The sequence below is a fragment of the Phodopus roborovskii genome, unplaced genomic scaffold (genome assembly GCF_943737965.1).
Source record: "Phodopus roborovskii unplaced genomic scaffold, PHOROB, whole genome shotgun sequence".
NCBI classification, from domain to species: Eukaryota; Metazoa; Chordata; class Mammalia; order Rodentia; family Cricetidae; genus Phodopus; species Phodopus roborovskii.
Window position 1 is genome coordinate 420757 of NW_026125295.1, and position 60948 is coordinate 481704.

The window sequence follows — 60948 nt, forward strand, 5'->3', positions numbered from 1 at the left end:
TGAAGACATCTTAGGTGATCTGATGTAGACTCCAAGTCAGCAGCATAACACTAGTCTTGAGTATTACTGACTTCTGCTGCAATAGGGGTAGAAAGTGAGCAGTAATGATATTCCTTGGCTGGCAAGAGGAACAAAAAGATCATGACTTAATTTCTTAATTGTATCTCCAGATATGAATCAGAAGATTAAAGACTGAAGGTTTTGTCTAGAACCTGCTACACATGAACATGCAAGTTATCTCCATCCACGTCAGGCATGTATTTTGAACATTTTGTCTTATTCTCTCTCTACTTTTTCTAATGTTTAGGCTTTGCTTGTCATGCTAGGATTAGCATTCTTCATTTCTCTGATCAAGAAGAGAAAAAAAAAAAATGTAATACTCTTTTTTGTTGTCCCAAACACCTGTCTGTCAAGTGCTCCGGATTCTTCTCCGTGCAAGTACAGTGAGGTTTCTTCACGGTAGAAAGAGTTTAGAGTGGACCTTTTAATGTTAGATAAGCTGGTACCATCAACACTGTACAGTTCCTTAATGTAAAGATAAATAGTAAAGTTATTAAGATTTACAAATAAACCTCTTATTTTTAATAATAAGATCCTAATTAATTTACTCTATTTGATCATCAAAATGTATAAACTCATGTAAAATGTGTTTGCTGTCTACTGTAGTCAACATTTTTAATCAATTAAGGGAAAGTAGGCTTGCAGTGACCTTGAAGACTCAGTTAACTTTGCGTCTCTCTATCATGAGTGCTGTTTGTCAAAGGAGATGCAGTCATTTTTTTTGCATCCTGACTTGTCACGGGTTTATGTTATGAGTGGGAAAAAGTCATATATATTCTATGCTTTCACAGTTTAGAAAGCAGATGGACTCAGAGTACATGCAGACTTATTTCCAGAATATCCTTTTAGCAGTCTGTATGTGAGTTAGAACTCTTTCAAAATTTGACTCAACAGAAAGTGGGTGACTGGGTTCCAGGTTGGACTTTGGGTCGTGATTTGTATATGTGTAGAGAAATTGTGTTTACAATTTCTCTTGGTGTGCTTTTCCTTGGCCAGTCATAAATAAAGTATTAGGAACAGAACACATACCTGCAATGTGTAGCACAGTGATGAATGAATGAAAACCACGAGGCAGTTAAACCTCAGAAAGAAAGCATTTACTCTTCGCATGTTAACATGGAGGAAGTTTCCCCGTTTCTCAAAGCAAACATGTCACATGTATGTGAACCTCCACAAATAAGGAACTTATTCCCAGAAAAGAGTGCACTGATCTCTGTTATTTTCACTTAAACTTTGTTAAAATTGTGAAGGGACAAATAGCAGTGAGCTAATTTGTCCCTAAAAAGGCAGGGAAGGCAATCTTAGAAGATGAATGACTCTGAAAAGGAAGAAAAAAACTACAGTAACAAGCCAACATTTCCTACACATATTCTTCTCATCCATCTGTTTGTAGTTAGATCACTCATCAGTTTCTTGTAGGGCTTTCATTGAGGACTCTGTTTCCTGTATTTCTTTAGCTCAACGTAATTACTTCTGTAAAAGTCTGTTCCATCATTTGTGGACCATCATGTTCTGTAGAAGTCAGAAACCAGAACTTTTCACTAAATGGAAAATGTTTTTTTTTTTTTTTCTTCCAGAAACCATTTAGTTGTATCCTCCCTGCCCCCTTTCTCAGTTTAATGCCAGAAAGAAAAGATTTGTTAAGAAACCGGTAATACATTACTGGGTAGAAGTTGATTTGTTTACTTATTATTTTTGTTGGTAGTGGCTTTGAAATATTCTGTGTAGTGTGTTTACTTGTTGAATAATAATTCATAAGTGTTTATGAGCCCTTAAAATCTCTTAAGCAGTGAGACAAACAAACAGGCTTCGTGAATCAGTGTGATGCTTCCCTCACTCACGCCATGGGCTGTTTCTGGTTTTGTCAGGGTCCTGCTTTGCCTTTAAACTCAGGCCACTCAGCAGAGTGCAGTTTTAAGTTTATTTCACATGGCTTCCCAGTTTTAAGTTTTATCTCATTTAACTCAACAAAGCCTGTTCACTCTATACGTTTTGGCCCTTTGGGAACCTAGCCCAGCCTCGGTTGAGTGGTTAGTATACTGGTAACTGAAAAGTCTGGGCTGGTAAGCCATCTTAGTGAAGCTCCTGCCCAGCGACAGCATTTAACCTTCTATACATGAGGTGCTGGGATCGGTCGCCACATTATAAAACAAAAGCAAAAACGAATATATGCAGCTTTGATCTAGCTTTAAAATTCAAGCCTTCAGAATTATGACATAGACATTTTGCTATCAAAAATAAAATGTAAAGGGTTTGTTATTATCACCTTCAATTTGACAGCTAAATGTTTATTTGTTCTTACATTTGTATGTGTGTAAAATAAATATTTAATCATTTGTTTATGTCTTGTAAATCTAACTATATGGAATGTTTTACTCTCTGAAGTATGTAATAATATTTGATAAAACCACTACTATTTGTGATTTCCATTTTGATAAACCAAACTAAATGAGATTCCTATAGATCTTTACATTTTAAGTGCTTGCATTTTTAATATATTTGATTGTAAAAATTTGCTATTTTTTTGCCCTCTGCTTACACATAAGTACCTGTGTTCTAAGCTTTGCCATTAGAAATGTAAAACATGATTTATCTCTGCAAGCAAGTGTTTGAGGGTGAAAGCAAGTCTTTCCATCTTAGCAAGCTAAACTGCCATCAAAAATCAAACCAGACAAAGAACCAACAACTGTTCAGTATTTCCTGAAGGGAAATTGTAAAGAAAGGTATTGGAATGGCCCTGGCATCTTTCATACTATCATCCGGTCAACCAGTGAAGGCGTGTCTTGCCATGGAATCACCTATTTTAGAAAGTAAATAATGAAAACAGTCAGAGCTGGAGAGCTGACTCATCAGTTAAAAACACTGATCTTGCAGAGAACCCAGGTTCCATTCCCAGCACTTATTTGATGGCTCACAACCATCTGTAACTCTAGTCCCAAGGGCTCCGACACCTTCTTCTGACTTTCACAAGCACCAGACACTTGTGTGGTGCTAAGACATACACGTTTATTCACGTCTATGGGTATACATGCCCTTGTGAGCGTGTGTGTGTGTGTCTGTCTGTGTGTGTCTATGTCTGTGTGTGTGTCTGTGTGTCTGTATGTTTCTGTGAGTGTCTATGTGTGTGTGTGTCTCTGTGTGTGTGTGTGTGTGTGTGTCTGTGTCTGTGTGTGTCTGTGTCTGTGTCTGTGTGTGTCTGTGTGTGTCTGTGTTTGTGTGTGTCTGTGTGTCCATACTGTCTTTTTCTGTCACCTGACCATCAGGCCCCCGGGTTCTTCCGTCTTTCCCTGCCAGCACTGGGATTATAGGCCTTGCTACTCTGCCAGTGTAAAGGGTGCTGCAGACTGGGACACAGGTTTTCATGCTTGCATGGCAAGCACTTTATCAGCTGAGCTACCTCTCCATCCCCATCCTTTGTAATTTTTAAATGTGGCAATAAACTCATTATGAAGCCAACTATCAATTTGTTAAATAGAAGTCTATGAGCACCGGAAAACAAATACGATCACTTGGAGCCAGTGCGGATTTTGCTAGCAAGAAATTATGCCTGGTAACATAGGCCTGCTAACCTTTCAACTTGAGATGTTGAAGGTGGAGGAGCACAGTTCAAGGCCCTCAAGGGCAACAGAGTGAGTTCAAGTCCAGTCTGAGCAATTTAGCAAGACTTCCTCCAAATAAAAAGTGGTAGAGCATTTTGCCTACATGTACAAGGCCCTGGGTTCACCCTCCAATCCTGAAAGAAGGAAATAAGGGTAAAGAGATAAAGGGACCGGGAGAGACGACTCAGCAGTTAAAAGTGCTTGCAGCTTTTTCAGAGGACCCAGATTTGCCCAGCACTCACGCTGGGCCGCCCACAGTTGCCTGAAGCTCCAGCTCTATGCCATCCAGCCACCTATTCCGACCTTTGCAGGTACCTCCACAAGCAGACACACATGCATGCATATAAGTAACAATGCAATCTTTGGGGACCGGAGAGATAACTCAGCTATTCAAGGCACATATTTTTGCAGGAGACCAAGGTTCGGGTACCAGCACACATGAGGTGGCTTACAACAAACTATAACTCCAATTCCAGAAGATCTGATGTTTCTCTTCTGGCCTACACAGGCACCCGCTTTTACACAGTACACATGTGTACACATAAAGTAAAGAAATCCTTAAAGGGGGGTTAAGAAATTGAGACATATAGTAAATCTGTGGGCGGTTTGGTTTGGTTTGGTCTGGTTTCGTTTTGGAAACAAGGTCTTTCTGTGAAGCCCCGGTTGTCCTAGAACTCACTCTGTAGCCCAGACTTGCCTTGAACTCAGAACCTCTGCCTGCCTCTGCCTCACAAATGCTGAGATTAAAGGCTTGGGATTTTTTGTTTAAATGTATATTTATTCTCTGTGAATGTGTGTGGGGTGTGCATGCCATGGTGTTTATGTGGAAGTCAGAGGACAACTCGTGGGAGTTGGTTCTCTCCACATGATTCCAAGGATCTAACTCAGGTCATCAGACATGGCAGCTGAATGGGAAAAAAAACAGATAAACAAATGGATAGGAAGGGAGGGAGGGAGGGAGGGAAGGAAGGAAGGAAGGAAGGAAGGGTTTTTGGCACCAGATGAATAAAATGGGTGCAGTAAAGAAACCATAATAGCTGTTCCATGAGTAAAGGGTAAAGTTTATTCCAAATCACCAAGGCAGTCTCTTGGAAAGTGGGGGCTGGGGGGGGGCTGAGGGGATTAATGGATGTGATTTCTAGGGTACCTGGAAGGGGGGGGGACCTGTAAACTGGGGTGGGACACTTGGAAGTGTGTAACAGGTACTTGTGAGTAGGGAGGGAACTAACTTAGAAGCTAGCACAGACCTTGATAGGCTAATAGGCACCTCAAGAATAGTTCATGCAGAGATAAGGAGAATGCTTCCTTTTAGCAGGTGAGGACTATTTGTCTCAAGTGCCTGAGGGGATATTGTCTTTGTCTAAATGCCAGGCTTTGGGGAAAGGGATTTCTTGGAACTAGACAGCAGCAAGCACCCTTATCTGCTCAGCCATCTCCCTGGCCCCTTGTGGCTTTTAAGGTAAGAGAAGTGTTACATCAGGACAGAGCAAAGCACTTGACAAAGTGCCATGATGACCTCACTGAAGAAAGCTTTAGCTGGTTCAGGGTCTGAGTGCAGGTGGCTTATATAGGGATTCCTACAGGAGGCAGGTATTCGGGTAGGTTAAGTTACCAGGAAAGCAGCCAAAACTCTGTCCTACTGGAACTCTTAGACACTTGCAGAAACAATTCTTAACACTTCTACTGAAGTGTGACAAATCCGAGATACTGTGTCCATCCTCCTGTAAATGAGGGTCAGGTTCTCCCTCTAGTCAGGTTGCATGGAGTTAGTCAGGGAGCCACACATTGACACTGAAGATAAGCAAATCTAAGGGGAGATGAAGTGATTCTAAATGGGTTAATTTTTAGTTTTAGTTTAGGTGTTTGGGGATTAGTAGCAAAGGTTTTACAGTGTTGTGTATATATACTAAAATCCACTTATCAGACATTTCACAGGGGTTGGTTTGATGTGTGAATTATGCCTCAACATCCAGGTATAAAAGGGGTGGTATGTTAAAGCAACCAGTAAGCATCTCCCACAGTACACCCCATTCAGCCTCCGTCAACTTATGTGTTACACTTTTCTGTCTGAGCACAGTGACTGATAGTCTTTTTTTTTTTTTTTTTTTTTTTTTTTTTTTTTTAACAATAAAATAGAGAAAAGAAAAATACCAGCAACTAGATGGTTAGCAAGGCAGGCTATATTCTTTACTCTTGGAAACTGTACTGAAGCCATGGTGAATTTTTTTTTTTTAATCTCCACCCTTTTCTATTTATTCCAGATTTCCCCTTCAGCGAGCCCTTCTGTTGGTCAGCCCTTGCCCCTAAACATCAGCAAGCATTCCTGTGAATACTTTTCCCCTTACACAGCACCAGTCCCAGCTCTTAATGATTCTTGAGCTGTCACCTTTTTCCCATGTGGCCACTCCTCTCCTGGACTGCTTGCTTAGTGGCTTGAAGAGTCCAAAGCAAGAGAGCAGGAGTCATTGCGTTAGTTAAGTGTGGTCACTAGGAACCAGAAACACTGCTCTCCACACCGATTCGGAGGCGAGTGGACACAGGTCTCCAGAATGGCCAACAAGCCTTGCTAGGCTGTTCTGGAAAGTGGTCGTGTTCCAGGTAATGGAAGGAAACTCTCCTGTAGGAAGGGAATGTGACCCCAGAGTGCAGGGGAATTTGGAAAACCAAGGTCTACCCAGATGGGTTTCGTTCCTTCCCAACTAGAGCACCTGGTCAGACAAGGACTTCTAGGCATGGCATTTGAGAATTTGGTCTCCTTTATAACTTTATAGTCTCCTGGACCTGATTTTGAGCACATTTTGCTGCCTGTGCACTGGATGCATCTAAATGTTTCTGGGACATCTGAGATAACAGTGGCTAATCAGAATCTGCCTTGTCTTCATCCCATTTGTGTGTGTGTGTGTGTGTGTGTGTGTGGTGTGTGTTGGGGGGGGGTGATTCAAGACAGGGTTTCTCTGTATAGCTTGCTTGCTCTATAGACCAGGCTGGCCTTAAACTCACTTCCCAAGCCTCTGCCTCTTGAGTGCTGAGGAGATTAGAGGCCTGTGCCACCACCGCCTGACTTTATCCCAATTTTTAAATTGTGAGTGCTGGTGCCCAGAGTTCTTTTCTAGGGATGTTTCTGGGTCTGCTTTGCTATTTGGACTTGTCACAAATCCTGGAGATTTGGTTTAAGTACTTGGGAGGTGATCCCAGGAAGGACAAGGGCATGGGATGAGGGGTGGGAAAGAAGAAGGTTAGCACTGGGGAACACCTTGCTCGGTCCCACTGGGGAGTGAGGATACTGGGAATGTGCCCGCTATGGGGATAAGGATTGTCCCTGGAATGCTAAACCTAGGCATTAACTGGACCTGGGCCAAACAAAAACAAACATTCCTGGACTAGGTCTTTGTGATTCGATGTCAAGCCCATTTATTGCACATGGCTTTTTTGTTGTTGTTGTTGTTAATTGCAGGGTTTTTCTGAGTGTCACTGACTGCCCTGTACCTCACTTTGTAGACTCAGCTGGCCTCAGACTCACAGAGATCCTCTTGCCTCTGCCTCCTGAGTGCTGGGACTAAAGGCGTGCACCACCACTGACTGGCTATAGGTTTTATTTATTTTTTAAAGACAGGGTCTTGCTATATAAGGTAGGCTGGCCTTGAAATCTTGATCTTAGTGCCTTCATTTCCTGGGCGCTTTTGTTTTGTTTTAGTGTTTGTTAATAGTACTTCTCTTAGCAATGGCGGTGGGTGGGTGGGTAGGGGAGTGGCTCTTACAAGTGTTAATGTTGCTAATCTCAGACTTGGCAGGCTGCCTTCTGGTTCTTCTCTCAGAACACAGGAGTATGGGAAGCCATCTGAAGCTAACTCCCACTGACACCCTTCTCCCTTGGGAGGCTTCCGGTGAGCTCGGAGTAGATTGACGTGCAAAATACAAAACTACTTGCTAGGGGAGGTGGGGGGGGGGTGTCTAGGCTTGACTTCCGAATAGTAGAGTATCTCACAACTCTTGTTGCTGGTACCCTGCCTGTTTTGGTGAGCGGGAAGAGGACCCGAGAAGCTGGCACCTTTGGCTTCCTCTCTATTGTTACTGATGTAAGTAATAAAGTACCTGAATCTAAAAAGAGCTCACCATGTATATGTGTGTGTGTGTGTGTGTGTGTGTGTGTGTGTGTGTGTGTGTGTGTGTTGGTCTGCTGCAGTGTACCTGATAACCTCTCAGGAATCAAGGACTACAACCTGTAACTTCAGTCAAAGCAACTCACAGCCAGGCTTCTGCCGCAAGCATTTTGAGGGCTGTGCAGCCTCTCCCAAGTTTGTGCGCCCTTCAGGAGGCAAGGAAGGCAGACTGCCTAACAGCAGTCATCTGAAATACAAAAAACAAAAGTGTTGCTCTCAGGCTCAGTGTAGCTTGTCTTCCCAGGGTCTATAGCCATTCTGTTGCACCTGAGGGTCCTGCTTGAATCCCTTTCCTTCTCCCTCGGGGCTACCCCATAAGTAATGACACCATATCCTTGCCTCAGCCTGCCTCCCCCTGGGTTATGATTTCAGTATGACTCTGTCTCCTTGTGTGTGTGTGTGTGTGTGTGTGTGTGTGTGTGTGTATATATATATATATATATATATATATATATATATATATATATATATATATATATATATATATATATTGCTGGACCTTGTCAGCTGACACGGTATTATTGGGCAGTTTTATAATATTCACAATAAAACTGGTCTGGAATTTTCCTTCCTTGGTAAACATCTGTTACTTGAAAGCTGCCAACAATGTTTCTGAGCCCATAAATTATTAACTTGGGAAAAAAAAAAGCTTGATCTCTGATCATATTCAGCAAAACCCTTGAATACTTCAACCAGTGTTTATAATTGCAAACAGTGATCTGAAGTAATCCATTTTAAGGAAAGGGTGGGAGTGGGGTTTGTGAATAATGAACAAACTATCTGTCTCTCTCAGGACAGCTCCCATCAATGTAGTCAAGCCTAAATCTCTCCTTTAGACTAAACGGGGAATTGTAGTGAGATATCCACCCTGCCTGCACATGTTGCCCATCGGGGATGGGGAAAGGTGTGGATATGACCTTCGGGGAGTGGGAGGGCTGGGTCTGGGTGGAGACAGAGCATCCGGAGGCATCCTTGAAACTGGAACCAGTGGCAGTCATTTGTTACTGGTGTAAGTGATTTCTCCCCGAATAAACATCCATCAGCCTGTTGCTTCCCAGACCCTTATTTACCACAATTTACCACCCAGCAGAGGGTGCATGACTGGGCTTCCTGCTGTTTGTGCTGGGTCTCTGTATAGCAAAGGGGGAGTGTCCTAAGGGTCTACAGTGTGAATTCAGTTATCTGTGTTGTCTTGTATGTAAAGTTCCTTTTCATAAGCAACTGTCTGTTGCTGTTTTGGTTTTATATTTTCATTTTTCTTGTGCTGGGTGGCCTTACCCATATTTTTGAACTTCAAAATAACATTTTAGGCTTATTCTAGGGACCATAAGTGTTTGCTTTAGATGATTATATATTATCCTAAGTTTTTAATTGCTTTGTTTCATCAGAGCTTATAGGTAATGTGTATCCATTATAAGGAAATACCTGAAGAGTTCTGGCAAATGTGAATCCCCACATAACTACTATCACAATTGGGAAATAGCATATCTATTTCTCAATGCCCCTGCTATAACTCTCCCGGATCCTGAGTCCTTAGCAACCACTGGTCTGCTTTTTCTTTTGGTAGCTTAATGTGCCTTTTTTAGAATTCATACGATAATATCATAAGTTAGTTGTTAAATGGGGCTTCTTTCAATCAATAAAGTATATTTAATATTTAAGATCTGCCTGCATCTGAGTGGATGCCATTAATATACCTCGTTTGTTGTTGAGAAGTATCCAGTGTGTGGTCTATCATAGCTTGTTTATCCAACCAAATCTCAAGAGTATTTCCAACAATATTTAGTAAACTTCATACATAAAAACATTTTTTTTTTTTTTAAATTTGCTTGAATGCCTGCTGTGTGTCATTTGAGAGCCAGCATGAACAAAGTAATGTGTGCCTTCATGGAGCTGAAAGGGGATCTAAAATACAAATCGTAGTAGCTAAATTACACAATCATATGCATTAGTGCCTATGGCTCCTCTAACAAATTGCACAGTCGATGGCTTAAGGTAACAGAAATTTGTTCTTACTTACAGAAGCCAGAATCCCTAGGTCAAGATTTGGTAAGTTGGGTCATGCTGTGTGCTGCGAGATGTGCCCCATGGGCCTCTCCTGTTGGTTGCTGGGGACCCATCTGTCCGGTGACTTAAAAACCACATCGCTTGGAGCTTTGTTCTACCCTCACATCACCTTCTTGTCTATATTTTCTTTTCTAAGGACACTTGTCATTGGATTTAGTGTCCATACTAATCCAGGATTAGTTCTAGGTGGACACGTTTTAGGGGTTACTACAGAAATTCCCACCAAGTGTTAAACATCGGTAACAGAGCAGCAGAATAATTAGAGGCAGAGTGCTGGAGGACTGTAGCTATAACTTCAGTAAAGTGGTCAGGACAAGCCAGTGACGATGCTGTCTGAAGTCAAGAGAACCCCACGTCCACGTCGAAGGCACTGCCCAGGAGTGGCCCTCACTCGGGAATGGGCAGGGAAGCATGCCTGTGGGACAGCTGTAAGTACTCAAGGCGCATTGATTAGGGACAGGGTCTCACTGGGTAGCCCTGGCTGACTGGGAACCTGCTTTGTTGACCAGGTGGACCTAAACTCAAAGAAACCAATTTGCCTCTGTCTCCCAAGAGCTGGGATTTATTTTATATGTATGAGTGTTTTTTTTTTTTAAGATTTTATTTATTATGTATAAAGTGTTCTGGCATGTATTCTTTCATGCCAAAAGGAGGCACCAAACCTTATCGTAGATGGTTGTGAGCCCCCATGTGGTTGTTGAGAATTGAACTCAGGGCCTCTGGAAGAGCAGTCAGTGCTCTTAACCTCTGAGCCATCTCTCCAGCCTCATGTATGAGTGTTTTGCCTGCATGTTTTTGTGTACCCCATGTACACCTGGTGTTTTGGGGGGACCAGAAGACGGTGTTGAGTCCTCTGGAACTGAAGTTACAGATGGCTGTGAGCTGCCATGTAGGTGCTGGGAACAGAACCCACGTCCTCTGCAGGAGCAGTAAGTGCCCTTAACTACTGAGCCATGAGGTCAGGATTTTATACTTAAGGACATGGAAAGCTTTTGCAAGGTGGTTAACCTTCGAATAATGGAAACTTGACAATAACATTAAAAGTCGTTTGAGAGCAGGGTGTTACAAGTGAGAAGTATCAGGTTACACTAGAAGTGTTCAGGTGGGAAGAATGGCAGACTGCAGAGTACACAGACCACAGCATAGGGTTCAGAGATCCTGCCGCAGGATTCCTCCAGAGCCCAGATGAAGAAACACCCATTATTTGCGCCCACAGAGCCCCCTGTCTCTTTCCCACATACTTTCTCCAAAAGCACGCTCCCGACTTATAGCATTGTGGTTCATCTGGGCTGTCAGTTTTTGTCACAGTTTGTAACTATAATGGGATCATTCACGCTATATACTCCACTGAGTCCTGCTCCATCCACCCCTGGAGTGAGATTTCTGAGGATTCATTTCTGTTAGTACAGAGAGCAATCATTTGCTTGTTCTCATTGCTGTATAACATTGCCTTATGTGAACAGCCTATCATTTAATCATCTGCTTTACTACTAATGCACATTTGGAGTTTTCCAGTTTGGGGTAGGACAAAGAATTATATAAACAAAGTGGAGTGTCGTGTGGATATTCAGCAGTAGTGGATATTGCTCAGAGTCTCTCCAAGTTGCCAACACTGTAGAAGAGCTTGGTTCTGGGTATGTTTTGGAGGTAAAACAGCCTATCCGCCATGTCTCACAGAAGAGAACTAGGGTTAACTCCAAGTGTTTGCAGCTGGGCCACTGCTAGGTAAGGCTCGGTATCAGCTGGATCAGAAGCAGGGACTTGGGGGTGTAGGTGAAAGGAAGAGAAAGGTGGGAATTTTGTTTTATATAATCCTGAGATGCCAAATAAGGTATCAAAAAAGGGGTAAGCATTCAAGTCCCAACCTCAACAGCTTGGTCTGGATTAGAAACAAAGCAATAGGAGCATCCACAGAGGGAGTTTTAAGCCATGGCAGAGGCAGTCCCACCAAGGAAGTGAGTATAGATGAGAGCACAGGATGCCCTGTCACCATGAAATCTGGGAGAAGGGAGAAGCAGCAAGGATAAAACAGTAGAAGCCTGTAAGGCCACAGGGAAACCTCAAGCATCCTTAGAGGCATGCTCGTGAAGCACATCTGGAAGGAGAGATTTGTCCGGGCCACACAGGTCCAGAAGAAGACTGACAAGGTGCCGTGTCAGTTAGGCATGTGGGCAGGGCATTGCTTGAGACCATGCTAGCTGTGGTATCTCCCCCCCCTCCCCCAGTGAGAATTGGCCTGAGTAACTAGAGGAAGTATAAGAGAAATAGGGCTGCCACTAGGGACACATGAGAATGTGCTCTAAGCAAGGACGTGAACGCAGTAAGGGAACTCGCCATGGGGTGTCTGGGGAGAGGACACAGCAGTGTAGACATGAAGTATTGATGGAACAGCAGGCAGCACGCTGTGCCTGGAACCGTGAACAGGGAAAATAGTGGGAAAGTTGGCCACGGAAGCAACGAAGGGCCAGGTCACATAGCCTCTGAGAGGTCATGCAAGTGCTTTTGTCCATTGTGCCGAAACGGGGAAGCTACTCAGAAGTTTAGGGCCAAAGGGTGGCATATTTTGTCTTAATTCGATAAGCTTCAACATCATGATTAGTAGTGATGTGTCACATGTTTACACTTTAATCTCCAGAGCACAGTGAGTGCTCCTGTTGCCCCTAAGTCATATCAGCATTGTGCTGGAGGTCTAAAGCAGAACAGAAGGCTAGAAAAAATGGCCAGCGTTCATAGATGGTATGGCTTGGAGATGACAGGATTGCGCATGTTCAAGACAGCACTGCAGGGTTATAAAAGGAGAGCCTGGCGCTGCTAGAGCCTACCATACCACTTGGTGGAAGTTTCCATCAGTAGGAAAACTACAGTTTGATTTGAGTGGCCTTTACAGCAACTTGACACACTGACGACAGTCATCACAGAGGATGTAAGTTTTCTCTGTGACTGACAGATCAAACTCACAAAAGATTCGGTGAGTGGAGCAACACATTGGACCCAGTAAATGTAGCATGCACACCCTCTTTGCACGGTATCCCACCTCCTTAAGCACAGCATTGGTGTGCTATCATGGAAATCAAAGCCTAATGGCTGGTTCTAAAACAGTCTAGTTTTAGTTATAAACTAGTCTAGTCTAGTTATGAAATCCCCAAATGCTATGTCCAGAGTAGTGAAAATGTACAGGTTATAGCTACATACAGCATGTCTGACCAGTAAAACAAGTAAAACATGAAAAAGATGTTATAAAATTCAGATCTACATAAATCAATAGTATGTGGGAAGGTATAGTAGTGTCTTGCCTTGTTCCTGTGACCAAATACCTGATAGAGCAAATCAAAAGCAACAACAGAAAATCACTTAAGGGAAAGGGTTTAGTTTGGATATATAGTATGTCTTGGTAGGAAAGGCCTGGTAGCAAGAGTGTGAAGACTTTCCATTGCCTCTGTAGTCAGGAAGCAAGTGCAGCCAGAGCATAAAACTTCAAAGCCTGACCCTAGTGGTCCTCTTCCTCCAGCAAGACTCCACCTCCTAGGGGTTCAACAACGTTCCAAAACAGAGTACTGAAGAGCAAACTGCCCATCACACGAGTCTATGGGGGTCAGTTTACATTCAAACCACAGCAGAATAAAAATCCTGAAAAAAACGGTAATAAAATTCTAAAATCTGTATTTTAAAAAACTAGATTATATAATCTCTGAGGGGAAAGGTGTAAAGTTGAAGTGGACAGGGTGTATCCTTGAACCCTGAAGGCTTTGTATTTTGTTGCCTGTGTGGTAACTATGTAAACACTTGCTTTGTTAATGTGACTTTTCAGAGGTTGTGACATGCCACAAGGAAAAGTACTGCATAAATGAAAACAAAACAATAGACATCAATAAAAATATAAACTGTGTAGGTTATATATTAAGAAATGGAAACAAAAATCAGAAGAGAAACTGTGGAAGAGTATCTTGTAATACTGCAGGATATAGGTTTAACAAAACTGCTCCTAGGTAGTTCTTGAGCTCTTTCCAGGCAATGTGGCATTTCAGCAAGCAGGGGAAAGTTTTGGGCTCCTTGAATGCATGAGAAGAAATCTGTGTGGCATGTATACCAAAACTATCTTCAATGTAATTCAGAGTGATGGTGCACACTTATAATCCCAGCACTCCCAGGAGAGGCAGGATATGCAATCTCTCTCTCTCTCTCTCTCTCTCTCTCTCTCTCTCTCTCTCTCTATCTCTCTCTCTATCTCTATCTCTCTGCCCCCTCTCTCTCCCTCCCTCCCCACTCACTTGATCTGAATTTATTTTGCAGAGGAAATTTTAAAAGTAGAAAAATCAGAAGTTGACAGTAAATGATGGCAGTGATGGTATTGGGAGATTGGAAAGTGGAGGAGGGGTTCAGAAGGGAAAAGTTCAATGATAACATAAAGGTTAATAAAATGATTGATGCAGGTGGTGGCGCACACCTTTAATCCCAGCACAGAGAGGCAGGCAGATCTCTGTGAGTAGAGGCCAGCCTGGTCTACAGAGTGAGCTCCAGGACAGCCAAGGCTTATACAGAGAAACCCTGTCTCTAAAAACCAAAAATAAAATAAGATGGATGAGTGACAGGGAAGTACTGGTGGGACTCTTGCTCCCTGAAAAGGGCAGTATATACCAGTTACCACGACACCCTTAAGATGCCAGCTACTTAGGGACAACCTATCAACCTCATTTTTCCCCCTTGAGACAAGCATCTGTAGATTTTGCTGTTTAATCCAGTTTGGATGTGATTGTGATTGTGATGATATCTTGCTTGTACAAATAAAGGCTGTCTGAAGGTCAGAGAATGGAGCTTGCCCACTAGCTAACCATAGAGATCTGGAGGTCTGTACAGACAGACAGGAAGTGAAGTAGCTGGGCGGAAACAGCATATAAGCTGGGAGAAACCGAAATTGCTCTCTTGTCTGCTGAGGCACTAAGGAGATGAGGTGTGGCGGTGGCTTGCTCCTTCTCTCTGATTGCTCAGCATTTTCCTCTATATCTGGCTCCAGGTTCTTATTACTTAGACCAATTAAGAGCTCCATTTACAAGTACGTGATCTCTCGATTCTCCAGCTTTGACTTCCCCAGTGAGTGCTGGGGTAGCAGGTATGTGCCATCTCTCCCGGCTTGCTTTTATTTTTTCAAAGTCTCACAAAGGATTCTGATGTGCAGTCAAGTATAAAATCTAATATGCCCAGTTGGGATGCCTATGAAGAGAGAGAGAGAAGGCCAGCATATAATCACTAAGAGTTCAAAAGCAGCACACATACCTTGACAGTAACCAAAAGCTCTCTAATTGAATTTACCTGCTCAACAATATAGAAAGCATGCCTGGTACTAGAAACCCAGCCAACTACCCAAGGCTAATTAAGTTGTGGGTCTTAGACGATAAACTACAACCACCACTGTACTAAAACAACATAATTCCTAACTTCATTGGAAATATTTGTTCATATACTCACATATATAAGTGTAGTCCTCACCCTCATCCAAGGAACTTCATTTTTGCAGTGAACAGACATCACTGCAGAAAAACCACAGCTAAGTAAAATGCTGAATTGTGGGAACCCAATCCCAAGGAGTACATGTACAAAACAATTCCTGAAAGTAAGGCTTTTGGGGACTTTGCAGAAGGAGGGGTGGAGAGATTGTTGAGAGTCAGGTGTTGAGAGTATGCTGTGAGAATTGTGCCTCCTAATAATGTCAGAAGGTACACCTATAAATTCTCGCCAACATGACTGCCTAAGTATGTTGCTACAGTGGACTGGAGGAAGCTCGCAAGGCTTCAACTCTGTACAACTCCAGGCAACCAAGAAGTACTGAGAAATAGTCTTCTCCAGGGAAGAGCACACCAGTCGGTTATCCAATACTAAGTGGTCAGCACTGAAAACATAATACAAGGAACACTATACAGACTAAGCATGCTGTATTTAAGAATGTATATGTGTGTGCATATTTTCTTGTGTGCATGTGTGTGCATGTAGCAACCATTGATGGAAAATAAAAGGCCATGAATTTTAAAGCTAAAGGACGGGGTATATGGGAGGGCTTGGGGGGAGAGAAGGAGAAAATGTTTTAAATATATTGTAAGTTCAAAAACTAAAAGATTTTTTTTTTTTTAGGCCAGTATGTTTTTAAGATCTCAACATGCCTGTAAAACTCCTGGTATTCTTTAAAGTGGACCTGAGAGTCTGTACAAGCCTCCCCTACACACACACACCATGATGCCCACATTTTATGACAGGCCACATTTTGAGGATTCAGAGGTGAAAGGGATCCAGGATACTTTGAACCCTGAGCTTGTGAAACAAAGCATATGTGTTTCCTGGCAAGGTGGGACTCAGAGCTTCTGCTGTTGTGAGATGAGAGAGCAAACACACCAGCCCAGCAGGACTCAGTGAGACTCCTTGGGGGTCACTAGTGGAGCCAGCATGGCCCCAACCACATTTTGACCCTGGAAAATATTTCCACAGTGTTCCAGCTGTTTTCCCCACCAGACCATGCCTTCGAGTTAGTCTTGATTCTTGTTCCCATCAAAAATATTTGAGGTGAAGGAGTAAATTTAGCCAAGACCAACACAATCTCTGAAGGCTTCACCACGGTTCTCTCAGTCCCCTGTTTCCATAACACGTGGCTGGGTCTTGCCTAACCCACCTCGATCAGCTGAGTGGTCATGGTGAGAAGCCAGAGTGTTTTCTAAATAAGCTTATTCCTGCATCTGCTTGAACTGACCTGGAAAAGGTATTTGTTCCATTTGGGCCTTTCTGAGCAAACAATGTCCACTTTGTGTTGTGTACACCACCTAATTATTTCAGATTCCACAGCGTCAATTCACAGAAAATGATCCAGGCTACTTCCACTCTTTTCCCATTTGTCCTTCGGAGGTGAGTATACACACAAAGGAACACACTATACTGAAGTTATCTTAGTTGAAGTCTTAGGGAGGCCCTGCATTTTTATCTCTGTATGTTAAAGAAACAGATGTTTATTGTAGCATTTCCCCCACATTGTTTTTAGATTAAGGCCTCTTTGCTTTCAAACTTATACTTGTTTGATTTTTCTTTCCTCCTCTTTGTCAGGCTCACAGCAGAAACAGCAGGAGACAGCCAGAGCCCGTAGCTGTCACCCCAGACCCAACTCTGTGGTTGCCACCTTGCCTTCAGTTCTGGCTAGCAATTTCTTGCTGCCCTGGGGACTGTCTGCCTCTTTTTAATTTTTTTTTTTTTTTACATAATCTAAATTGCTTGGAAGTGTTCAGAGAAGAGTCAGGACTGACTGCCCCCCCCCCCGTTTTTAAAGTGCAAAATGTAGACTGAGAAAGGTTATACACTTTTCAAAAAGTATGTATTTTCCCCTAAATTCTGTCAATAACAAATACAACTGTTATATAAGTGAATTCTATCCTGTCACTATGTGCACATACATATGTCATATGAAGATTAAATTAAGCAATTCTCTACAAATAACCAGAGGAAAATGTAGAAAGAATATTATCTCACAATGAAACAGTGAGACCCTAGACTGGCCTCAAATTTGGAATGATCCTTGTTCCTTTGCCTTGCTGGGATTTCAGGCATTCCATCACACTCAACCTTTCTTTTGTTCTTTGTATTGGTGATGAATTTTTAACAATGTTTCCTTCACCAGACTATGTAAGAATATGAGCAACTTGTCAGGCGTTGGTGGCTCTTGCCTTTAATCCCAGTACTCCAGAGGCAGAGGCAGGCAGATCTCTGTGAGTTCGAGGCCAGCCTGATCTACAGAGTTAGTTCTAAGACAGGCTCCAAAGCCACAGAGAAACCTTGTCTTGAAAGACAAAACAGAACAAACAAACAAAAGCAACATTTTGCATAACAGCATGAAACCGTAAGTAATCCAAATATATGTCAATAGCAAAGCATTTAAGTAATTTATAATTGTATAAGTACTGGCCAAAAAATAAATAAATAAAAGAAAGAAAGGAAAACTCTAAAAATATAGCTATAACACCAATGTCAATGTGAGGCAGAAGTCAGTTACCAAAGAAAAACCACTCTATCTTCCCATAATATGAAGATTGAACATAGATAAAATTAAGACTTTTTCAGGAATTGTGCTTAGTGGATTTACAGAAAAGTAAGGAAGGATCTGTGGAGATACCACTTAAAGGGAAAGGATTGGTATTGAAAGGTAGAAGATGGGAAGGGGTGCTGGTAGCCCCTTCCTGAGACAAATAAAATCATCCTTAGGTTAAGTCATCGTGCCTTTATTTAGAAATTATTGCACACCTAGTGGTAACAGTGTAGGTATGTGAAGAGAAGCTGAGGTTACCTTGTGGTCCTGGCATGAGAGGAAGCTTAGCCGGGAAGAAGGGTACTCCTCCACCCTTCCCACAGAACAGGGAAAAAAGAAGGGTTTGCTTTGTTTCTGAGTGTATTTGAGAGTAGATTCATTATAATTTTGACCTAGATGTCATTACCACCATATTCCTTTGTAAAAAAAAAAATAAATAAATAAAGGCATAAACGGAGTGATGAACAGAGGCTACAAATGTAGGCTACAGATTTATATAAAGAGTTGGTGTCCTGTAGACCTAAGAGGTTTTAAAAGTTGTTAGTAGACCTTGAGGTTATGTGTAAACAGAGGAAGGGAGGGAATGTGGAGGAGAAGGAGATCTATAAGTAATTCCATGAAGAGAAAGGTGACTTTTAGGGAGTTCCTGAAGCCCAAGAAAGAAGTAAGAGCCCATGCCGAAGATAACAGGAAAGGAAAATAAACTTCAGATAGGAGAGAGTTTCCCCTTAGCCATCTATGTAATTATTTGTGACCTTTGCTAAGCAATCAGTGGGATAAGAGATGTGGGAAGAAACATTTGAGGCACACAGAGATAATATGACCCAGAGCCACAGGTCAGCACCTCTGCCAGAGATGATTAGTAAAGGAGCAGGGCCCTGCTGACATCTTGCACCTGGGCTTGCCCAAGGATCCAGAGCTCTTGGGGTTTGTACTGCAGAAGGAATGGGGGAAATGTGGGTAGGAGCAAGATGTGTAAACCGATGGACTACCTGTGAGGTCTAGACAGAGAGGGAAACTTTGGGAAAACAGGGAGGGCCAGAAGCAGAGTTTGGTGAGACAGTAGAAACTGGAGCCCATGAGACAGAAAGGTGAAACAGGAGCCCAGGTCTGAAGAAGGCACATGAGTTTCCCATCCTGTAGTGATTGTTGCCTCAAGGGATGGAGTCACCTTTGATACATGTGACCTCCCTGGCAGAGGATGAGGAGCTGTAGCTCTGGAGAACCCTGACATGCCCTTGGTCAGCACCCAAAGAGGGAGCAGAGGCGAGGAGCAAGTCCCATCCTTTTCTGAGGAAGCAGTGCAGCATGCAACATAGGCCTCCATCCCACACAGCTGCCTGCAGTCTAAGCATAGAGAGGAATGCTGCATGGCAGGCGTTATCACTGAACTTCCAGGCCAGGACTGCCTAGTGGAAATTGTACAAGGATGTTCTGTGTCTTCCCAATCCACACACAGAAGCCACCAGCTACAAGTGGCTAAATGATTGTCATAATTAACAGTCAATTCCGGGCTCTTTCTTGACAAAAAATAGGCTTAGCTGCAAGATTGTGGTGTTGAGGAGTACTTGGCAAATGAAATTCCACATGAAGATGCGACCTACACTAGTTACTGTAGTGAGGCTACCCTGGACGTAATATCAAAATCCTGGAGACTGTAAGGATGTGGGCAGCTTCTGAAAAGGTCAGAGTACCTAATGTGAGACATATGACCCAGGAAATAGAGGAGAAGAGCCATTTTAAAATTCTTAATATCTATCTAAAAATACATAAGAAAAACAATAGCTTCATATACATAGTAGTATCAAAGTTTCAGTTTTACTTTCAGAAAATATTTATTTATTAAATGTGCATGCATTTGTTCCTGAGTGACAGGAGCCCTCAGAACCCAGAAGAGGGTATCAGATCCCCTGTTAAAAGAATTACAGATAGTTGTGACCCACCATGTGGGTGCTAGGAATTGAACCTGGGGTCCTCTAAGTGCACTTAACCACTGAGCCAGCTCTCGGTGCCCCACGCCCTGCAGAGCTGCATTTGTTCTGAAAAGCGAATTGTATGTGTTTCTTCAGGACTGTGGCTGATACGTCCTATTCATCCTTAGAGGTAGGCTTCTCACCTGCAGCAAAATGCTGTGGATTTTTAGACTTCAGAGTTAAACTCTGTTTTCTAGAACCCAGGTATGCAAGGGTCAAATTCCTCAGGGCTCAATTAAAAAAAAAAAATCCTCAAAGCTTTCCAAACAAAGCTAAGGAGTTTGGACTTTATCTTGTAGGGAACTAGAAGCTCTAGATGGTAGTTAGGTAACAATGGAAATCACCAAGATGAGCAAATGATTGAAAGCTGCATGGCCTTCATATTAATAAGGTAAGAATATAGAATCCTGGGATGCACTTAGTGGCTCACACCCGTGCAGTCATGGCCCCCTCTTCTCCTCTTTAGGAAAGTGCATAACATGAACTTCAGTGTTGCGATTGTCATAGATGCTGTAAAAGTAAAGTCTGAAGAAAGGGTTCTCCCACAAGCCAGAGTAGGCTCCTCTGAGCACTAAAGCTTGTTTGAAAACTCTGCTTCTGGGACACCAAGCACCCAAAAGAGAAACACACCTCAAAGAGCTGAGGTTGCTCTACCGCCCAGTCCTCTACAGAACTCTGAGTGACCAGTTAGGGTGTGTAGAGGGATTTTGAGAATTTGTTTTATTAAATACAGTCCTTACTGAGGACTAAGTTATTGTATAAATTATCTAAAGCAGAAGAAAAGTTAAAAATCATTTCCAGTTATTTGCTACTCTTTACTATCAGCTAAGCTCGTGTGGCCACCCATGTCACACTGTACATGCATGGTGAGAACTCAACATGATGGTTTGCCACTAAATGTCTTCTCCCCAACCCTACCCAGTGATATGCTAGAAGCTCAAAATAGCCTAAAGTTGAGATATTTGCACAGAAATTAACAAGCAGATGAGATATTTTTCTGCAAAAAGGTAATATACATCTGTCAGTACGCCATTAATGTTCACACACTGTGTCACTCTCTCCATGTAGAGGTCCCCCACAACCACACTCTATGTGATTGTAGTAGTCCGTCACTCAATGAATCATCTCAGATAAAAGTTACCAAGTGCATGTTTAGGATGGTGTGGTGATCTGACTTCTTTATTTGCATTTACTTGGACTGGGTGATTCTTTATACCACACACACACACACACACACACACACACACACACGTACACACCACACCACAGAGACACAAAGGCAGAGATTTTCACTTACTGGGCCTCACGCATTGGAATGGCTTCCCATGGCAGCTAAGATCAGATGCTGGCCTGGTCCCTGAGGTAAGGACTAAAAGAAGGGCACTGCCACCATTGTACCAACAAATCCCATGGTAACTGTCCTGAGTATCTTTCTGAGGTGTCCAGTTCCTAAATGTCACTATGTGGCTAAGAACCCTATAGGAGAACTAATTTGTGATACCCAAAACATAAGTACATAGCTGGAGACAGCAACAGCTGTTTTATCCAAACTATTCACCATCATGCCGTTAGGTAGACCCTCTACCAGGACAGCTGGGGCTGGAGATGGCTCATTGGGTAAAAGGTCAGGGACAGTGGCACATGACTATTTCTCCAAATACTGAGGAGAGGGAAAATATGGAGACGGGAGGATCCCTGAAGTGTATTAACCAGCCAGCCTAGCAGAATCCTTGAGATCCAGGTTCGGTGAAGGGCAGTTTCTAGGCAGTAACTCATTCACTGCTGAGATTAGCTTTGCTAAGGGGTTGACTCCAGGAATATCTTCATCACCTTGGACTTGATAAGGAAGAAGTTGGGCTTTTTGTTGTTGTTTGGGTTTTTTTTTGTTTTTGTTTGCTTTTTTGTTTTTGTTTTTTGAGACAGGATCTGTGTGTAATCACTATGTTATACCTGGCTGGTCTCGAACTTACAGATTCTCCTGTCTCTCAAGTGCTAGAATTAAAGGCATGTACTACTCTCCTGATAGGAAAAGATTGTGTAAAGTAAGACATGAGAAAAAAAAATGGTCATGAAGACAACTTTTTAAAAAAGATTGATAGATTTGTTTCTTTTTAATATTTATTTTTATTTTGTGTGAATATGTCTGTGTGTATATATACAAGCACATGCATATAGGTGCCCTCAAAAAAAAAAAAAAAAAAAAAAAAGCCATCAGATCCCCTGCTACAGCTGGAGTTACAGGTGGTAGTGAGCTTGCCATGTGGATGCTGGAAACTAAACTCTAATCCTTCAGCCTACTTGTTTACTTTTTGAGATAGGGTCTCCAATAACAGGCTAGCTGAGGATGACCTTGAACCTCTGATCTTCCTGCCTCTACCTTCCAAGTTCTGGGATAATAGGTATACACCACCATACATACCCAGTTTATGGAGAGCTAGGAACAGAGCTCAGGGTCTCATGCATATTAGGCAAGCACTCTAAACACTGAGCTACATACATCTCCAGCACAAATTGAACTTTCTTGAAGTTAAGAATTATCTCCAATAGAAGACACAAAATGAGCCAGAAGGGCAACACAGTAAGAAATGAAACTGTTGGTATATAAAGCAGACATAGGGCCCGTAGCCAAAGTAGGGAAACAAATGCAAATCAGTAGAAAAAGACAGCCCAGTAAAAACGGATCAAGGGCTCAGGCAGATATTTCAGAAACCCCGGGCTCTTTTGATGGCCCAGTGAGCACATGGAAAGGTTGCAGACTTGTCAGTTGTCAGGGAAATCAACAGGCAAATGGAACCATAAGTCTAGACAGAAATTTAAAAACAGAACTGCAGGGCCAGTGAAATGGTAAGGTCACTTGCCTGGCTCCCACAAATTGTCTCTGACTTCCACTCATGCTGTGGCACCTGCCCCCAATAAATGCTTGTTTAACACACACACACACACACACACACACACACATCCAGAGAGAGAGAGAGAGAGAGAGAGAGAGAGGATGCCGAGGCTGATGAGAGTGTGAACTAGTATTGCCTAATGCTGCCCAAAGTTCCCTACAAGTGAGTACATTCATCAGAGGAACACGCTAGAATGTGCACACTAGGTCTGTTCATAGTAGCTGCAAACTGGAACAACACAAATATCCATCAGTGATAGACTGGAACTAGGCTTGGGGGGAAGCAACCTGGGGTGGGGGTGGGGGTGGGGGGGAGGGGAGACCTATAATCTGAAGCTTAAGTAGCCAGAGTGCCTTCTGCTGTATTGTGCCTGCTTTCTTTGGAGGTTAAAAGGTCTGGGATAGGTAGTTTAAGCTTGTTGGGGTGGGGGTAGCAGGGATTTGTTTTTGTTTTCTATTGCGGATGAAACAGAGTCAGAGGTGTTAAATGACTTGCCCCAAGTCAGAGAGCTTAACCAGTCAGTGGTGGAGTGGAGAAACAGACCCAACATCACTGGTGGAGTCAGGTTCAGCAAAAGCATGAAAATCTTAGGTTTCCGCCTAGCCTAGGGAATGAGACTCTCTAGCTCCCACGGGCCTCACAGCAGTTGCTCAAAACCTGATTCTGACACACCACAGGTGAGGAAGAGGCCAAGTAGATGGAGAAGTTTAGGGTCAAACTGAGGGCCTCACAGGTGCTAGAGCAGTGCTCTGCCGCTGAGCCTCCACACTCAACCTCTCTGTGCAAAAGTCATCTCTCCTCTGGAGCGCCCTGGGTCCCTGTCTATCAGGTTCTAGGACTTATCCCTTTAAATTGTTCCTGCATCTCCGATTTAGGTGAACTAGGTGATGTGTGCCAAATGAAACTGCCCCAGTAGGTCAAAAGAAGCCAAGAACAAGTTATCCCATAGCATTTAAATGTTCCCGCCATCTGAATGTCAGCTCTGGTGTGAGAGGGCTGTGTTTTCCTGTTGCACAGTGGTGCTTGGCATATAAGTATTGCCATCGATGAATCCGTAAGAGGCTGAGGAAATGTGATCCTTTCCCCGAGCTCTGAAGTCCACACCCGGTGCCAAGGAGGGGTGCCTTTCCTGCAGAGGCATGGCGGGGTGGGGCTCGCCGTTACCCGCTTCCCGGCCTCGCCCCTCTGGCGTGTGTTAATGAGATTAGCAATTAAAAGGCGGGCGAGCAGCAGCCAGAGACCAGGACCTGACCGAGCGAGCGCGGGACATGGAGAAGGCACGGCCTCAGTGGGGCAACCCGCTGCAGTTCGTGTTTGCCTGCATCTCCTATGCCGTGGGCTTGGGCAACGTGTGGCGCTTCCCCTACCTGTGCCAGATGTACGGCGGAGGTGAGTGCCCACTAGCAGGACGAGGAAGGAGCCTGGACACCGGTGGCAGTGGTGTTCTGTCCAGAGCGTCCCTGCTCAGGAAAGAAAGTGCTTGGCCCCGCGGGCTTCAAGGGCAAGTGGCTCTTAAGACAGTCCAGAACCCAAGGCGCAGGGACTTTCGCTCTAAAATACTGAGCCTAGCGGTCCTGAGCGGAGCTGCAGCTCCAGCAGGTGCCTGGTCCTGGCAGGGAACCTGCTGTCCCCAGTGTGGCAGGACAGGCGCGTCACCCTCTACTGAGGTGTAAAAGTGAGCAACCCGCAGATGGGAAATTTAAGTCCTCGACCACAAGTTGAAACACAAATCAAAAAGATCGTGAGTTGCTTCTTTACTTTTTATTAATAAAGAAAAAGATTGGTTTGTGTATGTGGAGACTTGGTTTGGGCTTGGAATTATAGAAGGGGGGGCAAATAATCCCACACACGGATACTTTGTTTCTTGGTCCTGCTGTTGTTTTGTTTTTACAATGTTTCTTCTGACAGGGAGTCGAAGGGGTGAGGGGTAGAACAGACAGCTGCAAACTCACCATGCATTCCCTTAGTGGAACAAAGAGCTGGGAACTCCTGGGACTCAGACCAGGACCTTCCTAAAGCCAAGTACCTTTCTGAAGCCAGGATGGCATGAAGGAAGTAAGTCTCAGCATGTATTAAAAAAAAAAATTCCTCTCCTATTTCATTTTTTTAAAGCCTTGTCTAAAGGACAAGTCAGTGTTCTGAGGCAGAAAATAACATGATCACTGTCTTTTAATAAAATCAAAATGTTAAAAACATTCTAAGCCCTTTAGAAAAGGGGGTTGGTTCAATAAATTGTGGAACATTCACCTAATGGTGCCCTTAACAGCCTTGGAGGTAAAGTTTTAATAAGATTTCCTCTTAATATTTTATCATATATTAAGTGGAAGGAGAGTAAATCAGATTCAAAACTGGCAACATTTTAAAGCAGTTGTGCTTAAAACCATGCATGGAAAGGAGAACTAAAAAAAGTATTCTAAAGTGTTTAGAGTAGTTCCCTGGGTGGCTCCTGTTTACCTAGTAGCATGTGTGTGTGCAGTTGGGGGAATTAATCAGCACTTTTTTCTCACCCTCAGAACTGTGAAAGATGCTAAATTAGTGTATGACAAAATTTAACCTGTTTAAGAAAAATCTAACCCTCCCTCCTCCTGTTACTCTAGCCAGACCAAAATCATGTCAACAAAAGGTTAAGCTATAGATTTTTTTAAAAGTTCATTCTTAATTCTCTGTCTCCTTTATTATAATTTAAAGTGATCAAATACGGCGTATACAGAGGACATACACCACCACATGCTTCTAAAGCTTCATAACTGGCTTTGGAGAGAATTATTTTCAGAAGCAAATTTTCACATCTTTAGTATACCTGCATTAATACCTTTATCTGGGTTCATAGTTCCCATCCACCAGGACAAGTAAACCACACAGTTACATTACTGTTTAATTTCTTGTTTATAATGGTACCATCGCCTGAACAGTCTTCAGGTGGGTACAAGTGATGCTAAATTGTTTTGAAGTTGATCATGTATGGGAAAACCTTCAAGATACTGGAAGAAGAAAGCAAAAGGAATTATAGGTCTGGTACAGTGGCTGTTTAGCAGGGACTGAGGGTCCAGTAAATAAATGGATTAGTGTGGAGCAGGTGACAGGGGGTAATTGTAGGTTAGAATGATAACAAATGTGTACAGAATAAAAACTGAAACCATTTGCCCTGGCACAGGAGACATTTGACCACCTCTTGCTTGATGGTTCCACTTCATCCTATCCTATGCAATTCATGTTCAATCTAGTCCCTAAGCTCCTCCCTTCCCCAACTACCCACGAGTTAGGAATCCAACTACATTAGGTAGCTCCTTCTCCCTACCTTGGCTGTTTTTTGTTTTGTTTTGTTTACTTGGAGAACTTCCTTGTTACCCTCTTGTGTTTGGCTCTCCTTACCTGTAAAATCAGATGAGCACTTGGTCACGAACGCTGGGAACTTTAGAGTTTCTCTCTCACCCTGCTCATCCAATCCTCCAGTGCAGGGAAGCCAGAGGAAGAATCCCATTAAAAACTTACTTGAACGAATGAGCCAGAGCTGCAATGAAAGCCATACATTCAGACTAAGAAGGTGGCTCAGTGGATTAAAGCACTTGCAGTGCAATGGTGAGGGTCAGTTTGGATACCCAGAACCCAGGCAAACATCTGGCAGATGTAAGAGTGCGCTCGGAAGCAGAAACAAGATCCTTAGAGCAAGCTGTGTGGCTGCACTAGCCCACCAGAGAACTCTGAGCTCAAATAAGAGACCTTAGCTCAGTAAACAAAGTGGAGACTGATGAAGGAAGACACCCACCATCAACTTCAGACTTAGTAAACGTGTGCACGTGCATACACACACACACATACACACACACACACACACACGTAAAGTCAATAATGGGAGATGCTGGAGGCACTCCCACACCACTCTGCATCCATAGTAGTCAACTACCAGCAAGTTATTAATATCACCCAAACCCATGGTAAGGATGGACCAGCTACAAAAGCAAAACTATCGACGCTAGAGCAGTGATTCTCAGCCTCTAGGTCACAACCCCTTTGGCAAACCTCTGTCTCCAATATCAAAATCACAGGTAGCAATGAAAATAATTTTATGGTTGGGGGTTACTATAGCATTGTAGGAAGTTTGAGAACCAATGTTCTTGAGTATAAAGGAAGGATGTAAGATGTCTCCTGACACAGATGCAATCATGCCAGTCAACAAGGAGCTTGTTTATATACCGCCAAAAAAACCTGGAATCAAGCAGACTGTAACTGCTCCCTTCAGCCAGTCCTGAACAAAGAATGTTAATTCTAAGGATTATGTTCCAGGTGTCCCTCCTCTCTGCACGACTCTGTCGCTCCAACCCCTACAACAAAGACGAAAAACAAAACAAGCAAGGAGGTTGAAGGAATTTTACCAAATCCCACTTTCAAAAAAATCAGCAGACCAAAGTCCAAGATGTTAATTACTTCCAGGCTGCAAATGTGCTGAATACCAATGTGTGAAAACATACATGCACATGCACAAACGGTGTACTTGAATGCATGTAAAATGTGTGGGAGAAAGGCAGCAGTCATGTGACTGAAGAAAGATTATAGATTATGCATCCCCCCCTTAATTATTCTCTAGATGATATTCGAACAAGGGGAAAATTAGGGTATTTAACTCTATAGCGTGTCATCATTCTCAGAGTTAATGGTCCATTCCTCTTTAATGCTTCCTTTCCCTCCCCTCCCCTTCCCTTCATTTCCTTTCTTTTCCTTCCTTCCTTTTTTTTTTTTTTTTTTTTTTTTTTTTTTTTTTTGAGACAGGGTTTCTCTGTGTAAAAGTTCTGGCTGTCCTGGAACTGACTCTGTAGATCAGGCTGGCCTCAAACTCAGCAAGGGCTGGGAGTAAAGGCATGAGCTACCACCACCCAACCAGGATCTGACATTTTTAAACGGGGCCTGTTGAGACTGATACTACCAGTTCACAGACCATACCTTGGAAGGAGATTCAGGGTTATTCAAATGTCCCCATTCTGTCAGCTGCTGGGCGCTTAGCCTGCCACCCTGGGTCCTAAGTCATAGCATTAGCTTTCCATCCTAGTATAAACAGCCCCACTGTGGCTGGCTCCAGAATGCCACACAATTCCAGGGTGAAAGCCTAGAAAGAGGTGAGGATGGCTAGGTGTGTGAGCTGCACCAGAAAGGCTTGTATACACCACTGGAGTGAAGCGCTATGGCGACCATGGCTCGAATGAACATTCATCCTGGGTGTGGTACACAGCAAAGTGTCCAGGAACAGACGGGGACTTACCCTACAGTGTTTACTTAAGAGTGTGCACACACATTCAGGCTGTGTCTTGTGCTGTTTCTGTAGTTCTGGGTAGAACAGAACCCGAGCGTCAGAGGGCAGGCATTAAGCCTCTAGCTAGTACGTACAATTCCCAAACTGAGCTTCAGGGTATGAGGCCATAAAGTTGTGGTCTAGGCCATAGAAGACCCCTCTGCTGCTCTTCCCTGGTATTTCTAGCATCGTCCTGGTAACAATCTACTCCACTGGGCTTCATGCTGTAGAACATTTTCTACAGATGTTCAAGGCAGTCTTTAAGCACTCCCAGGATTGACCCTGTCTGTTACAGAGGGAGAACATGCCCAGGAAACCAGGACTCTCTGTGCCACTCTGCTTCTGTATTTAACCTGATAAAGGCTGGAGCTCCTCTCGAGGCTGTCTGAGTCAGGGCTTTGGGTGAACATTGGAGGGGGCCTGGCCAAGAGCTTGGGTGTCCTCTGTGCTCTCTTTTAAAGGTCCCGTGTACCATTTGTTCCAACCTCTTCTCTAGTTCTGCCCTTCTCTGATTGCACATCGGAATATCTGATGTCCTCCCTCTATCTATGAACTTGGTCCCCTCACCATCTCCTGGAAACATCGTTCTCCACCAAATCAGAAGTATCGCATGCAGCCCTTCTAGGTACCTAGGCTAAGCCATCTCTCCTCTGTGGTGATGGGTGTCACCCCATGGTAGAGAGGATAAGTGACAAGACTCAGTGCCCATGTGTTGGTAGCGAAGCCTCCATTCTCATACACGATAGAATTACCAGTAGCTGTAAGTAAGTGTGTGTGTGCGCGCGTGTGCATTCCCAGTGCCCCACCCCCAGAAGTCCTAAACCTAGAGAGTTTTAAAACCTCCCTATAAGATTGTTCACAGACAGTAATCACTGTCTTATATTTTGTTCTTAGACGTAGAGGACATAAATCAAAAATGCATAAATAAACATCCTAGGCACTTAAGTCATTTCATAAATATTTATTGAGTATCAGCCACAAGGCAGGATTTATATTATGGGTGAGCTAGCAGAGATGGCGACTATATTGGCAAGAAGGAGCAAATGTATAAACATCCTATGCACAGAGCAGGTGGGGCTTTCACAGGAGGCTGTTTACTGAAATGATTGAAGAAGGACTTGGGTATGAGGGAGCCCAGAAAGCCTGTGGCAATGGCATCATTTAAATGAGCACATCAGATAGAGCTAAGGGCAGAATACTCCAAGCAGAGGAAACTGGAAAAGGCGTAGAGAGCATGCATTTGAAACTCCAGATGGCTGTGATACATGAAGCAGAGACCAAGGTAGTGGTAGGAGAGGTGAGGGTAGTAGGTCCTTAAGGGTTCCTTATTCACAGGCAGAAGAAGGAGGAGGAAGAAGAAGAGGAAGAAGAAGACGGAGAAGGAGAAGAAGAGCTTTGATTTTTCACTCTTGAGGGCAAGGCCAGGGTTAAGCATGAGAGTGGCATCGTCATCACTGAGGCACACAGGAGGATGGTGGCCAGAGAGTAAGTGGACAGTGGGTGAAGGGGAGATAGAGAAAGGGCTAGAAGAGAAAGTCTCGAAGCTTTAGATCCAGGTGACGGGGACAGTAAGAAAGGCTTCAATTTTCCTCTCCTGTGCTTTTGCTCTTTGTTGCTAAAGCATGAGTCTGAGCCAACCCCAAAGGGAGCCTGTAGGGTAAACTGAAGTGGGAGGAGGTAAGTGAATAGAACTAAGGAGTAGGATGGATGGAGCCCTGCATCCAGCCTTTACTTGCCAGTGGCTCTTCAAGTGGTCCCCATCACAGCGAGCTGCAGGGTAACCCAGGATGTGAGTCTTAAATCAAGAAAGTATAGGCCTCAAGAAGGAAATCAGGCTAATGGACACCTGCTGTGGGTTTTGTAGAGGACTAAGGTATGTAAGTGGAGGGGAGAGAGACCAATAGTCAGAAAACATGAGTTGTCTTTCTATAAGCCACTAACTTTGGGTTCTCTCTCTCTCTCTCTCTCTCTCTCTCTCTCTCTCTCTCATCCCAAAGGGATAGAACTCAGTGCAAGGCCTTGGCCATAGTGATAAATGTCACACAGAAATGAGTCTATCTTCCAGTGAAACCCTTGGGTTCAGCAAACAGGGTACTGCTGTGGCGGTTATAAAGATAAGTCATTGCACGCTCCAAATAACCTATTGTATGAGTAGGAATTCTGGAAAATAGAGAAATTCATGAAGAATAAAACACAAAACCAGGGTCTAACGGTGAGGTTTAGTAGTAAGACATTCACCTAGCATGAATGAGGCCCTAGGTTGAATCCTTAGTACCTGCACACAAACACACAAAATCAACAACAAAAAACCCTGAAATTCTGCTACCCAGTGATAATAATAGCTCCTATTTTTTTTATTGTAAAAATCAGAGCTACATTTTACATGTCATTTGATGTTTTGCTCTTAAAATTAACCTAGCCTAGTTTGGCCAGCAAAATGGCTCCGTGAGTAAAGGCTCTTGCTGCCAAACCTGATAACGAGTTCAGTCCCCAGAACCACATGATAGATAGAGAGAACCAACTCCTGAGCACTGTCCTCTGACCTTTGCATTTGACTCTGTACATATGACTTGGCATATGTGAGGAAACACCTGGTCAGGCATGATGAGTAATAGCACTCACGTAGCTGAGGCAAAGAGATTTTAATTTCAAGACCAGTCTATGGTACAGACTGAAATCCTGTCTCAAAAAATAAGACAAAATAAAATAAGAGAGAGATAAAAGAAACGAAGGAGGAAAGAAAGGAAGAGACAATAAAGTGGGGGAAACTTTTGTAATAATTTTCAAAGTCATATCCTATTATTTAAAAATGTAAACTTAATGGCTCCATAGCATTCCATTTATAGAGGTAACAACACATTTAAGCATTTTCCAGTTGTGGAACCTAATTGCATTAAAGTTTGACATTTTATTGTTAAATATTTATAAACTTCTAGTGGAAGAGTTGGATCCATTTATAATCATTATCACACTATATTTGCTGAATTATTATTATTATTATTATTATTATTATTATTATTATTATTATTATTATTATTATTGAGGCAGGGTTTCTCTGTGTAGCCTTGGCTGTCCTGAAACTCACTCTATAGACCAGACTGGCCTCAAACTCAGATCTGCCTGCCTCTGCCTGCTGAGTGCTGGAAGTAAATGTGGGTACCACCACCTACTGACTATTGCTGGTTTATGTTCTTGCTGTTTGATTGTTGCATTCTGATCTCTTATAATACAAAATATAATTGCTTCTCTCTCAAATGATTACAGGTTTTAAGTTCCGATTTTACTCTGCTAATAATTCAAATTTTTGAAAAATTGTTCATTTCCTTCATCAGCATCATGAATGAAAAGTTATCTTTGATATCACCCTGTGGGGTTCAAATTTTTAACACATTAGCATTCCATTTTATGTTGTTATAACTGAATAGCACCCAGTGAGTAATATATAAAGCACAGGGATGTGTTCAGCTCATAAATCTGAAGGCTGAACAGCCTGAGAGTATGATGCCTGTATAGGCTACTTTTCCCATTGCTACGACTTAAGGAAAGAAGATTTTGGCTCACAGCTTTAGGGTACAATGCTTTCTGGCAAAGAAGTAATGGCACAATGCTGCTGTTTTCCTTACTACCAAGAAAACTCTCATATCCGTTTGCACACACACGTGTGCAAGAAGTCAACATTGTGTCTTACTCGATTGCTCTCTACCTTATTTTAAAAAAAATTTAAAAACATTTATTTTTATTTTATGTCTAGGAGAGTTTTGTCTACATGTATATCTGTATACCATGTACAAGCCTGGTGCCCATGAAGGCCAGAGAGGGTGTTGGATCTCCTGGAACAGGAGTTACAGATAGTTGTTAGTTGTCATTTAGGTGCTGGGAATTGAACCCATATTGTTTGCAAGAGCTGCAAATACTCCTTAACCACTGAGTCATATATCCAGCCCTTTTGAGACTGAACTCACCAATTCTGCCAGACTGACTGGCCAGCAAGCCCCAAGGACTTACTGTCTCTGACTCCTCAGTGCTGTGATGGAAGGCATAATCAGTTTTTTTCTGTGGGTGTTGGGAATCAAAAATCAGGTCTTTACATGTATAGGGCAAGCCTTTTACAAACTGAAAGTCTCCCAACCCTTCATTGCCCTGTTAGTTCAGTCCAGAACCCTAGTCCTTTGAATGTTACCATATTTAAGGTAAGTCCTCCCTTTTCATTTAAATATTCCTGGAAACATCGTCACTGACAGATCCAGAGGAGTGTCCCTACGGTGATTCTGAATCTTGTCACCTTAACAATGAAGATTGCTCATCAGAATCCCAGTATCTGCTCTGCATTATCCATGTTGTAACACAACAAAGGACCTCGCGTGCTGAAACAGAGGAGCTCTGCCTAGAAAAGCTTTTATTCCAAAGCCACTCCATCTATATGTTCCATTAATTCATTGACGCAGAGCCCTCATGACCCCATCATCTTTTACAGGTCCCACCTTAATTCATATTCCAAAACATGAAACGTGAGGAATACCTTCAAATCACAGCATACTTTTACTTCTTGCTCCTATTCTACATAGCACATCTTTAAGATATAATCTGGGATTCCATATACGATTATTTTACCGTTGGTATCATGTTTCCCTATTCATGAGTTCCTTTTCTCTTTTACATTATTTGTCCAGTGAAACCAACAGCATTATTTTTACTCTTCATTGTTTTACTTATTTATTTACTGTTGATTACTTATTTTATAACACAGCTTCATACTTGTGTTCTTTCTCCTGATCCCACGCTGCAGCTCATCAACAAGTAGTTCAGGAACAGAAAATAAAAGACTCGATGTCTGAGATTGTCTTTCCTTTGCACCACCATGAATGGGTTGCCATTTCCTTTGCTCAAAATCTGTAGATTTTTTTCCCATTGTTTTCAGATATTTAATTCTATGATGGAGAATGTTTTTGACTGACTTTATTAATTCTTAGGTACCCTGGGCACTTAAAGTATCGTAGAAATATATGTGATGTTCAATAATCTCAACTACACGATCAGAAATTGTCTTACAAATTTCATTATTGCACACACTTCAACTGTTGTGTCTGTGGTGTTCTATCCCCCTCAATTCTAGATGGAGTAAGGGCTTAAGCCCGCTGGCCATGCCTTCTCTCTGCTCTTATGATGTCCACCCCTTGATCCTTTTTTCTGTGAGCTTAATTTATCATTGTGACTGTGCTGTACTTTTTGCTCCACTGGGCTTTTATTCCAACAATCATATTTTTTCATCTTTAAGAAGCGTGTTTTCATTGGCACTGTTCATCATCATTGCTTGATGATATCTGATAAACACAATTCCTCTCTGCTGCTTCTTTTTCTCACAGCAAGTCTATTCTACAGGAAGACATTTGTTCTAACACTGAAGTTTTATTGTGTGTGTGTGTGTTGATCTACAGTGTCTTATCATAAGTCCAAAGAATACTTATCATTGCCCATCTTTATGGATAGACTTTCCCCCGTCTTATCTAATGCACACACAAGTAAAGTTAAAGGAAGTTAAAATAATTCTTTGTGCTTTTTTAAAACCTATTTATTTTGTTTGCATAGCAGTCAGAGGACAACTTTTGAGAGTTCATCCTCCCCTTCTACCACGTGTGTCACAGGAATCAAACTCAGGTCATCAGGCTTGGTGGAGAGCACCTTCCTTCACCTGCTAAACAATCTTACTGGGCCCGGTGTGAACTTTTAGATGCTCTGTTCTTAGTAACATGAGTGATTTTCAAGACATCTCCGTCATCATCCAGTAATATCTTTATTACCTACCCTCTTAAATAGAACCATTACTATAGAACCATTATCACCAGCAGTCTGTGGAAGGCCTGTTCCTTGCCAGAACTTAAGGCAGTGATGAGCCGGATGAAGTCTTTCTCTGTCCTCAGTGGCTTATAAGTCTGGGGGTAGCATAGCTATAAATAGTATGGGGACAATTGCCTTAATAGCAGGAACTATCAGACCAAAGATGAAGAAGACCAAACCTCAGTATTTGAAGTGTGGGGGGGGTGGTGGATGGTATGTGTAAAACGTCCAGTAAGACCTAAAAGATATTAACGTGTAGTCACCCTGGGCTCCAGCTTTGCCCGGTGCCATGCAGAACTAAGGGGTAAAAGCTCCCTCAATGGTAAGGAGACAGATACCAGGAGAAAATGGCGGTAACTTATTACTCAAAAAGTAAGTCATACAGAGTAGAGAGCAGAGAGGGAAGCCTCTGGGGTAGCCAAATGTGTGCAGAAAATGGACAGGGGGAGACAGAAGTGAAGGAATTAAGACCTCCGAACCAGGGAACAATGGCCGTAGAGGGAAAGACGTCCTTGGAGATCGGGGGGGGGGGGGGGAGGGAGTGTAAATTTTATCTCAAGTGTAAGGAGTAAGAACAGAGGATTTGACCAGGTAAGAGACTGAGGGCTAAAATAAGCAGAGTGCCACAGTTTCTGACAGAGCCCAGGAAACACTTATAAACTGAGAGCCAGAAGACCAGCGTGGAGATACAATGGTGCATGGTGCAATTGGCAGGTTTCAGGGGTCTACGGAATAAGAACCAGTCACTTCCTCCCAGCCATCCTTCATCTAAGTGTTCCACCCACCTGAGCTAGCACAGACACACAGGCAGCAGGGGTTCTAACAACAACAGAATGCTCATTTATGCTGTAGTTATCTGTTGTGCATGACAAGAGATTGAAAATGCCAACACTGAAGGTGACTGCCTGTTACAGGCAGAGGGATGACAAAACACAACTAATGATTAGGTAAGAAATATTGATTCATGTAAAACGTCCGAACAATAAAATGGGAATCACAAGGAAGCCTGTAACGAAGCATTTGGGAGGCTGAGGCAGGAAGATTGCCAGCTTTCGCCATACAATGAGACAGTGCTTTAAAAACAAAACCGAAAACAAACACCAAGTATCCCCTCCAAATTACTTTACAGCTTCAAAGGAAAGAGTTAAGTTTTAGCAGAGAAATCTAGCAGACACCACCTAAGTAAGCCACGTGAGCAAAGTCGGCATTGCCAAGAAGGGGCAAATGGACATCTTGTACCTCTGGAGGAGGACATCAGGTCACTTTAGTGTTTCTGCCAGAACCTCAAATGAGGGACATTCCACAAAATAACTCGCTGGTAAACTTCTAAAGTGTGTGTGTTTGTTGGGGGGGGGGAGGGGGGAAAACCTTGAGGAAACATTAAGACCAGATCTGAAGATCTGACTATATTCTAGAGCCTACCCTGAGAAACTAGTAAAATTTCAATAGCTCTGTATAGCAAATGTCCTGGGTTTTGTTTTTTTGTGGGTTTTGGGTTTTTTGTTTGTTTGTTTTGCTTCATCTTTTGTTTTTGTTTCTTTCAGAGAATCTTGCTTTTATGGAACCCAAGTGGAGACACTGAAATGAGGGGAAAGTAATGATTTATAACAATAATCACCTCATACAGCTCTGAGGGGTACCTAACAGGCTTGACCACTTCATCTGGCCACATTCATGTGGCTACAGGCCCTATGCACCCAGTACTTGAGCTAGTGGCCCACAATTCTCCAGCATGTAGCTCCTCCCCCTGGGGACCCTGGAGGACCCCAACCATGATGTTCCCTGGCCATACTCCATGATGAAAAGCCTCAAGCCTCTGGAATACACGTCATTTATTTTTCTTTTCTTTTTTCTTTCTTTCTCTCTTTTTTTTTCAGTATTCTGATGGACAAGGCTCTTTCCAAGGCCAGCCCAGACCCATAGGGTAGGGGAGAGAACTCTCCTTTTGGTGCAAGGATCACTGAAGAATAGTGACCATATTTAATTCACCAAGTATGCTCCTTGCTGGCCCTTCCCCTATGATGTCTCCTTATACATTAGAATATTTTTTTAAATCAAAGAGTCATTGAAGTAGTTCATTTGGAAGAGGGTTGGTTAGGAGACTTGTTTTCAAACTAATAGCAAAATATCTTTATATTACTATACATCACATTTCTCTTATCTCGTTGTATAAATGTACACTTTCCTAATGAATTCGGTTGGTATGTATCTTTTGATAAGGCTATTTACCACTTACAGATACTGTTCTGCTCATGGTTTGGAAATTTGGTCTCTACTCCATAACATTTAGGGGAAGGATATGTCAAAAGTGATTCAGTTGTGAGGGTTTTGGCCTCGAGGGTAGATTGTTTTCATTACAGAAGTGACTTTGTTTTTAAAATGGAGTTCATACCTCACTCTCGCCCTTGGCTTTGCTTGTCTTCAATAAGAAAGGACTCAGTCAAGAGTCAGCAGTGCTCTCTGCATGATGCGTCCTCCAGTGCCAGGACTTTATAACAGACCCCGTCTCATGTATTCGGAAATGCAACACCGTGTACTAAGATATGTTACTTATGGAATATCCGTTGGCTTTGAGATTCCACTATAAATGCCTCATGTCACACTTTCTCAGGAACATACTATATATATATATATATTTCTCCAAGTCTGCAAATGTTCTTTTTGTCCTGTTAAGTTTTATTCAAGGGGGAAATGTAATGTACTTCTATTTATCAACATTTTCTTCCATAGTTGGTGCTTTTCCCTTTGCATCTAAAACATCTTTGCCTAATCTGAAGTTTTAAAGATTTCCCCCATTGCTTATTTACGTTTTAAGCTCTAGACAGTAAATAGCGGTCTGTGGTCTATTCTCATAGTTTTATACACAGCTTGTATGAATTACATTTAATTTATCTGTACGTACATTTTCAATTGTGTTAGTGTCTTTGTCAAAAGGACTACTGAGCTTATCTGCCTGAACTGTGTAACTGGGCATTGGGAGGGTGATATGCAAGTGTTCAATGGGCAGTGCTAAAAATGTCCCCATTCCCCCTTGGCACCAGGCCTTGGGTTTCCACCTGACCTCAAACAGTAGTCAAGTAAGTAGGCCCTGTCACAGAGACAGCTGACCATGGGACTCTCTAAGCCTACTGTGGTTACTGTTTGACATTTTGGGTAAAAGAGAAAGGAGAGAGACAGAGAGAGGAAGACAGAGAGAGACAGAGATAGAGAGAGATTATTTTATAACCTCTGATGCTTGGTCTACTATTCCAATAGACAGACAGAGGGACAGAAGGGAGAAAAGAAGGATGGATAAATGGATGAATAAATGAATCAAAAGGTGGTCAGAGAGACGGGTGGGCTGGAATTGTAGAAGGATGGGTGTGTGGAAGGAGGAAGGAGGGGGTAGAAGGGCGGCCGGAAGCGGCTGGTTGGGGAAAGGCGGGTGACGGAAGCATGGTTGCAGAGACATGAATCTCATCTCTCCTCACTGACCTGATGCTCAGCTCTGGCCTCCCACAGGGAGTTTCCTGGTCCCCTACATCGTCATGCTCATTGTAGAGGGGATGCCGCTCTTGTACCTGGAGCTGGCTGTGGGACAGCGCATGCGGCAGGGCAGCATCGGTGCCTGGAGGACCATCAGCCCCTACCTCAGTGGTGTCGGTACGTGGGGCCCTTCTCAGTCCCTCTGACAGAGACGTGTGGGTTCCTGGGCATCACCGGTGTGCATGGGCTGGACCTGTGACTGGGTGAACCGACCCCCCAAGAGGGCTACCACGGAGCTCGGGCAGAGAGGGCCCTGGATTCTGACCCTCACGTGGAACCCCATCCCCAGGGAAACTCCCACCTTGGGGCATCTCCACTCTGGAGCTCAGCTTGAGATTCTCTGATGGCTGGACATAGCATTCATTTGGTCCCAGCTACCTGCCCTCTGGGGATGTACACAAACACCACCCCTGCTTAATGTGTTTCTGGTGCTGAACATGGCACGCATGCGTGTGAGGTCATTTCATTTTCACTGCACCACTTAGGGGCACTGGGGCATCATAGTGATACCTGGATGCAGAAGCCAAGCATCTATGTGTACATACCAGGGGTGGCCTACTGCACCCTTCCAGAGTGACCTTCAGTCATTGTCCACTGGCACCTCCAGGATGGGTTCTCCTACTTTGTAAAAGCCCAGGATCCAGGGCCATTGGTGTCCATAAATGTTCTGTGAACCTTTCATGCCCAAGAGAGGGAAGCAGACAGGAAGCCTGAGTCATTGTTCAGGAATGAGGAAGGGCCCACCTGATGTGACCTCCTGCATCTTTGGAAGAAATGTGTCTGGGGCATTAGAACTCATCATCTTCAAACTGCCTCCTCATGATGAAGAGCTATGAAGGCAATCACAGTGTGCCGTGGCAGCAGTGTATGCTGTACATTGGAAAACAGGGGAGGCTGCCTGGCCCCTTGGGCACTGACACACAGTTACTGGCCTGAGTTCCCAGTGGAGTGAAAGGAGTTGCTCTGTAATGTTGTTGATACCTGTATAGTCCGCCACAAGCAAAGTCAACAACTTACAGCTCTCCTGGTTATGTGTGGGATGGCAAAGGTTGACAAAACTCCCAAGCGAGCACACTTTAGAGCAACCTGATGGCAAACTCTCCCTTCTCACAGTGATACCCCCTGTGGGACCTCATAAGTCAGACCACGCTGGAGGTAAGGGTTGTCTGTCTGTCACACTCCTGCCACATGGATGGGGCTGGCTCTAGGAACTCGACCCCCAAAAGGAGCAAGTTCACATCGGGCATGTAGTTGGCCCTTCTCCATAGCTCTGCTGGGTAGTTTTGGGAAAGCTCTGTGCTTCAGTTTGCTCTTTGGAAAGAGGATAATACTGTTGCGTGAACTAACTGCACACAAAATACCATACCGAGCCCAGGACCTGACACTTAGATGTCAAAAAGCCATTAATTACACACATCTGATCTTCAGCATGGCCCTCTGCTTTGCTCACAGGTGTCGCTAGTGTGGTGGTCTCCTTCTTCCTCTCAATGTACTACAACGTCATCAATGCCTGGGGCTTCTGGTATCTCTTCCACTCCTTTCAGGTGAGCCAACCTCTGGCCAGAGCAAACGCAAAAAGGGTAGAAGATGCAGGGCCACTCACCAAGTGGGGAGCTGGTGGAGGATGAGAACCCCAGCCTGTGGGAACCCTCTCAGCGAGGGGGGGAGCGTGTGAGGGGAGCCACAAGCCAAGCAGGGATGACAGAATCTGGATGCACTACTTGTCACAATGTAAGCCAAACTATGCACTGTGTGTGTGTGTGTGTGTGTGTGTGTGTGTGGGCGCGCGTGCGCATGCATGTGTGTTTGCACGTGCATACGCACATGTGCATATTCATTTCTGAGCAGCAGGTCCACAGCACTCATTGGAATATCTACAGGAATATTTTCAATGACAAGCATTTTAAACAGTGCATTATCCAAATTCTTGTTACTGATATTCTGGAAGGGTCTAGGCTTTGTGGAAAATAAATAGAGCCACAATTCCACACTGAGCGCTGGAATGTTCCTCTTCACCAGTCACATTCTATCCCACCCCACCCCCATCTTCATCCTTTTCACTCTCAGAGACTCTAATCCCACTGCCTCCATATCAGCCTCTTTCCAGATGGAAAAAGAAGGACCCAGGAGCCACCATGCTAATAGCCATGCATCCCATACTTCACAGGACTCCCCCACCCTTACCCTTGCAGTAAATCCTCTTCCCAGGTCACAGGATAATGACACAGCAGACCTTCACTTGCACTTCTATGGACCAGGCACGACGTCCCCGGAGCATATAAATCTACACTGACATGGCCATACACACGACATGAGAGCTTTTGTCCAATCCCACGAGCTACAAGTGACTCACAGGACTCTACTTTATGGGAGGGTGGGATCCTTGTTGGCGGGCTGGTGCCTTTAGCCAAGCAAATGTAGGGACTGCATCTTTACCTTCCGATGCAGGTGAAGGGAGAAGAGAACTGGACAGCTCTCAGTTGTTCGTACATGCCCCAGAGCTTCTTCATGTAGCATGTACATTGGCAGGAACATTTAAAAAAAAAAAACCTGACATCGAGCTCATCTCAAGCACAAGACCCCAGAGGTATCCTCAGGTTTGCAGCCAAATATGTGAAACAGCGTGAGTTAGAGCAGCCTCAGCAGAGGGTCCAGAGAATGTCGGCTAGGCAACTGAGCTTAGAGGGCTTCTGTTTCTTAGCTGGGACCTGCTGCTGGTTTCCATCAGACACCACAATGTCTCCCTCTTGTGGCCTCTCCATCCAAATGGGCTCACTGTTCCAAGATTCTGATTCAAGTACCTTCACAGCTTTTTTTTTAAAATTGTTTTTAAAGTTTATCTTATTTATTTTATGTGTATGGGTGTTTTACCTGAATGTCTATGTACAACATGCATGCTTGGTGCCTGCAGAGGCCAGGAGAGCGTGTCAAATTCCCTGGGACTAGAGTTACAGATGGGGAGCCATCATATGGGTGCTGGGACTCGAACCTGGGGAAAAACAGCCAGTTCTCTTAACTAGTGAGCCATCTCTCTAGCCCTACAACTGGTTTTGAAACAGGGTCAAAAGGTAGCTACAAGGATCTGGAAAGACTAGGCCAGGAAGCCTAGCCCATATTTACAGGACAAGGTGTGAAGCCTCCTGTCAAAGCTGCTTCCTATCATCCCACCAAGCCCTCGGCCTTCCCCTTGACTCTCTGTTGATTCTCACTTCATTCCAAAGGATCCCCTGCCGTGGTCTGTCTGCCCACTGAATGGTAACCGCACAGGCTATGACGAGGAGTGTGAAAAGGCTTCGTCGACGCAGTACTTCTGGTACAGGAAAACACTCAACATCTCACCATCCATCCAGGAGAATGGAGGAGTGCAGTGGGAGCCAGCACTGTGCCTCATCCTGGCCTGGCTGATGGTGTATCTGTGCATCCTGAGGGGCACTGAGTCGACCGGCAAGGTGTGCTGGGGAGTGTGATGGGACTGAATTCGGTTGATGCTAGGAGCTGTCTCTTGCCGTCCAGAGTAGAGGCTCAGTGGGTCAGAAGGCATGGATGGTGTTATTGGCATGTCCCTGTACTAGCTGACAGTGGAGGGTGTCAGAAGTGGTTAAAGTTTTAACACTGAATCTGAAATGACATGCCCCAGCCAGCTCTCACATTCACCTGTACCAGGTTATTACATGGAGATCTTCAAACACCCTGCTATTCAGTCCTTCCCCCTCAAATGCCAGAGCTATTATTCTGTGGAGGGATCCTCAACATCAGACTAGCCAGCCTCTGATGACTTTATTGTGTAGTTGGATTTGGGGTCCCGTTTCAAAGTGCTTTCAGGAAATCAATACTACCCAGAACTGTTGGGTTCTCCCTTGGGTTTTTGTTTGTTTGTTTGTTTGTTTGTTTGTTTTGTTCTACTTGTGTGGTATGGGGTTTTAGTTTTCGTTTTGGCTTTTATTTTTAAAGTGTCTCCTTATGTACTTCAGGCTGGCATGAAACTGGCTGAACAGCCCAAGTTGGCCTCAAACTCACAGTGATCCTCCTGACTCAGCCTTCTGAGTGTTGGGATTTTAGGCCACAGATATGCCAAAATACCCAGCGCAGGCCTTTTATTTGCCTAAGCTCTTTCTTTCTGTTGAAATGCCAGGTTTCCATTCATCCCAGGGCTGGAGTATCTGCTGTATTTCCATCACGCGTACCTGTCTCAAGCTGGGGTGAATGCTCCATACTCAGCTACTCGGCAAAGCAAGTCCATAGTTGACCACTGTGTCTTATTCTTGTAACAGCCCCCTCAGAGTAGATACAGGAGGTCACGTCCAAAAGGCTTAGATAGGCAAAGTAGTCTTGGCAAAATCACAGCCAGGACAGCAGACTCAGGAAATAGCCCGGATTTACTCCAAGCTCTTCCCATCCTATTGGTGACAAGCAGCATGAACGTTCTCTTCACATCTTTTGTGACTTAGTAATTTACAATTTTTCTTCTTCTAAGAATCCCATGAGACCCCTGGATCTCACTCTCCTGATCACCTGACTGCCTTCTCCAGCACTGACATGTTTGTTCGGTTTTGGTCTTTCATGAGGCATCAAGCTTAGAACAACCTATATCGTTGAGATATTGCATGACAACCCCAGTGTTGTGCCTGGCATGACATTTCACATTGTTTTCTAAGTCCCCATAGTGGCCAGCGTCTTAGCCCCAAAGCACTTTGCCTCACAGCTGAGCAGAAGAATCAGGGTGTTTTTCCTCAGCTGAGCTCAGACCTTGCAGCATCTGCTCTGTCCCAACCTAGACCAAGCATGACCCAAAAGATCTAAGTGTGATGTCTATACCCTTGAATTTTAAAGCAGTCCTTTCCTCTCCAGGCCTCTTATAGTTGTGAAAATAAGTAGAGTCTGGACATGATGCCATATTAATCCTCACCATCTATTTCCTCTGCTGATACTATGACCCCTACCCTGACGGAAATGCCTCAGGGTTCCATGTATGGGGAAAGATGCTGCCTTTTCCTTTTTGGTTGAAATCTCTTTTATTCTCCTCTGAAGTTTTACTTACTGGTCAGAGTTATTTCTCCTGATAGGTTAAGCTAAAGCTAGATCACATGTCCAGCCATCCTTCCCACAAGAAAAAGAAGGAAGTCACTTTGTGAGGACTCTAGGAAGCCCATAAGAAACACGGCCCACTGGCAGGGTGGGGGGGTAGTCCAGAGTTTTCCCTGAATGTCCTCTAAGTGCCCAGTGTTATGGACCGGGATCAGCCCTCCCCCATGCCCCTGAATTTCCTTTACATCACTGGCAAAAGGACTCTTATCCATTTGCATCTCACCTGGATTGACATATTATATATTTGGGTATATTCACTAGCCCCCTAAATGTGTAAGAAGCCATGGTAAACCTATATCCCACATTCTGCTCAGTGTCCTTCTGACAGTCTTAGAAGTTCATGAAGTATGGTGCCATGCCAAGGAGGAAATGGAAGACTGAGATTCATTCATCAAGACATGGGTCACTAGCTGTGTTTCTCAGAGGTGGAGCCAACCTAAAAGAAGATTGATAAAACAAAACCAACCTTGTGAAAAGTTTTGTTTTGTTTTGTCTATGGATCTAGGCATACATAGGAAGTGAGTTACACAAAATTTCCCACCCAGGCTAGGCAGACATGCATCTGAAAGCCCTTACATTCAGGCTTTTCAGAAGCCAGGGTGACCCCGAGTCTGAGATTCCCCTGCCAAAGAGACTAAGAACAAATCCTTAAATTGTGATGCATGTCAACAGGGGAAGAAGATTGGCTTAACCAAATGATTTTTTTTTTAAATGAAGAATGCACGAAATCCTGTCAGTACATTTGTTGCATTTATTGTGGGGACTTTGTCCCATGCACTGCTTTCTACGTATGGACATGCCTAACCAGGCTTCCCTCGGATTCCATCCTGAAAACCCAGTTCTGCCCCCCAAGACACTAATTTCCCTTCAGAGATAACATAGATCCTGTGATTAGTCTTTCTGATTTTCTTGGGACCTCAGAAAGCTGAGTCAAATCTGGCTGAAAAAACAAAACAAAACAAAACAAAAAAATGTGTTGTGTGGGCTCTTTCAGCCTTTCAGCCTTTCTTAGAGAAACAGGGGCTGGGGGAGTGTGGAAAGGAGAAACTGAGTACCTGTTGTCTCTCATCCACTGGAGAAGAAATTTCATGGTGGCAACAGACATGGGCAGCCATGTCCCATACTTCCTTTCTCCAGACCATACTCAGGGCCAGTGCTACCCACAGCTCCCAGCAGCTGTGGATGCAGCCTAAACGCCAAAGAAGTAAGGTGTTTGTGGGAGTGGCTGTCCCCATCTCTCCAGAAGTCTTACTCTGTTCCTGGATGCCCACAGGTGGTCTACTTCACCGCATCGATGCCCTACTGCGTGCTGATCATCTACCTGGTCCGTGGCCTCACACTCCACGGAGCCACCAATGGCCTGATGTACATGTTCACACCCAAGGTATGGGCTGCAAGGGGAGGGGACTGTCCCTTTCCGGGATACCTGGGAGGAAAGGGAAAGGGGGTAAGATCTGTAATCATCAGAGCTGGTGTGAGCCCATGACTGGGCTAAAGACTATAGATATCCTGGAAGTTAAGTTCTCTGTAGCCTGTCCTGCAGCCCTCACTACCACTGGTGACTAGTGCCTGTGCCTTCCTTCTGGTCTTCCCGCTCCAGTTCTCACCTAAAGCCCAGTCCAGACTCCCCACTGAGCTAGGGACCATGGGCATCTCTCCAGTCATCTCCCTTATCTGCTCCCATATTTTCTTAGACCCTTTCCCTCTAGGGAATGCTATGGTCCCGTCCTTAACATTTTTTTTTTTCCAGTCACCATAGCCAGTGTTCTTCAGTGTAGATGTTATTGCATTTAGAGTAGGGCACATTCTTTGCTTCACAAATGGCTGGAATCAGATGACTGTATCCTTTCAAAATGGACACTCTTGTTGCATAGGCCTTAAGTGTCAGTACTGGGGTAACCTCAAACTTGACTCCACATCCACCTAAATTTCTGTGTGTTAAGACCGGTGTTGTGGCGGGCTGGTGATCTAGAGGTTTTATGTGTTTTGGACTACTAGACCAGGCGATACTCAATTGCACTCTCCATGGGTAGGGTGCCATAGAAGGATTGAGAGGAAGATTGCAGAGTAGTTTACCTGCCAGGAAATACACTGGAGACATTCTGAGACAGGGACCTAGACTCCAGCCCCAAGTCATTCTGACTACCTGTGAGTTGGAAGTAATTTCTTCCCCATCTCTGAGCCTCCATCTCCTGGGAGGGAAGAGTTTGGGATTAGAGCTCAAGATTCCTCAGCCCTATCCCTACTGGCCTTCTAGATGGAACAGCTAGCCAACCCCAAGGCCTGGATCAATGCAGCCACGCAGATCTTCTTCTCACTGGGCTTGGGGTTTGGCAGCCTGATTGCCTTTGCCAGCTACAATGACCCCTCCAACAACTGCCAGAAGCATGCCATCATTGTGTCCATCATCAACAGCTCCACCTCCATATTTGCCAGCATCGTGACCTTCTCCATCTATGGCTTCAAGGCCACCTTCAACTATGAAAACTGCTTAAACAAGTGAGTCTAAGCTGTTCCTCAGAACCTTGGACCCCAAGTGGGAAGGCAAGGCTCCAAAGCCCTGAGCTGGAAGGGAGACTGGGAAGGATTGGGTTCCCAGAGGTCAAGGAGTAGACTAAAGACACCAGTATTGAGGTCTGCAATGTGAGGGTCAGTTCTCTTTCCTCAACGAGCTAATTGCTGCCTTCTACCAGCACTAGAAACTGAGGGTCCAGGAAGCGAAGGCCTGCCTTGCAGGGAACGGGATATTTACGGTAGGCATTGCACTTAGCAGAAAGGGGCGTTCAGGAAAAAACAAAACAAAACAAAAAACACACCAGTGTCTTCATCTCAAGTGTAAGCAAGACCTCTCTAGCCGAGTCTACTGTCTTTGGTGTCCCTCAAAACAGATGCTAATATGTCCAGTTAGGGAGGTCACTTACATGAGTAGCCATCTCTAAACTAAGACTTAAATTAATGGAAATCAGTATAAGTATACATGCGAATCATTTAATTTGTACTGTGTTATAAAATTAAGCTTAATAATTCTAGGCCAAATGTAGTGGTGCATGCCTTTTAATCTCACCAATCTGGGGGCAGAGGCAAGTGAATCTCTTCAGTTTGAGACTAGCCTGGTCTACACAACAAATTCCAAGACAGCCGAGGTTGCATAGTAAGGCCCTGCCTGAAAATAAGTAAATATGTTTAAGTGATTCTAAACTTATTTCTAAGAGGCTGGTCAATGGCATTAGCCACATTCCTGTGTTGTCACCACCAAAGGGTACGAATCTGGATATGAAGTATTGAATGCTTCCAGCATCCTACCCAATCTCACTGGAGGCCACTTATCCAGATGTGAGGTAGCCTGTTGGGAGGGAGTTTCTGTCCTCATCTCTTCTGCACTGGGCAGGAGGGAAGAGGGAAGAGGCTGCCCGCCTTCCTCCCAGGTTTTAGAGCCAATGGCCTTTTAGTGGTAAATGTTAAGATGATGGTCTGCTCTGCAGGGTGATTCTGCTGCTGACAAATTCTTTTGACCTAGAAGATGGCTTTCTGACAGCCAGTAACCTGGAGGAGGTGAAGGACTACCTGGCATCCACCTACCCAAGCAAGTACAGTGAAGTGTTCCCACACATTAGAAACTGCAGCTTGGAGTCAGAGCTGAACACGGTAAGAGGCCTGGAAAGGGTGGGCACTGCCTCTCTGCACATGGTCCATGAAGAGGAGGAACTGGATTGCTTCCTCTGCAACAGTGACGATAGACTGGACTCCTGTTCTCTCCCAGCTGCTACTAGGAATTCTTTTCATTTCCCTGTCTCTTTTTGAAATTTCAAAAACCTGGAAAAGGCAAAGGATAAGGTAACACACTGTCTTACTTAGGGTTACGTAGAGGAGGAGAGGGTTTATATGGCTTACACTCTCATATTGCTGTTCATCATTGAAGGAAGTCAGGACAGATATTCGAACAGGGTAGAAACCTGCAGGCAGGAGCTGATGCAGAGACCATGGACGGGTGCTGCTTACGGTTTACTCAACCTGCTTTATTTATAGAGCCCAGGACCACCAGCCTAGGCATGGTACCCCTCACATCGGACAGTGCCCTCTCCCAGCAACCATTAATTAAGAAATGCTTTACAGACAGATCTTATGGAGGCATTGCTCAGTGAGGTTCCCTCCTTCCAAGTTGACATAAAACTATCCAGCACACAAACACCAATATTTCCATGTCTCAAATTAACACTGTAAACCTTTTTGTTACATAAAATGTAGATTTTTACATAGGACAAACAAAATTCTTTTTAAGGACACACAATTAAAGGTCCCTGAAATTAATAGCAAGTTTTCCCTACTCATTGCAGATAAAATCCCTTACATTTTTGTGCCCACGATACATCGTTTTCAAATTTTATTTATCAACATAATATCCGTGCGTGCTTATGAGGGGCCTGATGATTTGATACAAGTATGAAACACATAGCGGCTAGATCAATGCCACTAGCATTTCCTTCTCTGTACTCTGTACTATGCTTATCAAAAAAGCATTTAATTGAGGCTTTGCTTTCAGTTTCTTTGAGTCTATGATCGTGGCAGGAAGCGTGGCGGCAGACAGGCAGGAAGAGTGACTGCTTATATCTAATCCACAGGCAAGAGGCAGAGGGAGGGGAAGGGTGAATGGGGAAGGAGGAGGCGGTAGGAGACCGGAGAAGAAAGGGAGAGACTGGGTTCAGCCTGGGCTCCCTCAGTGACATACACACTCCCTTCAACAAGGCCACCTCTCCTAACCCTTCTAAAACAGTTCTACCCACTGTGAACCAAGGGCTCAAATATGTGAGCCTGTGGGGACCATTCTCATTCAAACCATCACAGAGTTGTTGTTATTATTATTATTATTATTATTATTATTATTATTGTTATTATTATTAAAGTGTCCATACTACCCAAGACAGTTAACGGATTCAGTTCAGTCCTTACCAATAATAATGTTCATAGAATCAGAAAAAGAAAAAAATCTTAAAATCTACATGACCCTTTTGAAGGCTCAGAATAGCCAAAGCAATGGAATAAAAGAACAAAACTGAAGTCATAGTAATACCTGATTTTAAGGCTGCCTACAAAGTGTCTGGCATTGGCTTGAGAAAAGACAAGGAGACAAGTAGAACCTGGAAAGCCACACATTTCTGTCAAAGACACCAAGAGAATACATTGGAAAGCCATCCTATCAATTACTGGTGCTAGATCCACATCACTCATGCTGTACAACAGTCCAAAAGTATGAAAAGCCTAAGGGGAAACACTTGAAGACACAGGTTTGTGTGTACCTATGTTTTGGGATAAGACCCCAAAACTTGCAACAAAGTAAAAACCAGTAGGATTACATCAAAGAAAGGACTTTCTGTGCAATAGAAGAAATAGTCAATAGCATGAAGAAAATATTTAGGAACTCACACACACATTCACAGAGTAAGGGGGGGGGGAGACCTAAATAAATAATATTGTTTTGTTAGCAGTTGTACTAAGTAATGACATTTTTAAAATAGTAAATACATAAAAAACAAATTTAGTTATGGCATTTTAATACATAAGTATCATTGCTCCTTATTCTTACTCACCGTCTCTCTATCCTCCCTCTTTACCCTTTCTGGTATAATTTAGAGGGAAAGTGTATGTTGGAGGTGTACGAATAGAGGAATTACTATAAGAATGAAGAAAGAAAAGTCATAAAAAGCTGCTCAAGTAAGATGATTGTGGTTGATACATTGTGTATGAACTAATGAAGCAATGAAGATCAGAGAAGCAAAGCATCCAGGCTACCAGAGAGCTCGTCCTGTACCAGGGCTGGAGAGATCTTTCTTATCCATAGCAAGCTGGAGACTAATTGCCAAGACTAAATACTTAATGCCCTGCTCCTATCTTATATATTAGTGCTGGGGATTAAAGCTGTGAGCTCTGTTTCTCTTTTAGACTGATTCACTTCTCGTGTAGCCCTGGATGGCCTTGTAAATCCAACATTAAGTATTTTTGACTTTTATATTTTCTTACTCTCTGTTGTTGACTGTGGCCTTCTCTTGCGGCTCACTCTTTACTTGTAACAGGATTTGCTTTAAACTCTGTAGGGATATGGAAGAGTGTTGTCTCCCCATCCATCTTTGTTCCTGGGGATTGGGTTTTGATTTAGGAACATGCTTTCTCTCATTCACCTAACTCTGTCAGCTAATTTCCTTTGTGAATGTCTTTGCATATCTTCTGTTACATTGCTATTGTAAATAGTGTCTTTCTCCTTATTTCTACCGTTGTTTATGTTGGTGGCAGAAGAAACAAACATTTTTGTATGTTAGTCTTGTACCTTGAAATCTTGATACATTTCCTAATGAATTCTCACAACTACAGATTGTTTCTGTTTTCTCTATAAACTATCCTATAACCTGCGGGTATGATTTTGCACATTCCTTTCAGTGTCTGTATTTCTGCTCTTTTTATTGCTGTTTCACCATTATTATTGATTTTATTGGAGTCTCAAGCACAATTGTTTTCCTGTACTTTGAACACAGTGAAATTCCAAGTGTTAGGTGAACACTCTGACTAGTTCTTAGATTTACTATAAAGACTTTTTCAGACTGCTTTTAGAGAATACTTTTAAGGCCAGGATAAAGGTTCCATGGCCCTCGCTTATTGGTGAGGTTAGGGAGTAGTTGGTTGGTTTGGGTTTTTTTTTGTTTTCTGGGTTTACCATTCTAAGTCAGTCCACAGAGAGATACAACACTTTCCTCCTTTTGCTTGATGTTTTAGTTAGAGTTATAATTGCTATGACGAAAGGCCATGACCCAAAGCAAGTTGGGGAGGAAAGGGTTTATTTGGCTTATACCTCCATCAGGAACTCAAGGTAGATTCCTGTAGATAAGAACTGATGTAGAGGCCACAGAGGGGTGCTGCTTACTGGCTTGCCCATGGCATGTTCAGCCTACGTTCTTACAGAACTCAGCACCACCAGGCCAAGGATGGCCCCAGCCACAATGGGCTGCTCCCCTCCCCATCACTAATTAAGAAAATGCCCTGCAGCTTATGGAAGCATCTTCTCAGTTGTGGTCCCCTCCATTCAGATAACTCTAGTTTGTGTTAAGTTGACATAAAACTAACCAGCACCATTGTAGAGCTCTGTGCCCTGCCTACAGGATCTATAGCCTGACTCTCCATTCCTGCACAACTCAGACACCAAGACGCTGACACCCAGTCTTCGAGATCTAGATCCTACTTGGGCATCTGTGGTGCCTGTTCTAAGCTTTGGCATCCATTCAGTTCCCTTCTTCTGGTTCTGACACTTAGTTTTTCCTTGCTTGTTTTTGAGATTGGCTTTATGTCCAAGATGTTATAATTACTGATCTTATTTTATTTTATTTAGAATTACTTTCTTTCCCCTGCTCCTGCCATTCTCTCTCTCTTATTTCCTTTCCTTTCTACTATATATTCTCTACTGTTTGAAATTTGGACTTTCATATCTCCTTCCTGAAATCTCTTAATTAATATTTAACTTAACACAGCTTAATGTCAGAGAGTATTTATGACTTCCCTTTCAAACAGTGTAAGAATTTTAGATCACTTTCTCCTGTCTTTCCTGTCTTTGCTTTTTTAAAGACAGAAGAATGATATTGAAATCCTGATCTTCCCACCTCTGCCTCCTGAGTGCTGGGATGATGGGTGTGTGCCAGACCTGGTTCCCCTCCTCCATTTTAAACATTATTGTCATGCAGTTCAGGCCCTTTGAGCCTGTAACTTTCTAAATACTGCAAACTTAGGATGCACAAGGCCCTGAGATCAGTCCCTGGCCCCAGGGATGGACACACACACACACACACACACACACACACACACACAATTTTATTTGTAAATACTCTTTCTTGCATTCCAGCTATCTTTGGGAGAGAGGAGCTAGCTTTAAAATATCTTCCTGTGGGGCTAAAGAGATGGTTCAGCAGTTAGAAAAGCTTGGTGTTCTTCCAGAAGACCCGAGTTTAGTTCCCAACACTCACATCAAGAAGTTCAAAGTCACCTCCAGAGAATCCCATGTTTCCTTCTGACCTTGTGGGCACCTGCACAGACGTGGTACACAAGCACACATGTAATGAACATATACATATACATATAACTAAAGAAATCTTCTTTTAAAATATTGCCCTATAAGGCAACTTTTTTTGTTTATCTGGGGGGATGGGGAGGGATGTGTGCTCAAGACAGAGTTTCTCTGTGTAACAGCCCTAGCTGTCCCAAAACTTGCTTTGTAGACCAGGTTAGCCTCGAACTCACAGAGATCTGTCTGCCTCTGCCTTCTGAGTTCTGGGATTAAAGGTATGTGCCATCATGCCTGACGGGCAAGTTTTAAGAACAGTAAACTGTGTTCAATTTTGCTTCCATATCTGTATTTGGCCCCATTTGTTTTTCTCTCTCTCATTCTTTTTTCTTTATTTTTGTTTGTTTGTTTGTTTGTTTTTGAGGCAGGGTTTCTCGGTGTAGCCTAGACTCTCCTGGAACTCCCTCTGTAGACCAGGCTGGCCTCAAACTCAGAGATCCGCTTGCCTCTGCCTCTTGATTGCTGGGATTAAAGGCGTGTTCTATGGCTGCCTGGCAATATATAACAGTCTTTTTAAACAGGGTTTTATGTGTATTTTGTCTACATGAACCATGTGCATTCCCAGTGCCCATAGAAGTCAGAAAATGCTGTCAGATCTCTGGAACCAGAGTTAGCCACTGTGTAAGCCACTGTGGGTACTGGGAATTGAACCCAGGTCCTTTGGCAGAGCAGCCAATGAATGCTCTTAACCACCAAGACACTTCTTCAGCCCCTGGCCCCATTTCTTAAAGAACTTGGCTCAAGAGTAGGGTTTCTTTTGTTAACAGTTATTTTCTCCCAACACTTGGATAACATTTGCCTTATAATTCTGGTTTCAATCGTTGCTGCTGAATTTTTCTTTTATTATTTTGTTTTAAATTAATTACGTGTGCTTGTGCGAGTGCGTGCATGTCTGGAGGTCAGAGGACAACTTTGTGGAGTCAATTCTCTCCTACCTTTACATGGGTTCTAGAGATTGAACGTAAGTTCAGGCCTGCACTGCAAACACCTCTACCGGCTGAACTGTCTTGTCTGCCCCTCTTTTATTTTTGTAAGTGAGCAGTCCTTTCTCTGACTCCACTAAATATGTCCCTTTGTCTTTGGCATCTTTGGTGAATTTAGTATTGGTGGGTTTTTATTACCTCACCCAGGCCTGAACCTAAACACTATTAAACCTGCTGGATTTATGAATCCATGATTTCTTCTCAGTTTTGGCAAGTTCATTCATTTCTCAACTGTCACCTCTGTTTATGTCTTTTCTCCTTGAAGATCTTCATGTAGATTTACGTTAATCTTTTCCCTCCTATTCCACAGGTCTTATAACTTCTTGATTGCATATTACACTCTCCATGTCGTCGTTTCTTTGGGTTTCCTTCTATGTTGTTAAAAGGGAATCTGAGGTGGTTTAATGAGAATGTCCCCATGAACTCACATGTTTAAATACTTGTTCCCCAGCTGGTAAAACTGTTTAGGAATGATTAAGAGGTGTGGCCTTGTTGGAAGAGGTGTGTCACTGGGCATGGTTAGCTCTCTCTGCTTCCACTTGAGAATAAGGAAGTTAGGTCTCAGCTGCTGCCCCAGCATCATAACTGCCTTCCGCCTGCCTCCTGCTTGCCTGCCTCCTGCCTGCTGCCTGCCTGCTGACATGCTTTCCCCATGATGATCATGGATTCTAACCTTCTGCAGCCACGAGCCCCAAATTAAACACTTTCTTTTTCATAAGTTGCCTTGGTCACAGTGTTTTGTCGTGACAACAGGAAAGTGAGGAAGACAAAAGTTGGTACTAAGGGTTGGGCTATTGCTGTGACAGGAGGCTGGCCATGCTGCTTTTGGAAGGAATATGGAAAACCTGGGGAAATTGGATTAGGAAAGCTGTTGACTGCTGTAAGCAGGGCTGAATGGACATCCTAGTAAGAGCTTGGAGACAACAGTGCTAAGATCATTGAGGGTTATGGATGCTCAGCTCAAGAAACTTCAGAGGGTAACAATATTACTGACAGTGTTAGAAACCATTCTTGCCGATGCTTTCTGCCTGAGGGCAAATTGAAACATTTGGACTAATTTTATTGGCAGAGGAGATTTTAAAACAGCCTAATAGTAACTCTGTTGCATGGTTATTAGTAATCACTTTCATGTGGAGCTACAATAAAAAAAAATAATAAGCAGGGCAAAAAGAAACACAAAATGTACAGTTTGAGGAGAGGGGAAAGCACCAAGAAATGTGATGTCTGCACGGAAAGAGGTAAGGAGAGGCCTGGTGTGAAAGGAAAGAAAGGGAGTGTTGTCTTTGGGTCAAGACCCCACCCAGCTAACCCTAACACTTGTAAAAAGGAAATGCCTAAGGGATTTTGTATTTCTAAAAAGCTGCAATGGGGGAAAATGTTATGCAAATATAATTCAAGGAGGGGAATAGGCTCCAACCCAAATGGCTGAACTTGGCAGCATTGGCCAGGTCGTTCTGGCTTTAGAGCCCTGAATGATACAGGAGTAAAGGAGTTGTGGAATCTTCCTCTGCAGTTAAGAAAAGCCTCTGAAGCGAGGTGTTTGGCATGGGAATCCCTTCAAGGAAACCCAGAGAAGCTATACATGAATTTATGAAAGTGAAGCCTGGATTGTGTTGGAGACCTCAAGCTGTTGGAGATGTCAAAATCATAGGAAATACTTACCAAGAAGCTTGGGACCAAATCAAGAGAGAAAGACACGTGTTGTAGCCATTAGAACTTGAAGGGAAGAGCCATCTAAACCCATTGGCAGCAGATTAGAGCTATAGGATTTGGAGTTTGCCCTCCTGGATTTCTGTCTTGCCTATTAGCAGCAGATAAAGCTATAGGATTTGGAGTTTGCCCTCCTGGATTTCCATCTTGCCTATTAGCAATGATATAGAGCTACAGGATTTGAAGTTTGCCCCGCTGGATTTCTGTCATGCCTTGGTCCAGTAGTTTCTCACTATATTCACATTCCTCCCTTTTGAAATAGTATTGTATAGTCTATGCTGGTTTACATTGAAGTATATAATTTAATTTTTGACAACAAGAAGTTGCCTTGGGTCTCAGAAGAAACTTAAAACAGTGTTCACACTATGAAAGACTGTGGGGACTATTAGAGTTGGACGAAAGTCATTTCACATTATGATATGGCCAGAAGCCTATGGCAGCCAAGGCGTGGGGTGTGATGGTTTGAATGAGATTGGCCCCCATATGCACATATGTTTGAATACTTGGCCCCAGTTGGTAGAGTTGTTTGGGAAGGATTAAGAAGTGTGGCCTCATTGGAGGAGTTCTGATGCTGGCAGTGGGCCTGAGGTTTCAGAAGCCCAGGCCATTCCCAAATAGCTCCCTCTGCCTCCTGTTTGCAGAAAGGGATATAAGCGCTCATGGGCCAACACGATGGCCGACTTCCAGCTGCCATGTTCTCCCCACGATGGCCATGGATGCCAACCCTCTGTCACCATGCACCCCAAATTAAACACTTTCTTTTCTGTGGCATTTTGTCACAACAGAAAAGTAAGTAAGACAGAATCACTTTCACAGATCTTAATTGGCTTGATTCTGTAATTAGAAAACATACTGGGCAAAATGAAATTCAGAATGTTCTACCCTCACATGTGCAGGATATCAAAAGAAAAGAAAATTATATATAGAAAGTGAAAATGAGGGGGCTGCAGAGATGGCTCAGTGGTTCAGAAAACTAGCTGCTTTTCCAGAGAACCTGGGTTCAATTCTCAGCACCCACATGGCAGCTTACAGCTACCTGTAACTCAAACACCAGAGGATCCCTCTCTCTCTCTCTCTCTCTCTTTCTTTCTCTCTCTTACACACACACACACACACACACACACACACACACACACACACACACACAGACATGCATGCGAGCAAAACACCAATGCATATAAAATAAAATTTTAACAAGAAAATGGGAATGAAGTATACAGAGTGCTTGTTGGGTAAAACTTATATTTGCTTTCTTTGAACCTTGTTTTAAGCAGTTGGCTGCCTGGCTTTCAGAGGCTGGCTGATGTGATTATCTGAGATTCTGCAACTTGTTATAAAGATTGAAGTCCATTATACATCAAGTTAGGTTAAGGTTCACAGTGTACAAAGACACCATTAGTCCAACTAAAGTGCATCTTTAGGTCAAACTACATTCGATTGAACAGAATTACCCTGAGAAATAACTCCCTGTCCACTAATTCTCTCTTCAGCCATATCTAATCCAATATTAACATTATGGTGACCTTTTAAAACAATAATTATGTTAATCATTGAAAACACTATTGTTGTTTCTAAGTCATTGATTCCAATTGTCTTTGGTGTGTTGCTTTCGGTTTTAGTCATGGGCAGGAAAGTGAGATCAGAGTACCCCAGTAGGGAGTATTTTAACACTGACATTGTTTAGAATTGATGGCTCCTGCTAATAATAGTGAAATAATTGTTGTGCGATATCTAGTATTCACTTAAAAATTTCAGTGTCATGTTATCCTTATCTGCTCCTGAATCCTATTCCCACTGTGCTTACACCATTGAGCTTATTTATATTTCTGTATCAGTCAATACAAAATTGTGTTGCTATAACCAAATACCTAACACGGTCATGAGTGAGGTACGTATTTTTCTCTCTGGAGTGAGAGGTACAATCTATCATGGTGGAGAAGGATTGTACAATTCATGACAAGAGACTCATGAGACTGAGACTCTAACTATTGATAGACAAGGAAGGAAAGAACAGACAGGAAGTGACAGCGGGCTATAAAATCTCAAGACACTTACCCAATGATCTATTTTCTCCAGTGAGAGCCCAGCTCTGAAAGATATATCCGGTGATATATTATTTATGATTTATCAAAGTTTGCCCGAGGATTCAGAAAGCAAAGCTAGTCACAAGCTATTGCAATCAGGCAAAGGTGACACATACCTTTAATCCCAGCAACCATACTAGCTAGCCAGGCAGTGGTGGCACACGCCTTTGGGTGGATTTCTGTGAGTTCGAGACCTCCCAGGGATGCACTAGAGTGAATCAGTCTAAAAGATTAACAGAGCTCATGCCTTTAATCCCAGCTCTGGAGAGGCGTATAAAAGACAGGAACCCAATGTCTCGGGCTGCATTGTGAGATTTAGTCTCTAGCCATCCTGAGGAGAGGCAGCAGTCTGAGGTTTGCTGGAGACCTTGCGGAGACAGGATCACCCCCTTTTGGACTGAGGTAGATGTAAGAGCTGGTGGCTGAGCTACTTTGCTTCTCTGACCTTCAGCTTGAAGCTTGAACCCCAATATCTGTCTCTGGTTTTTATTTTTGGTGTTACAGTTACACACCTCTAAGAGTGCAGCAGCACATGGAGGATAGACATTCCTCATCCGAACTATGGGGTTCCACTCTTGTCCCCTCTGACTCACATGTGTATCTGGTGTCTGTTAATCATCCGCAGGCTGTCCAGGGCACGGGCCTGGCCTTCATCGTCTACACTGAGGCCATTAAAAACATGGAAGTATCCCAGCTGTGGTCAGTTCTCTACTTCTTCATGCTGCTGATGCTGGGTATGGGGAGCATGCTTGGAAACACAGCGGCCATCCTCACCCCTCTGACGGACAGCAAGGTCATCTCCAGCTACCTGCCCAAGGAGGCCATTTCAGGTCAGGACACCAGGCAGTGGAGGCGGGGCATGGGTGGGTGGTGAAATGCAAGACAATCAGTGGAGGGGTTTAATTAGGGGCTATGTGTTTCTACGGCAACTCCAGAAGGGCTGCAGGGGTGTAGCTGTGCTCCTGCTATAGGGTGATACTCAGCTCCACTTGGGTAAGTTGTTCTAAGAGCTGTATGCACATGTAATGTGCACCACAGAGACCATTTTTAATTTCACCACCTTGCCACCCAGCCAGGATCATGAGAACCCTCCTGTGCCTCTGATGGCACTATGTCCCAGATAGATAATGTCACGTCAGATCACATGTTCTAGCTATCATGTGGGAAGTGTCCTCTTCCCAGTTCCTCGAAGCCTGATAGCACGTGTTATTTTTTTTTTTTTTTTCTGAAATTGGGTCTCTGTGGTCCACAGTACAAATGCATGTAGCTCCCAATCCAGCACTTAATCCTCTCCTGAGGGAACCTCCCAGTGGCTGACATTGTATGGTATGGCAGTGGGAAGGGCTACTATGAATTCAGAGGCACCATGGAAAGCCTTAGGAAAGTCAGAAGAAAACCTGGAAAGAGTCAAATATTGACTCTGCCATGTTTTGCTACAGGGAGTTATCTGGCAGCACTAAGCCTGGCACCCCGGTATAAAAGGGATCCCTGACTACTACCTTGGAGGCTTAATCTGGTTTGGTACATGACCAGAGCCTGTCATGTGATAGCACCTACGTAAATTGTAGTTTCCTCCCAAACCGATCCTTATCTAGGACCCCACACCCCATTTAAGTCCACTTCTCACAGTCTCAGGGGCTTACGTTATTGGTATCTTCAGCATCCCCAGACTTTCAGCCATTATGATATCTCCCAAAGAGCAACTCCCTGACTGTTGTTGTTGTTTTCCTGCTCTGAAATCCCCTGCAAAGCAGCTCACCCTCCACAGCACCCCTAGGGATCGATGGCTCTTGTCGACATCCAATGTGGGATGACTCAGGGAGATTCAGGGAGATGAGCAGTGATCTTGTGTTCCAGGTCTGGTGTGCTTCATCAACTGTGCCATCGGCATGGTGTTCACCATGGAGGCTGGGAACTACTGGTTTGACATCTTCAATGACTATGCAGCCACGCTGTCCCTGCTGCTCATCGTGCTGGTGGAGACCATAGCTGTGTGCTACGTGTATGGGCTAAAGAGGTAAGGAGACCCCAGAATCTGCCTGCTACAGGGGGCAGAGAAGCTGCAGGGCCACATCCATAAGAAACTCATCTTTCCTCTGTGTGCATGCCTGTTTTAGATACAAGAGCTGGCAGTTTGTTCTCTGCCCTCAGATCTCAGCTATCTCTCGCTTCCTCAGTTTACCTGTATCCAACAGTTTCTTTTTTCTTTCCTTTTCCTGTTTGTGGCTGTATTTGTGGCTTTCTGGGCGGGGACTCTGTCTCCGGAACTAGATTCTGTGATCTTCCAACATCAGAGCTTTTCAAGAATCCTGACCAGTTTGAAAAATCAGCTCATGGACGTGTCAGATTTTTACCTTGATGCCCTGGCCAGCACTGGGATATTTTTTTACCTCCCCGGTGATGGGATATATTTCTGGGGCTGATATTTCTAATTAGGGCAGCCTCCAAGCCTGGGCGTTATCATATCATTTGGGGATCTTGGGAAAACTGGACAAGTGCCTGCAAGATGTTTTAGGCGAGGAGACCTGGGTTGAGGTGCAAGCACTCAGACGTTCCTTGGTGTTCTGGAACTACATGCAGAGACCCACTAGTGGGGGGTTTGGTTTACCAGTTTTCTGCCAAGCACTAGCAGCAGCAGTAACAAGGAACCCTAGGGAAACTCAAGTCCTCCAGTCACCCAGCCCTGCTGAGTGAGGTCATATAAGGGGATTCAGAGGTTGTTTGGGTGTGGTCTGGGTCAAAGAGCTGTGCCATGCCTTCCTCTACCTTAGATTTTTCTGATGACCTATACTGGTTTGGGTTTAGGTAAAAACCATCCATGACACTCTAAACAGCAGGCTGTCCATTGAGAAACACTCCCCACTGTCTCTTGAAGAAGAGCCAGGGTCCCATGACATACTGACCCATCGGGTGGCTCCCTGCCCCCCCCCCTCGCCCTATCCCCTGCCCCCACCCCCAAGGATCCAGCCTTTAAAATGCTTGCGGACCAAAGAGAAGGATTATAATTTGTGGTATTTCCAAACTGACTTTTTTAAATCCTCTACTCTTATGCACTCCCTCGGCTTATGACATTTTCAAGCCTTTAAAGATAGGGTGACCAGTTTCTGGATCACCCAAGGTAAGAGGTTTAAATGGTCATCTAGAAAAAAAAAAAAAAAAAAAAAAAAAAAAATGCCAGTTGCCAGTTAGAAAGGGACTGGCCAGGAAGTGGATGCTTCAGAGTAGAAGTAAGTTAAAGAGAGGCCAGGACCTCGGCCCCCTGGGGTGACTGAAGAAGGGACTGAAGAAGTGGTGGAAAGCAGCCTTGGGAAGGGGGGAGGAACATGGGAGTCTTGCAGTTCTGTTGATGATCCAGACAACAGCCAGGAGGAAGCTTTGGATCATTCAGGAGGCAGCGCCATCTAGTGGCCGTCAGTAACAGAAGCCTCCTTGCTCTGCCTCAGCCAGCTAACTCCCCTGCCTTTCTCTATTCCGTAGGGGATGGGGGAGAGGGGGCAGGGATAAGAGGTCCTGGTGTCCTCATTGCCTGTCCATGGTGGGGAGCTAGAGTCCAGCTCAGTCAGCAGCAGAAAGGAGCAGAACCACACACAGGACAGGGCAGGCGGCTGTGCAGCAGCTGCCCCAGCCCACCCTCCTAGGGAGCAGATTTCAAGGCCCTGGTCTGGCCTTACTTGGCCACCCAGGCTCTGAGAGGCCCCAGCAAATTCCATCAGAGCCCTGGCCACCAGCCTCTGTCCTGAAAAACAGAGAGGTTTGCTTAGGCTCCTAAGTGCTTTCAAACCTATAGGACTGACCACCAAATCCACTGATGCTACCTGTAGGCAAGAAAGCCCGGTAAGAAAAACGGGAGAAAGCTAGAACATGGCCACGATGAGAAGGCAGCGCGTGGTCTTTGAGCTTCAGCCTAGCAACTTTGTTCCTGCTCTAACTCTGCCTGCTCTCCCATGCCAAGGCCAGGCCCTTCCAAGCACAGAGTGACCATCTCTAGGAGGCGGTGGAGAATACTCGGAACCATCACTGAGGGACAGAGTGGGTGGGCAGAGGGAATCTCACCCTAGCCCTGTGGACTGAGAGGGCTGGCACCCCTCCCCCACCTTCTCTGGGAACTAGCCTCTGGCCCACACCTGGGACCTCTGAAGGCCAACACCGGGGAGATGATGTCTCACGACCCGTTCTTCATTGGCCATCCTTCCTCAGGCAGCCTCAGCCCTTTTCCCTTTACCTCAACCGCTCCCCCACAGAGGATCAGATGGGTTGGGGTCACATTCAAACATCAGTAACCAGAACAGCATCTTCCCAAGGGCAGAGGGTATGCAAACTGGATCCCTCCCTCCAGAGCACGAATAAACCTCTCTCTCTCTGTGCTCCCAACAGATTTGAAAGTGACCTTCAGGCCATGACTGGCCGCGCCCTCAACTGGTACTGGAAGGCCATGTGGGCGTTTGTGAGTCCAGTGCTCATCGTCAGCCTCTTTATCTTCTACCTGAGTGACTACATCCTCACAGGGACACTGCAGTACCAAGCCTGGGATGCCACTCAGGTACCCGATGTTCCTGCAGGGCTGGGGAATAAGGCACAGCCCACACAGTCACTCAGAACACAGGGGACTATTGCTGTGCTGTGAGAAGGCTCCATGTGATAGCATGGGAACTTCATCGAGTATTTCACAGATGCTCAATCTAGCACAGCAGACCTGGGCTGTGAGTTTTTAACCACGATGCATGGAGAGAGCAAGAGACGCCCCACAGGATCGCAGTGGGCCTTTCCCTAGAAGTACCAGTATCCTCTGGTGTACCACACTGTACATTTTTATACAGAACATTTCTACCACCACGGAAAGCACTAGTCTGTGCTGAAGGTTACATAACATTTAGGGCTCTAGAATAAGGTACTAGAAAAATTGTTTCTATGGCACTCGTGGATAGGCTTCACACACAGTCTCTCACATACGCTCGCAAAGGTCAGAATTATCTTTCTTCGTGGTTTCTCTGAATTGCAGGGTAGTAGACACCACAGTCCTCACTCTTTAGCATCTTCCCCTTCATAGAAGGCTTGGGTGAACAGTTCTCTTGGACTCCATAGGAGGGACTTTCCCCTGATGCTCAATCTCTTCTCCCAGGGGCAGCTGGTGACCAAGGATTACCCCCCACATGCACTAGCTGTCATCGGTTTGCTGGTGGCTTCATCTACCATGTGCATCCCCCTGGTGGCCCTGGGGATTTTCATCAGGAATTGCCTCAAGAGGGGAGGTTCATCCCCAGTGGCCTAAGAATGGACCTCCCAGGGATGAAGTCAGCCACTATCTGTTTCACAGTTGCTCCTGCTGGTGGGGCCACCTTGGCTGGAGTGCTGGTCTGGGACCTCCTGAATCTGTAAAGAGGATTGGGGAGCTTAGAAAAAGGAGACTACCTTGGGGAGGGGACCACATCCCTTAGGAGACTCCCTCCATTATTTGCCATCTGAAGGCTCCACCTTGTAGCCTTCTTGTTGTCAGGGGTTAAGGCCAGTACTGAAGATCATTGTCTCCTAGACTCTAGGAAG

At 44.1% G+C, this 60948-nt stretch overlaps 2 protein-coding genes across 2 annotated transcripts in view; both read left to right on the forward strand.

The window, feature by feature from the left end:
• Positions 1 to 582, forward strand: part of Lztfl1 (leucine zipper transcription factor like 1) — a 13025-nt gene extending 12443 nt beyond the window's left edge. The window contains exon 9 of the mRNA XM_051201370.1: positions 171 to 582. Coding sequence (XP_051057327.1) covers positions 171 to 189 — 19 coding nt within the window. The 3' untranslated portion in view covers positions 190 to 582. The remainder of the gene's footprint in view (positions 1 to 170) is intronic.
• Positions 583 to 23986: 23404 nt separating this feature from the next.
• Positions 23987 to 60688, forward strand: LOC127234440 (sodium- and chloride-dependent transporter XTRP3A-like). The gene is given in 12 exon segments (XM_051201382.1): positions 23987 to 24069; positions 24071 to 24192; positions 37424 to 37564; positions 38900 to 38991; positions 40669 to 40896; positions 43806 to 43916; positions 44790 to 45031; positions 46015 to 46177; positions 56033 to 56237; positions 57265 to 57424; positions 59782 to 59947; positions 60527 to 60688. Coding segments are annotated over 12 exon segments (1848 nt in total). The 5' UTR covers positions 23987 to 24001; the 3' UTR covers positions 60677 to 60688.
• The last annotated feature ends 260 nt before the right edge of the window (positions 60689 to 60948 follow it).